The sequence below is a fragment of the Zonotrichia leucophrys genome, chromosome 22 (assembly GCF_028769735.1).
Source record: "Zonotrichia leucophrys gambelii isolate GWCS_2022_RI chromosome 22, RI_Zleu_2.0, whole genome shotgun sequence".
In the NCBI taxonomy this organism is placed as follows: Eukaryota; Metazoa; Chordata; class Aves; order Passeriformes; family Passerellidae; genus Zonotrichia; species Zonotrichia leucophrys.
Window position 1 is genome coordinate 3,434,737 of NC_088191.1, and position 70,386 is coordinate 3,505,122.

The 70,386-nt window shown below is 55.8% G+C and overlaps 1 protein-coding gene across 1 annotated transcript; it reads right to left on the minus strand.

Moving 5' to 3' along the window:
• Nucleotides 1-5,843: 5,843 nt before the first annotated feature.
• GFRA2 (GDNF family receptor alpha 2) lies at nucleotides 5,844-39,861 on the minus strand. Its single transcript, XM_064731275.1, has 9 exons — nucleotides 39,541-39,861; nucleotides 31,768-32,070; nucleotides 26,065-26,148; nucleotides 20,763-21,111; nucleotides 8,469-8,578; nucleotides 8,254-8,394; nucleotides 8,017-8,177; nucleotides 6,657-6,710; nucleotides 5,844-6,545 (listed from the first exon to the last, which is right to left on the minus strand). Exons 1-9 carry the CDS (start codon nucleotides 39,578-39,580, stop codon nucleotides 6,417-6,419), a joined length of 1,371 nt encoding a protein of 456 aa, XP_064587345.1. The 5' UTR covers nucleotides 39,581-39,861; the 3' UTR covers nucleotides 5,844-6,416.
• Nucleotides 39,862-70,386: the final 30,525 nt, after the last annotated feature.

Consider the following 70,386-nt stretch of genomic DNA (forward strand, 5'->3'; position numbering starts at 1 on the left):
TCATGGATTTCTTCCCGAGGCCAGAGGATAAACAGGAGAGCTTCCATGGCTGTCAGTTATCCTGGTTCGGATCTTTTTTTTTTACTGGAATTTACTGGGATTGAAACCTCTTCCACTGGAAGGCTTGGTCTCTCCTGCAAAATTTTTGGGAGAATCAATCATGGAATCCTGGAATGCTTTGGGTTGGAAGGAACCTTAGGGATCAGCCAGTTCCAGCTCTGACACTTCCCATTATCCCAGGTTATCCCAACCTGGTCTCGGGCACTTCCACTGGAAGGTTTGGTCTCTTCTGCAAAGTTTTTGGGAGAATCAATCATGGAATGCTGGAATGCTTCAGGTTGGAAGGGTCTTTAGGGATCAGCCAATTCCAGCTCCAACACCTCCCACTATCCCAGATTATCCCAACCTGGCCCTGGGCACTTCCACTGGAAGGTTTGGTCTCTTCTGCAAAGTTTTTGGGAGAATCAATCATGGAATGCTGGAATGCTTTGGGTTGGAAGGGAATTTAGGGATTCCCAGCTGGCAGGGAATTACTGCTGGCACATCCCAGGATTTGCTGTCTTTAACCCCGTGTAAATCCCGGGAGCTTTTCCTCGTTTTCATGGATTTCTTCCCGAGCCCAGAGGTTAAACAGGAGATCTTCCATGGCTGTCATTTATCCTGGTTTGGATCTTTTATTTTTTTCCCCCAAGGAGCCTCCAGACTGGCATTTTACTGGAATTTACTGGGATTGAAACCTCCTCCACTGGAAGGTTTGGTCTCTTCTGCAAAGTTTTTGGGAGAATCAATCATGGAATCCGGGAATGCTTCAGGTTGGAAGGAACCTTAGGGATCAGCCGGTTCCAGCTCTTACACTTCCCATTATCCCAGATTATCCCAACCTGGCCCTGGGCACTTCCACTGGAAGGTTTGGTCTCTTCTGCAAAGTTTTTGGAAGAACCAATCATGGAATGCTGGAATGCTTTGGGTTGGAAGGGAATTTAGGGATTCCCAGCTGGCAGGGAATTACTGCTGGCACATCCCAGGATTTGCTGTCTTTAACCCCGTGTAAATCCCGGGAGCTTTTCCTCGTTTTCATGGATTTCTTCCCGAGGCCAGAGGTTAAACAGGAGAGCTTCCATGGCTGTCATTTATCCTGGTTTGGATCTTTTATTTTTTTCCCCCAAGGAGCCTCCAGACAGGCATTTTACTGGAATTTACTGGGATTGAAACCTCCTCCACTGGAAGGTTTGGTCTCTCCTGCAAAACTTTTGGAAGAATCAATCATGGAATCCTGGAATGCTTCGGGTTGGAAGAGACTTTAGGGATCAGCCAATTCCAGCTCCAACACCTCCCACTATCCCAGATTATCCCAACCTGGCCCTGGGCACTTCCACTGGAAGGTTTGGTCTCTCCAGCAAAGTTTTTGGGAGAATCCTGGAATGCTTTGGGTTGGAAGGGACTTTAGGGATCAGCCAGTTCCAGCTCCGACTCCTCTCCCTACCCCAGATTATCCCAGCCTGGCCTTGGGCATTCCCAGGGATCCAGGGGCAGCCACAGCTCCTCTGGGAATTCCATCCCAGCCCTTCCCCAAACTCCCCAACCTGGAATTCCTTCCCAAAATCCCATCCATCCCTGCCCTGTGGGACTGGGAATCCATTCCCTGTGTCCTGTCCCTCCATCCCTTTTCCAGCTCTCCTGGATCCCCTGGATGAAAACCCAGCAACGTTCCCCCTCCAATCCCAAATATTTGCAAATCCTCCCGTCCCTATCCCACATTTCCACCCCTTTTCCTTGGATTTTCAGGAGGGAACCCCAAAACACCAAGACAGCCCCAATCCAGCAATGAACAAATCCCAATTTTCCAGGAAATTCTTTCCCCCTCAGGTTTGAGGCTCCCTCCTGACGCCTTCCCAGATTTCTCCTCCAAAGATCCGCTATTTTTAAAACCCTCCCTAAAACCCTTTTCCGTCTATTTTTTCCTCCCTGCTCCCACTGCTTGGCATTTCCTCCGAGGAGCATGGGGACTTTTTAACTGCTCCAAAAACCTGGATGCAAAAAAAAAAACTCCCTCTTGGAATGTTTCCTTTGGAAGGGCCCAGCTGGGATTTACAGCCCCGGGCACAGAGAGAAGGAATAAAAACACCTGGAGAGACAAAAATTCCTTAAGGATCCAAAAATTCCCATCACGAAATCTGGACACGGCCAGGAGGAAAAAGCTTGGGGATTCATGTGGAATATTCCAGGAAATGCTTTGCTTTCCAAAGAGGTTAAATGGCTTTTTATTCCCCTTGGAATGGCTGGGAATGGGAGATTCCAGCTGGGAAACTGGGGGAATTCCTCATGGAATTATCCATTGGGATTTGAGGATTTGTAGAGTTTTTGTGAGGGCACCACAAGGTGACCCCAGGGACACAAAATATTCCTTAAAACTCCTCCAAAATTCCAAAATATCCCACAAAAAAACCTCATTTCCCAGTAATTCCTCCTTGGTGCAAACCCCGTGACATTCCCACCGCAGCTGATTCATCCTAAAAACCCCCAAAATGTTCTTTTTTTCCCCAAATCAAACTCCAAATTCCCCCAAATCAAACTTCAAATTCCCCCAATTCCAAGGACAGGAGGGGGATGCCAAGCTGGAATTCTGGAGCATTAACTGGGATTTATCCTCTGCTTTATCCCAGGAAGGAAAAGCTCTCCTGGGAAAAGCTTGAGTGGATTTTTCCCATTATTATTTTATGCCACATCCTCCCAAAAAAAAAATAAAATTGTGTTTTCAGCGCTTTCTCCTATCGGGAAAGTAATTGAGTCCAAATGAAGAGGGAATTATCTCCAGAGTTAATTATCCATCCTGGCAGCCGGGGTTTTACATCCCAGCATTTTCCACTTCCACACAAAGCACGGGAATTCTCCTCTGCTGTAATTAAAGTGCTGGGAATGTGGTGGAGGAAGCTCCAGGGTTTTGGGTGGATTTGGGGAGATTTTGGGAATCTGAGCGGAGAGGGGATGGGAATGACTCCAAACCCGGGCACAGAACGGTGCTGGAATTGCCATTCCTGGAGGGAATATTTGAGCAAAAGCCATTCCCAGTGCTGGAATCACCATTCATGGAAGGGATCCTGGATCAAGACCCCATTCCCAGTGCTGGAACTGCCATTCCCAGAGGGAATCCTGGAATCACAAATCCTGGAGGGAATCCTGGATCAATTCCCCATTCCCAGTGCTGGAATCACCATTCCCAGAGGGAATCCTGGATGAATTCCCCATTCCCAGTGCTGAAATTGCCGTTCCTAAATGGAATACTGGATCAAGACCCCATTCCCAGTGTTGGAACCGCCATTCCCAGAGGGAATTCTGGAATCACCATTCCTGGAGGGCATCCTGGAGCAAATTCCCATACCACTGCTGGAATTCCTGGAGGAATTATTGGGAAAGATCTGCTCCCAGTGCTGGAATTGCCATTCCTGGAGGGAATCCTGGATCAAGACCCCATTCCCAGTGTTGGAACCGCCATTCCCAGAGGGAATCTTGGAATCACCATTCCCAGAGGGAATCCTGGATCAATTCCCCATTCCCAGTGCTGGAACTGCCATTCCCAGAGGGAATCCTGGAATCACAAATCCCGGAGGGAATCCTGGATCAATTCCCCATTCCCAGTACTGGAACTGCCATTCCCAGAGGGAATCCTGGAATCACCATTCCTGGAGCAAATCCCCATACCAGTGCTGGAATTCCTGGAGGAATTACTGGGAAAGATCTGCTCCCAGTGCTGGAATTGCCATTCCTGGTGGGAATCCTGGATCAAGACCCCAATCCCAGTGCTGGAAGTGCCATTCCCAGAGGGAAATCTGGAATCACAAATCCTGGAGGGAATCCTGGATCAATTCCCCATTCCCAGTGCTGGAATTGCCATTCCTAAATGGAATACTGGATCAAGACCCCATTCCCAGTGTTGGAACCGCCATTCCCAGAGGGAATTCTGGAATCACCATTCCCAGAGGGAATCCTGCATCAATTCCCTATTCCCAGTGCTGGAACCGCCATTCCCAGAGGGAATTCTGGAATCACCATTCCCAGAGGGAATCCTGCATCAATTCCCCATTCCCAGTGCTGGAATTGCCATTCCCAGAGGGAATCCTGGAATCACCATTCCTGGAGGGCATCCTGGAGCAAATTCCCATACCACTGCTGGAATTCCTGGAGGAATTATTGGGAAAGATCTGCTCCCAGTGCTGGAATTGCCATTCCTGGTGGGAATCCTGGATCAAGACCCCAATCCCAGTGCTGGAATTGCCATTCCTAGATGGAACACTGGGATCACCATTCCTGGAGAGAATCCTGGAGCAAATCCCCATTCCCAGTAGCTCCCAGTAACCCCAGGATCTCCATGGATCACAATTCCTGGGCAGGGAACACTGGGAATGCCCAGTGGTGCTGGATGGAGACGCTCCCCGACCTTTCCAAGCAGCTCCTACTCCTTCAGGAAAACCTCAGAGCACTCCCAGCTTTCCCAGGGAAAAATCCCTGCTGGATTTTCCAGCCTCTTTCCCAAGGAAACCCAGGAGCACTCAGGGCTCCCAAACTGAGAACGCCCAGATTTGGGAATCACCCCCAGGAGGGATCCCAAATTTTGCTGTGGAGCTCCCAAATCCCCTTTTTTGGCTGCTCCACACCCGGCTCCGGCTCAGAGCTGCCCCATCCTGGAAAAAAGCAGCCTGGGATTGTGGCAGGAATTCCAGGAGGGACAGGATCTGTTTATGTTTCCTGTGCCAGCTCCCACATCCCCCAGTTGGATTTTCCATGCTGGAAAAGGGAATGTTCATCCCTCCCTCCCCTCTCTGCCAGCTCCAGCTCCTGGCAAACAGCTCTGGGATGCTTCCATCCCATTTTCCACATCCCTGGAACATCCAAGACCTCCTTGGAACAACCTGGGATAATGGGAATTGTCCCAGTCCACGGCAGAGGCTGGAATGAGATGATTTTAAACTCCATCCCAGTCAGGAATTCTGTGATTCCACAATTTTACCATCCCCAGGCTCCCAAGATTCCCCAAATCCCTTTTTCCGTGGGCACAGCTGGATGGGAATTGAGATTTCCACTCCCCAAATAAAAATCCCAAATAAATAAAAATTTCCAGCCCCTCACTCTCCCTGTGCCTCAAATCCCAACATTTTCAGCACTGCCAGGTTGCCTTGGGAGAAAAAATTTCCAAATCCAATCAAGAGAGGGATTGGAATTTGAAACCCGAAATTCTTGCACATAAAAATTCCCAAAATACCACCAGAAAATGGGAATGTGGCAGCTCCTTGGGAATTTTTTCCTGTTTGTTGTCTCCTGCAGGAAAAAAAAGGCGGGGAATTGTTGAATTCCAACCCAAATCTTGGCATTCCTGCAGCTGAAGGGTTCCTGTTTTTCCCCTGCCCCCAGATATGGGGATTTTTATGGAATCTTGGATTTTAAGGCTGTTTCATTCCTTGGTTTGTTCTCCTTGGTTTATTTTGGTTTTTCTTTTTTTTCCATTATAGACATCGTTAAAAAAAATAAATTTTCCAAGAATACATTTGGAAGTTGTTGTGGGAATCGGAGGAATTAAAAAAAAAAATTAAAAAAAAAAAGAGGGAAAATAAAGGGAAAAATGGGAATTAAAAAGCCACAGCATGGGTAGGGTTATGTATATGGGAATATCTGTATGTTATATATATGTAGGAAATAAAGTGGAGAGGGAAAATAGGGAATTCCGACCCTGGATGGGTCAAATTCCACTCCCAACCCAAATTCCAAATAAAAAAAAGAAATTAAAAAAAAAAAATTAAGAAAATGGAACCTCTTCCCCTGGAATGATTGAAAACATCAGCACAACCTCACACGTTTCACACCAGTTTCTTTTCTCTTCCATTCGGAAACTCTCCGAGGAAAAATCCCAACCGAAATCCCCCAAAATCCAACGGGAAGAGCTGTGGGAGTCCCTTCCAGGTGGCTCCCGATGGCGCCTTCGTCCTCCAGGATGTTCCCATGCGGAATCCTCGTTGTCCCTGTGGCCACCCCGGTGCGAAGAATCCTGAAATTCGCCTTTCCCAAATCCTTTCTCCGACTTTTTCCCCCTCCCCGGCACCGCTGGCAGCTCTAGACCCCCAATTCCAGGCCCATTCCAGGGAGTTTTCCTGGAAAACCAACCCAGAAAAGACCAAAGAAAAAAAAAAAAATCCCCCAAAAAACCGGGAAAAACGAAAAGTAGGAAGAAAACCACCAAAGTTTCCCAGCGTGGTGGAGGCTCCTCCTGCCTCTCCAGAACTCGGCATTCCCGGGATTTGGGAGCATTCCAGTCTCCGGCACGAGCACGGCAGCGGTGGGCACTGGTGGGCACTGGTGGGCACTGGTGGCACTGGTGGGCACTGGTCCGAGCGTCCCCGTCCCACCGGCCGCTCCTTCCCGCCCCTCTATAGCCCCAGAACTGGGATCAGGATGGGAATGAGGAGCAGGATCCGGCTCTCCCGCTGCCGGCTGCTTCCCGCCTTGGGATCCATGAAAGTCTTCTGGTCCGGCATCACATCCGTGGTCAGCTGGGCCTGGGGAGGAAGGAAAAGAGAGGGGGTTTAGGGAAAAGCATCCCAAAGTTGGGAGACACCACCAGGGTGGCATTCCCAAGATGTTTGGTCTGGGAGAGGATTCCCAAGTACCTGGGAGTAGCACAAGCTCTGCTCCTTGGATTGGTTGGGCTTCAGGCCTTGTTCCTGGCAGGAGAAATTGGGAATGGTTAGGGGAGGAATGTGGGCCTGGAGCTGGTTTGGGATCCTGAATTTCCCTCTGGGAATTAGTTTGGGGCAGGTGATGGAGCACAGGGAGATTTGGGAATGGCTCATCCCATCTCCACAGGGAGCCCAGGGGCTTCTGTGGATCCTGCCCCACTGCCACTGTGATCCTGACAGGAATCCCACCTGGAATCCTGGGATACGCCACCAGTCCCCATCCTACTCCTCTGCATTCCTGGGACATCTCCAGCCGTTCCCCAATCCCATTTCCCTGAATTTCTGGGACATTCCCCAACCCCATTTCCCTCCCGTTCCTGGGACATTCCCCAGTCCCATTCCCCAATCTCATTTCCTGAATTCCTGGACATTTCCCAATCCATTTCCCTCCCATTCCTGGAACATCCCCAGCCATTCCCCCATCTCATTCCTGAATTCCTGGCATTTCCCCAACCCATTTCCCTCATTCCTGGAAAATTCCCAACCCCATTTCCCTCCCATTCCTGGAACATTCCCCAATCCCATTTCCCTCCCATTCCTGGAACATCCCCAGCCATTCCCCAATCCCATTTCCCTCCCATTCCTGGGACATTCCCCAATCCCATTTCCCTGAATTCCTGGGACATTCCCCAACCCCATTTCCCTCCCATTCCTGGGACATTCCCCAGTCCCATTCCCCAATCTCATTTCCCTGAATTCCTGGGACATTCCCCAATCCCATTTCCCTCCCATTCCTGAAAATGGAACATCATTCCTGGAACATCTGGAACATCCGCATTCCCCAACCCCATTTCCCTCCCATTCCTGGAACATCCCCAGCCATTCCCCAATCTCATTTCCCTGAATTCCTGGGACATTCCCCAACCCCATTTCCCTGAATTCCTGGGACATTCCCCAACCCCATTTCCCTCCCATTCCTGGAACATCCCCAGCCATTCCCCAATCCCATTTCCCTCCTACTCCTTTTCCACCCATGGAACAAAACATGGACGCCCAAGCCCAGCACTCGGCAAGACAACATGGATTTTCCAGATTTCCCAAAAAAAATCTGCAATTTCCAGATTTCCCAAAAAAAAGTTGGAATTCCAACTCCCAAACGAGGAGAAGTCAGGCTCAGAGGGCAGGTGAGGGGTAAGACGGGCAGGGAATCCCTTTTCCCTCCCCAAACAGTGCCCGGATCCCTCCAGCCCCTGGATGAGCCCCAGCAGGACATTTCCCCAATCCCACAGGATGCGGCCGCTGTCCCACACCCCACCAGTGCTCCCAGTTTGCGGCAGGGACTGGGCCCCACCTGGAGGGAGGTGCAGGTGCTGATGACGCTCGTGTCGTAGGCGGTGTTGCTGTCGTTGACGTCGTCCGGCAGCACCGGGCTCTTCTCCGTCACGGCAGGATTGGGAATTTTGGGAGCCAGGTTCACGTCAGTGCCGTTCCCAAAAGCCTGGATGGCGTTTCCTGGCAGCGGGAGAGATTTAGGAAGGGTGGGAATGATAAAAAATGGTAAAAGGGGCAGGGCGGGGAAGCGCCTTACGGAGACAGGGGTTTTCCGTGAAATCCCGCAGGAATTTCTCGCACTCCTCCTCCATATTCCCGCTGCCTTTGCAGGAGCACCAGGGCGAGATGGTGATGCTGGTGGTGCTGGCGTCCACGTAGTTGGGGGTGATGTCAAAGCCTGGCGAGGAGGAGGGAACGGGGGTGAAATCCCAGTGGGAAAATCCATTCCCAATCCCGACTCGCGGCACTCACCGATGAGCCCTGCGTAGGAGCCCAGGCACGCCTGGAAGTTGTCACCAGGACAGTTGGTCATGGACTGGAAGGTGGCCTGGCAGTTGGTGTGGAAATCGGCCAGCCGGGATCTGCAGAGGAGGAAAAGTGGGAAAACAGCGGGATTTCAGCGCCAATTCCATCCCAGAGTGACTCTGGAGCCAGCAGGAATTTTTGAACGGAATAAAAGCGCCCCATTCCCAACATCCCCACACGGGCTGTGAAATTCCAGGGCAATTCAGGCTCTCCAGCTGGGTTATCCAAGTGGTCCCAAGAGGAGACAGGATCTTGGGAATGGCCATGCTCATCCAAGCCTCAGATCCCAAAGAACAGCAAAACCACAAGAAGAATGTCCTCGGGAAGGGACGGAATTGGGGTGGTCTGAGGGGCTGCTCCGTGATGGGGATGGGAGAATGGCAAAGGAGGAAGAGCTCAGGATGAAGCAGGGATTTCAGGGAAAACCAGGATTCTGCAGCTCTGCTGTGGTGAGTGAGGCAAGGAGGAAACTTTCTGCTTCTCCTTCTTCCTGGAAATAAAACTCCCCCACCATCCTCGGGAAGGGACGGAATTGGGGTGGTCTGAGGGGCTGCTCCGTGATAGGGATGGGTGGATGGGGAAAAAGGAAGAGCTGGGGATGAAGCAGGAATTCCAGGGAAAACCAGGATTCTGCAGCTCTGCCGTGGTGAGTGAGGCGAGGAGGAAACGTTCTCCTTCTCCTTCTTCCTGGAAATAAAACTCCCCCACCATCCTCGGGAAGGGACGGAATTGGGGTGGTCTGAGGGGCTGCTCCGTGATAGGGATGGGAGAATGGGAAAGGAGGAAGAGCCCGGGATGAAGCAGGAATTCCAGGGACACCAGGATTCTGCAGCTCTGCCGTGGTGAGTGAGGCGAGGAGGAAACGTTCTCCTTCTCCTTCTTCCTGGAAATAAAACTCCCCCACCAGGAGCGTCCTTTCCATGTTTGTTTTCCCTCCTTGTGACTCAGTCCATGGAAAACTCCCCACAGAGCGGAGCGGCTCCATCCCACTCCCATTCCCAGGGCAGACCCTCAACTCCTGGAAGGGAATTTTCCTCGCATAAAACCCCAAAAAGCTTTTCCAGCGTTTTTATTTTTGGGGGGACGCTCCACCCTCCCTGCAGCCAAACCTCAGCTCCAGGGTGGGAATGGCAGAAATCCAAAAACCTGCTCCTTCCCTCAGCTTCTCCGCGGGAGAGGAATAAAACTTTCCGACAGCATTTCCCTCTCTTCCCAAATCCGAGGCGAAGGGACGTCAATCCCCTGCAGGAAGCGCGGCGAGTTCAGCGCCGAGCGCCAGGAAAATTTGTCACCGCTGCTCCCCGGGGCTCCACTCCCAGCCTGGAGCATCCTCCCAGGCAAATGTTATTCCTTTCATAATCCATGAAGATGCAGCTGGGAAATCCTTCAGGAATATCCAAGCCAGATGTCACTCTTCCCCGTTGGACACGGCGGCTTTGGAAGCCGCTGGATGGGATTCGCTGCCAGGAATAAAAGCTCGGCCCCAGCCTGGCGGGTTTTGGCTTTCAGGAGCTCCAAGAGAATGAAAACAAGGGAAAGGAGAAGGAGCCAAGTCCATCTTAGCGGGAACAAGGAGGGATCGGTGCCAAATCGCTGCTGGCAGCTGGAGGAGGCAGGTGGGGATGGCTTGGAAAAGTTGGGAAGAGCTGGGCTGGCTCTGGGTGAGGGAGGGAGGAGGATTTTCCTAAGAGTTGCCTCCTCCTCCCAAAAAAAAACCCCAAAGGAGTGGAAGAAAAGGGATTTTAAACATTAATTCTGGATACGCACTCAGATCTGCCATCCGAGGGCTTCCAAACTGCTCCTCTTGGATTCCTGCAGGAAGAGTGACAGGAAAGGATCCCAGGGGTGAACAGGCCCTGCTCCCAAATCCAGGCACTTCCCAAGGACGTGGATCCCTGGATCCCCTTAAATATCCCGGATTTAAGGGACTTTTTAATCCCATACCTTTAATTCCCAGTGCATAAATCCCAAATTTCTGGAGTTCTGTGCACCTGTACATTTATCCCAAGTGCTTAAATCCCAAAGTTAAGGGATTCTGTGCAATCCTACACAAACACCTGTGTTGATATCCCAAATTTAGGGGATTTTTATTTCTGTCCTCCCACCCCCAGTGCACATATCCCAAATTTAGGGGACGTTTTGTGCCTGTACTTTTATCCCAGGTGCATAAACCACAAATTTAGGGGATTTTTGGTACCTGTGCATTTATCCCAGGTGCATAAATCCCAAATTTAAGGGATTTTTATTCCTGTCCTCCCACCCCCAGCACACATATCCCAAATTTATGGGACATTTTGTGCCTGTTCCTTTGTCCCAGGTACATAAACCACAAATTTAGGGAATTTTTGTTCCTGTCCATTTAGAGGACTTCAATCATCCCTACAGAGCCCACCTGCCTCCAGCTCCTCTCCCATTCCCTGTTTTTCTGCAGGAATTCAGCACCACCAAAACCCCACCGGCTCTGACATAAAAATTTACCAAACACGGAGGTTTTGGGGGTTTTTTTTGTGATTTTTTTAAAGCGCTTAATTGAGTGTTAAATACTCCCATCCCCCTCCAGCCGCGGTGATAGCTCAGCACACATCAAACCCAACAGCATCCTGCTCCTGAATATTTCATGGAAAAGACACCGGGATTCCTCCTGAAGTGGATTTTTTTTTTTTTTCACGGGCAATTTATGGGGACTGAGGGAATTAAAAATAAAAAAAAAGCTGGGAAAAACCTGCTCCCTCCCCTCTCCTGCCCAGCTGGGGATGTTCAGGAAGCTGCGACAACACGGAAAAAACTCGGCGAGACACGAAAATCCCGCTGGGCATCGCCCTCCCAACATTCCCATCCTGCTGGAGAGGGATTCTTTTGAAGCTGGGAAGATGCTGCGATTACAAAAAAAAAAAAAAAATTCCCCTCCAAACGCTCCCAGGTAAATTCAAAGAGTCCCAGGGAGGGGGAGCAGCTGAAGGAAAGAGGGAAGCTGGAATATAAAAGTCGGCTTTTGTGGATGACCCGCTGCCAAATCGAGCGAGGAGTTCACAGGGGAGGGAGGAAAGATCAATGGATGGATTTGTTTTATCCAGGAGAAGTTGTCTGGGGAGAGGAGTCACCTGTTCCGGGCTGAGCCGCGGGAGGCTGGAGGGAAAAAGGGAATTTTTTGTTGCCGTTTCTGAGGCTCTCGGCCTCGATTCCAGAGGAATTTCTGCATGGAAAGGCTTGGGAAGGGGCTGCCTGGGGGGGGTTTGGAGTCTCCATGGGTGGAAGTGTCCAGGGAACCCCTCAAGGTGCCCAAGGAACCCCGGAGGTGCCCAGGGAATCACTGGAGATGGCCAAGGAACGCGTGGAGGTGTCCAGAGATGACCTGGAGGTGTCCAGGGAATGCCTGGAGATACCCAAGGAACCACTGGAGGTGCCCAAGGAACCACTGGAGGTATCCAGGGATGGCCTAGAGGTGCCCAAGGAACCCCTCAAGGTGCCCAAGGACTCCGTGGAGGTATCCAAGGAACCCCTGAAGACATCCAGGGAATGCCAGGAGGTGGCCAAGGCTCCCCTTGACATGTTCAGGGATGACCTGGAGGTGTCCAGGGAATGCCTGGAGACAGCCAAGGAACCCCTGGAGATGGCCAAGGATGACCTGGAGGTGCACAGGGAACCCCTGGAGGTGCCCAAGGAACCCCTGGAGATATCCAAGGAACCCCTGGAGAGATCCAAGGAACCCCTGGAGGTGTCCAGGGAATGCCTGGAGACAGCCAAGGAACCCCTGGAGATGGCCAAGGATGTCCTAGAGGTGTCCAAGGAAGCCCTTGAAGGTGCCCAAGGAACACCTGGAGATATCCAAGGAACCCCTGGAGGTGCCCAAGGAACCCCTGGAGGCATCCAGGGAATGCCTGGAGATACCAAAGGAACCACTGGAGATGCCCAAGGATGACCTGGAGGTGCACAGGGAGCCCTTGAAGGTGCCCAAGGAACCCCTGGAGATATCCAAGGAACCCCTGGAGGTGCTTAAGGAGCCCCTGGAGATACCCAAAGGAACCACTGGAGATGCCCAAGGAACCCCTTGAGGTATCCAGGGATGGCCTAGAGCTGCCGAAGGAACCCCTCAAGGTGCCCAAGGTATCCGTGGAGGTATCCAAGGAACCCCTGAAGACATCCAGGGAATGCCAGGAGGTGGCCAAGGCTCCCCTTGACGTGTTCAGGGATGACCTGGAGGTGTCCAGGGAATGCCTGGAGACAGCCAAGGAACCCCTGGAGACGGCCAAGGATGACCTGGAGGTGCACAGGGAGCCCTTGAAGGTGCCCAAGGAACCCCTGGAGATATCCAATGAACCCCTGGAGGTGCTTAAGGAGCCCCTGGAGGCATCCAGGGATGACCTGGAGATACCAAAGGAACCACTAGAGATGCCCAAGGATGACCTGGAGATACCAAAGGAACCACTGGAGATGCCCAAGGATGACCTGGAGGTGCACAGGGAACCCTTGGAAATGCCCAAGGATCCCCTGGAGGTGCCCAGGGAACCCTTGGAGGTGCCCAAGGAACCACTGGAGGTGCCCAAGGATGTCCTGGAGGTGCCCAAGGGTGACATGGAGGTGACACTCAGAGCTCTGGGATGGGGACAAAGTGTGGACCAAAGGCCGGACTCTGCTCCTGGAGGACTTTTCCTGATCCTGGAGGACTTTTCCTGATCCTGGAGGACTTTTCCAGCCTCTGCAATTCCTTGCTCAGGGCCATGGACACAGCAAGAAAACCCCAAACGCACAAACAAACCGAGGGAGAAACTCCCGAAGCGGAGAAAACCCAGCAAGAGGCAAAACAATCAGGGCAGAACCTCAAAGCTCCTAATTAACTAATTAATTAATTAAATTCTCCACACTCGTTTCAGGCCACCAAATTTTGCTCCAGCGCTGCGATCGGTGACTCCAAGGCCTTTTTTTGGGTGGATTTGTTTCATTCTCGAGCCGCGAAGGGGAGGACGGAGCGCAGGCACCGCTTGATTTTAATTGCGGGCCCGTTCTGTCCCATTGAGCCGCTAAGTGAGCCCAACAGGAGATTGTGTTTACACAAGCAAAGCCCGGCTCAAGACAGACTCGCTGTCACATTAAGTCAATACTTGGGAAGCCTCTCGAGTTAATTATTCAGCGAGAATTGACTGATTCTCGTGGTGAGAGCCCGCAGGGAGCCGAGCCCTCCCCCAGCCTCCTCCTCCTCATGCGGGGGAACACCCCCAGTGCTGCCCCTCCGCTTGGAAATCCACCAGATTTGGGGATTTTCACTGATTTTCACTGATTTTCACAGATTTCTCCAAGCTCTCCCAGGTCCAGTTAAATCCATGAGAAAATTTTCCCTGCTCCTTCTTCCCCTGCTCCTTCTCCTCTTCTTCCCCAGCCACCTCCATACATGGGGGACTCTCCAGTGCTGCCCCTCCACTTCGAAATCCACCAGATTTGGGGATTTTCACTGATTTTCACTGATTTTCACTGATTTTCACAGATTTCTCCAAGCTCTCCCAGGTCCCATTAAATACATGAGAAATTTTTCCCTGCTCCTTCTTCCTCTCCTGCTCCTTCTTCTTTTCTGCTTCCCCAGCCACCTCCATACATGGGCGACCCTCCAGTGCTGCCCCTCCACTTCGAAATCCACCAGATTTGGGGATTTTCACTGATTTTCACAGATTTCTCCAAGCTCACCCAGCTCCTGCTAAATCCTGGAGCAATTTTTCCCTGCTCCTTCTTCCTCCCCTGCTCCTTCTCCTCTTCTTCTCCAGGCACCTCCTCATGTGAGAGAGCTCCCAGTGCTGCCCCTCCTCTTCAAAATCCACCAGATTTGGGGATTTTCACTGATTTCCCAAGCCCAAACCAGATTTGGAGGTTCCTCCACTCCCCTCCAAGCCCGAGCTCTCCCAGATCCTATTAAATCCTGGAGAAATTTTTCCCTGCTCCTTCTTCTTTCCCTGCTCCTTCTCCTCTTCTTCTCCAGCCACCTCCTCATGTGAGGGACCCCCTGGTCCTGTCCCTCCACTTTTAAATCCACCAGATTTGGGGATTTTCACTGATTCTCCCAGATTTCTGCGAGCTCTCCCAGCTCCTGTTAAATCCAGGAGAAATTTTTCCCTTCTCCTCTTCTTCCCCAGCCTTGTCCTCATGTGGAGGACCCCCGGGTGCTGCCTCTCCACTCTTAAATCCACCAGATTTGGGGATTTTCACTGATTTCCCAAACCAGGTTTGGAGGCTCCTCCACTCCCCTCCAAACCCGAGCTCTCCCAGTTCCCACTAAATCCTGGAGCAATTTTTCCCTGCTCCTTCCTCCCCTGCTCCTTCTCCTCTTCTTCCCCAGCCACCTCCATACATGGGGGACCCTTCAGTGCTGCCCCTCCACTTCAAAATCCACCAGATTTGGGGATTTTCACTGATTTTCCCAGATTTCTGCGAGCTCTCCCAGCTCCTGTTAAATCCAGGAGAAATTTTTCCCTGCTCCTTCTCCAGCCTCCTCCACATGTGAGCGACCCCCTGGTCCTGCGCCTCCACTCTTAAATCCACCAGATTTGGGGATTTTCACTGATTTCCCAAACCAGGTTTGGAGGCTCCTCCACTCCCCTCCAAACCCGAGCTCTCCCAGCTCCCACTAAATCCTGGAGCAATTTTTCCCTGATCCTTCTTCCTCTGCTCCTTCTCCTCTTCTTCTCCAGGCACCTCCTCATGTGAGCGACCCCCTGGTCCTGCCCCTCCACTTTTAAATCCACCAGATTTGGGGATTTTCACTGATTTCCCAAACCGGGTTTGGAGACTCCTCCACTCCCCTCCAAACCCAAGCTCTCCCAGCTCCCATTAAATCCTGGAGCAATTTTTCCCTGATCCTTCTTCTCCCCAGACAGGCTCTCATTACGGGGAGTAATGAGGAGTTGAGCTGCTGTTTATCAAGGGAACATCCATTACAAACAACGGCCGCGCCCGCATCCGCCGCGTTCCCTTCCCGCGTTTGGAGCTCCATCAATCCCCAGCCAGCCTGGATCCCCTCCCTCCCTCCTTCCCCAGCCCAAACCTGGCCAAAACGCTCGGTGCACAACTATCCCGAGAGGGGGAGCATCCCTGATTCCCCTGGATTTAAACACACCAAAATTGATATTAAAAAAATCTGAGAAATGACCCAGCACCTCCGCTTTGGATGTTCCGACCCCAGCCAAAATCCGTGACAAAAATCCTGACCCCCCCTCCTTGAATTTAAACACGTGAAAACAAGAGATAAAAATCTGGGAAATGACCCAACATCCCCACTTTGGATGCTCCAAACCCAGCCAAAATCCTCTTCACAAAAATATGCTGTAAGAGGGAGCATCCCTCACCCTCTTGGATTTAAACACAACAAAAACTGGCATAAAAATCTGGGAAATGACCCAACATCCCCACATTGGATGCTGAGGAGCTCCAGTGCAACCTTGGCCAAAATCTGTACACACAAATATCCCGAGAGGGGGAGCATCCCTGAATCCCCTGGATTGAAACACACCAAAAAGTGGGATAAAAAATACAGGAAATGACCCAACATCCCCACCTTGGCCAAAATCCTCTTCACAAAAATATCCTGTAAGAGGGAGCATCCCTCACCCCCTTGGCTTTAAAGACAGCAAAAAAATGTAATAAAAAATACAGGAAATTACCCAACATCCCCACTTTGGCCAAAATCCTTTGCACACAAATATCCTGGGAGGGGGAGCATCCCTGACCTCCTCTGGCTTTAAACACACCAAAAACTGGGATAAAAATCCTGGAAATGACCCAACTTTGGATGCCGAGGAGCTCCAGCCAGTGGAGGCTGGGAATTTCTCCGGCACCGGCACCACTGGAGCGTGTAAGAGCAGATTATTTGTGCTCCCAACTTGCTGATGCAAGATGAAAAATCCAGCGAGCTGCAGCTGCTGAAATCAGCTCTTTTCTCCCCTTCCCTTCCCTTTCCCCTTCGCTGAGGTTTGTGCTTCGCCAAAGGTTTTTGTATTCCGGGAGCTAAAACCTGTCCCTTGCAATCAGCCGCAAAAACTCCGGGACTTTGTCAGCTCCTGAGAGCTGGGAAAGATGGGGGGAAATAGGGAAAAGATGGGAGAAAAAGATGGGGGGAAAGATGGGGTAAAAATAGGGAAAAGATGGGGAAAAATAGGGAAAAGATGGGGGAAAAATAGGGAAAAGATGGGGGAAAAAAGATGGGGGGAAAAGATGGGGGGGAAAAAAGATGGGAGGAAAAGATGGGGGGAAAGATGGGGTAAAAATAGGGAAAAGATGGGAGGAAAAGATGGGGGGGAAAAAAGATGGGGGAAAAAGGTGAGGGGAGAAAATAGGGAAAAAGTGAGGGAAAGATGGGGAAAAATAGGGAAAAGATGGGGGGGAAAAGATGAGGGGGAAAAGATGGGGGGAAAAGATGGGGGGGAAAAGATGGGGGAAAAAAGATGGGGGAAAAAGGTGAGGGGAGAAAATAGGGAAAAAGTGGGGAAAAGATGGGGAAAAGATGGGGAAAAGATGGGGAAAAGATGGGGAAAAAAGATGGGGGGAAAAAGATGGGGGGGAAAAGATGGGGGAAAAAAGATGGGGGGAAAAAAGGTGAGGGGGGAAAAAGGTGAGGGGGGAAAATAGGGAAAAAGTGGGGGAAAGATGGGGAAAAAATGGGGGGAAAATGGGGAAATATGGGGGAAAAATGATGGGGAAAAGGTTCCCAAGCTGGGGAAAAAAATGGGGGGGAAAGGTGGGGGAAAAGATGGGGGGAAAATAGGGAAAAGATGGGGAGAAATGGAGAAAGATGGGCGAAAAATGATGGGGAAAAGATGGGGGGGGGAAAATGTGGGGGGATAAAATGTGGGGGGAAAGATGATGGGGAAAAGATCGTGGGGAAACGCTTCCCAAGCTGGGAAAAGCTGGGGAAAAAGGTAGGGGGGAAAAGATGGGGAAAGCTTCCCGAGCTGGGAAGAGCTGGTAAAAGCATCCCAAGCTGCACAAATCACAGCTCAGTTGTTCCCGGAGTCCTGGGGCAGCTCCCTTGGGATTTGAGGCTGGGTCAAGGCCGCTGGAATGGATTTATGTGGAGCAAAAAGCCTGGGATTTCAGCCCAGGATAAACCAGATGCTGCACTCCAAGGATCCTGTCCCTTTGTCCAGATCTGAGTCCTTGAGGGGACACAAGGAGGGACATCCCGGACCCTCGGTGCCTTCAGAAGGACGGCAGGGAAGGGTTAAACCCCTCCTGCATCCAGAACATTCCGCATGCAGAGCCATTCCCGGCAGGATGGAGCAGCTGGTGGCTTCTTTGTGACCGAGGGGACAGGGCTGGTGTCCAACCCCAGCAGCCCCACACAGCTGGAAAGCAGCACAGAGAGGCAGGAAAAGCTCTGGAAGGGCTGTTTTCCATGCTGGAATATTCATTTTTTCCTCTCCTCCAATTATTCTGCCTTTTTTTGTGGTGTGGAATTCTTGCCCTACAGGAGCAGCAGCCCCTGGATCGATCTCCGTGCAGGAAAAATCCCTCAGGAAAATCCTATCCCGCCAGAGAGGGTTTTCCCTTGTTAGGCTTTGAGCCAGGAGGGTTAATTAATTACCTTGGCAGGTTAATTACTCTGGCAGGAGAATTATCTCATCTCCTGTCACCTCTGGCTCTGGGAGCACTTGGGATCTGCTCTGGCTCCAGAGACTCGCCAGGCCGCTGTCGGATCGGGATGAGCATCGGGCTGGGATGTCGGATCGAGAAATTAATGGAAAATGGGAAATCCCATGGACCCGCCTTGTCCTTCAGGATCAGGGGACATGGAGGAGTTTTGGCTGGATGAATTCCTGGATAATGGGAAACACCACGGCACAGCCCAGCCCTGCTTTGTCCTCCAGGATCAGGAGGAGTTTTGGATGGATAAACTCATGGAAAATGGGAAATGCCATGGCCCAGCCTTGTCCTCTGGGATCAGGGAACATGGAGGTGTTTGGGATGGATAAACTCCTGGGAAAACCCATGGCACAGCCTTGTCCTCCAGGATTAGGGACACGGAGGAGTTTGGGATGGATAAATTCCTGGATAATGGGAAATCCCATGGCTCTGCCTTGTCCTTCAGGATGAAGGACATGGAGAAATTTTGGACGGATAAATTCCTGGATAATGGGAAATCCCATGGCCCTGTCCTTGTCCTCCAGGATCGGGAGTTTTGGCTGGATAAACTCCTGGATAATGGGAAATCCCTGCCTCGTTCCTCAGGGTGAGGGGACACAGGGATTTCATGTCCCATCATTCCCAGCTGGAGATGCCAGAGGGGACCCGACGGGTTGAGATTTTCTCCTGAAAACCCAGATCCAAGGAACGCATCCCTGCCCCATCCCAAGGAAAAAAATCCTGAGTTTCCAGCCAAACCCCACAGCAAAACCAACACAAAAAAATCCCAGATCTGGACATTTTCCAGAGCAAGAGCCCCCATCCCGTCTCCCAAAAAACCACATTTCCACTTTGGAGCAAACAAATCCTCTCAGCAGCTGCTGCCCCTTTCCCCTTTCCCTTTCCCTCCTGGTGTGGGGATTTCATTCCATGCAGGAATTAAAGCTCGCAGAGCCCCCCCAGCTCTCCCAGCCCCGTTATCCCTCTCGGAGCGCGGATCCGTCGGCAGCATCCGCCTCGGAGCGCGCTGATGGAGAGGAGCTGCCATTCCCGGGTATCTTTTATTCATGGCCGCCGGCTCCTCGGATTACTTTTTGATAAAAAGCCACATTCCCACATTTCAAACATCTCCGCTCGCAGCCCGAGGAAGACCCGGAGCTCGCATTTATTTCCCTGCTGAGCGCCGGGGAGCTCCATCACCTTGACGGGAGAAGATCCTGCTCCGGGTGGGAGCCATCGGGAAGCGGATCCGGCTCCCGAGGGGGACAGGAGGGGTCGTGCCCGGTGACAAACAGGTGACAAAGGGGTGACAGAAGGAGCAGGAGCCTTGGTGCTCAGCTCTGTGCTGCCAAGGAGGCAACAGCGGGAATTCAGCAGCCAGGGAAGGTTTGGGGGATGCAGTTCCATCCCTGGGGTTTGTCCCCTGGATGTCCCCAGGGCAGCGTCCCAGTTGTCCCCTGGATGTCCCCAGGGCAGTGTCCCAGTGGCACTTCCAGAGCCAGATGTGAGGAAAACAGAGCCCTAGGGGTGGCACTGATACTGGGGGTGACACTGATGCTGAGAGGGTGACACTGATGCCAGGGCAGTGACACTGATAGTGGGGAGTGGCACCAATGCCAGGAAGGTGACATTGATGCTGAGAGGGTGACACTGATGACCAGGTGGTGACACCAATGCCAGGAAGGTGACACCAATGCCAGGGAGGTGACACTGATGGCCGGGGGCTGACACTGGTGACCAGGAAGGTGCCACCAGTGCTAGGGACATGACACTGATGGCCACGGGGTGACACCAATGCCTGGAGGGTGACACTGATGCCAAGGGGTGACACCAATGCCAGGAAGGTGCCACCAGTGCTAGGGACATGACACTGATGGCCACAGGGTGACACCAATGCCAGGGAGGCGACACTGATGGCCAGGGGCTGACACTGATAACCAGGAAGGTGACACCAGTCCTAGGAAGGTGACACTGATGGCCAGAGGGTGACACCAATGCCTGGAGGGTGACACTGATGCCAAGGGGTGACATCAATGCCAGGAAGGTGACACTGATGACCAGGGCAATGACACCAATGCCAGGACTGTGACACCAATGCCAGGAAGGTGACACTGATGCCAAGGGATGACACCGATGCCAGGAAGGTGGCACTGATGACCAGGGCAATGACACCAATGCCAGGAGGGTGACACTGATGGCTGGGGGCTGACACTGATGACCTGGAAAGTGCCACCAGTGCTAGGGAGGTGACACTGATGGCCAGGAGGGTGACACCAATGCCAGGAAGGTGACACTGATGCCAAGGGATGATACCAATGCCAGGAAGGTGGCACTGATGACTAGGGCAATGACACCGATGCCAGGACTGTGACACCAGTGCCAGGGAGGTGACGCTGATGACCAGGGCAGTGACACCAACCCCGAGGAGATGACACTGATGGCTGGGAACTGACACCAGTGCCAGGGAGGTGACACTGATGACCAGGAGGGTGACACCAACCCCAGGAAGGTGACACTGATGCCAAGGGGTGATACCAACCCCAGGGAGGTGACACTGATGACCAGGTCGTGACGCCAACCCCAGGGAGGTGTCACACCACCTGCCCCACACCCCAGAACCCCCCATGGCACCCCCTTTACCTGCACAGGTGATCCGCCCGGCAGGCGCCGCGCAGGTCCAGGCAGTTGGGCTTCTCCTTGTCCTCGTAGGAGCAGGAGGGGACGATGGTCTGGCGGCGGCGCTCGGCGCACGCCGGGTCCCTGCAGGAGCAGAAGAGCAGGCGGAAGGTGAACTCGCCGGGCACGCGGTCGAAGAACTGGCGCAGGGCCTTGTGGCACTTGCGGCGGCTGCAGGGCTCGGTGGCCGACAGCTCCCGGCTGCAGGTGGAGATGTAGCCCGAGCGCAGGCGCTTGCAGTTGTCGTTGAGGTTGCAGGCCTTGGCCGCGTCCAGGCAGTGGTTGCTCTTGGAGGTGGTGGCCGGGTCCATTCCTGCCCAGGGAAGAGGATATTTGGGGTCAGGAAGGTGGGGAGGTGACACGTAAAACTGGGGAGGTGGAGTGTGGGAAGATGGGGTTGAGGTGGGGGAATTGGTAATTGGTCGTGACCCCAGGAGATGCCCTCAAAGCTGGGGACATGACTTCAAAAACAGCCTTAAGATGGGATTGGGAGATGCCCTCAAAGCTGGGGAGATGCCCTCAAAACCACCATTAAACTGGGATTGGGAAGTGCCCTCAAAAACACCCTTAAAACAGGATTGGGAGATGACCTCAAGGTTGGGGAGATGTCTTCAAAAACACCTTTAAACCAGTACTGGGAGATGCCCTCAAAAACAGCCTCAAACTGGGACTGGGAGAAGCCCTCAAAAGCATCCTTAAACTGGGATTGGGAGATGCTATCAAAGCTTGGGAGATGCCTTCAAAAGCATCCTTAAATTTGGATTGGGAGATGCCCTCAAGGCTGGGGAGATGCCTTCAAAAATGTCCTTAAACTGGGACTGGGAGATGCCCTCAAACATGGGATGGGAAGAAGCCCTGAAACCTGTGAATAAGCCCTCAAACCTGGAATGTGAAATATCCTTGACCCTGGCATGAGGAGAATTTCTCAAAATTGAGGAGATGTCCTCAAACCTGGGATGAAGAAGTGCTGTTGACCTGGGATGGGGAGGAACCTTCAGAGCTAGAGAGATGTCCTCAAAACTGGGAAAAGCCCTCAAACCCAGGCAGATCCCTCAAAACCGGGGAGATGGCCTCAAAATCAGGATGGGAAAGTGCCCTCAACCTGGGGAAGGTGTGACAGATGTTGTGTCACCCCCGTGGCATCGGTGTCACCTCCCAGCATCTCCAGCACAGCCCATTCCTGGGCTGACCCCATCCCATTCCAGGCACAATCCGTAGGATCAACACTCCCCAACCCCGGGGCCCTCTGGGCAGAAGCCAGGCTGTGAATTTTGAATTTGCAACATTCCTTTCCTTTTGTCAATTCTTCAAAGAATAGTTATTAATTATTAATTAATTAATGATTATTCAGCTCCAAAAGTGGAATAATCAGCCCAACTCCACTGTGGCCCCCACAGCCCCTCGTGGGGCTGCCCAAAAGTGGGGCAGCTCCAGATGGGATGAGAGGGACAAGAGGATCAATCCTGGATCCATCTGGGAATCCCATCCCGTGTCCATCATGAGAATCTCATCCAGAATCCATCCTGAGAATCCCATCCTGGGAATTCCAACCTGCGTCCATCCCAAGAATCCCATCCAGAATCCATCCTGGGAATGCCACTCTGAATCCATCCTGGGAATCCCATCCCAGGAATCCCATCCCAGGAATCCCATCCAGAATCCATCCTGGGAATGCCACTCTGAATCCATCCTGGGAATCCCATCTTGGGAATCCCATCCTGCATCCATCCTGGGAATACCATCCAGAATCCCATCCTGTGTTCATCCTAGGAATCCCATCCTGGGAATTCCAACCTGTGTCCATCCCAAGAATCCCATCCTGTATCCATCCTGGGAATGCCACTCTGAATCCATCCTGGGAATCCCATCTTGGGAATCCCATCCAGAATCCATCCTGGAAATCCCATCCTGCATCCATCCTGGGAATACCATCCAGAATCCATCCTGGGAATGCCACTCTGAATTCATCCTGGGGATCCCATCCCAGGAATCCCATCCAGAATCTATCCTGGGAATGACACTCTGAATCCATCCTGGGAATCCCACCCTGAATCCATCCCAGGAATCCCATCCTGGGAATCCCATCCAGAATCCATCCTGGGAATGCCACCCTGAATCCCATCCTGGGAATCCCATCCTGGGAATTCCAACCTGCATCCATCCCAAGAATCCCATCCTGTGTCCATCCTGGGAATGCCACCCTGAATCCATTCTGTGAATTCCATCTATGCAATCCCATCCAGAATCCATCCTGGGAATCCCATCCTGCATCCATCCTGGGAATACCATCCAGAATCCCATCCTGGGAATCCCATCCTGGGAATCCCATCCTGGGAATTCCAACCTGCGTCCATCCCAAGAATCCCATCCAGAATCCATCCTGGGAATGCCACCCTGAATCCATCCTGGAAATCCCATCTTGGGAATCCCATCCTGGGAATGGCACCCTGAATCCATCCTGTGAATTCCATCTATGCAATCCCATCCTGGGAATCCCATCCAGAATCCATCCTGGGAATGCCACCCTGAATCCCATCCTAGGAATCCCATCCCAAATCCATTCTGAGAGTCCCATCCTGGGAATCCCATCCATATCCATCCCAGGAATCCCGTCCTTCAGGAGAGGACAGACGAGGCCAAGCCCCAGCCTGGGAACAAACGCTGAATTTTCTTTTCTTTTTTTTTTTCTTTTTTTTTTTTGCTGGGAATGATGGATCACCCTCCGCAGCCCAGGTGCTGCTTCTGAATTCTCCTCATCCCTCATTCCCTCCCCTCCGCATCCCGGCCAAATCCATGGATTCTCCTCCACTGCCTCCCAGCTTCTGCTGACACCAAGGAAGGCTCCTAATTGGCCTAATTGGAGGGTGCTGCTAATTAACAGGACAGGGGATGGACACATCAAGGGGGGAAATGGGATTGGAGAGGTGGGGGAAAGGTGGATTAAGGTGGGGAAAAGGTGGATTTAGGTGGGGCAAATGGGATTGAAGAGGTGGGGAAAAGGGATTTAGGTGGGAAAAGGGGATTAGAGAGGTGGGAAAAAGGGGATTGGAGATGTGGGGAAAAGGGGATTTAGGTGGGAAAAAGGAGATTGGAGAGGTGGAGAAAAGGAAGATTTAGGTGGGGAAAAGGAGGGTTGAAAAGGTGGGGAAAAGGGGAATTTAGGTGGGAAAAAGTGGATTGGAGAGGTGGGGAAAATAAGGATTTAGGTGGGGAAAAGGTGATTGAAGAGGTGGGAAAAAGGGGATTTAGGTGGGAAAAGGGGGTTCAGGTGGGAAAAGGGGGATTGGAGAGGTGGGGAAAAGGAGGACTGAAGAGGTGGGAAAAATAAGGATTTAGGTGGGAAAAAGAGGATTTAGGTGGGAAAAGGGGGATTGGAGAGGTAGGAAAAAGGTGGATTTAGATGGGAAAAAGGGAATTCAAGAGAAGGGGAAAAGGAGGATTTAAGTGGGGAAAGGGAGGATTGGAGAGACGGGAAAAAGGAGGATTTAAGAGACGGGGGACACCCGGGTCTCTTTACTCCCCTGGTTTTGGGGATGCATCGAGCCCTCCCTGCACCCCAGATCACCCCGAGCCCTGGAGGGGCTGACCAGCAGATTCCCGGCACCAAGCCGGGATTTTGGGATCCGCGGGAAGCGGCAGCCGATCGTCCCCTGCTCGGGAGCTTCGCTGCTGCCCTGCCCGAGACCTGCGGGGCCGCGGCTGCATCTTAATGGAGCCGCGGCTTTGGAAGCGCCGCGCTCCTGTGGGGAGCTCATTAATAAAGCACGAGCATGAAAATTGCATGAGCAGAGACGGAAACGCGGGCCGAGGAGCTGGGCACGGGGGCTGGGGCCACCAGCTGTCCCCTCTGCGTGTCCCCACCGGGGACAGGGGAGGAGAAGGAGGATGAGGATGAGGAGGATGGGGTTTGGGGGATTTGGAGAATTCCCAGCTGGAGCCTCTCCCATTTTCCACGGGCTGTGATTTCCTCGGGATCCAGCAGGGATGAGCATCCCGCGGGGAGGGGGCAGCGCTGGCTCCGCGGGCGCTCCGCGCTCTTTACGCGCCGGTTACGCGCAGGTTACGCGCGGCTTGCACAGCCCTTGCCATTCCTCCGCTCCCAATTATCCCTCTGGGTAATTAACAGCTCCTGATCCAGGAACAGCTCCAAGAACGCGCTCGCTTCAGCGCTCGCCATCAGGTCGGGGCCGATGGCTCCGATGTCCCTGATGAGGGGACAGGGAAGGGGTGGCAGCAGCAGCGAGGCCACCCTGGTGCTCACAGCCCCTTCCCCACCTTTCCCCATCCCCAAAATCTCCCGCCCGGATTTTCCTGTGCCTCCCGGATAATTCAGTGTCTAATCCCCGCTCCAGACTATTTCCAGATGGAAAGGCTCCAGATTTTGCAGCTCCAAAGGTTTTTCTGACGCCAATATAATCCAAAAAAACGTGGGCCGGGGGTGGCAGTGTCACCCCAAAAACCCGCGGAAAATCCACCTGGAAAAGGCTGGAAAATTCCTCCTGGGGAGAATCCACCTGGAAAAGGCTGGAAAATTCCCCCAGGGGTGCGGGGGACAGCGGTGACAGCATTGGTGTCACAGCCCCGCTCAGAGATGTCCCCGAGGAGGGGACAGGGAAGGGGTGGCAGCAGCAGCGAGGTCACCTCGGTGCTGGCACCACCCCGGTGGCCAATCCCAAAGGATTCCAGGAGCTGAGGGAATTTGGGTTGGGATATTCCAGGGGGTGGGCACTGAGTTCAAGGCTGGAAGCTTTGGGGTCCCCAGCTTGCGATGATCAGAAACAGAAAGAACCACCCCAAAAATGCATCAAAATTATGCTTAGGACGCCAAATTTGGAGGGAAAAGAAGGGGAGGAGAGGCTGGAGGAGCAAAGGCTGAGGACAACACAAATTCAGGGAATCCCAGGAATTCCACATTTTCCAGCCATTTTATAAAAACCCAAACTGGAACGAACTCCTGGGATGACCCTCCAATAAATCAACACCAGGATCTGGTTTGGAGGGACCCCAGAATGAATAAACACCAGGATCTGTTTTGGGAAGACCCTACAATAAATAAATACTGGAGGCAAAGATCTAAAACCCTAAAACCCAACCTGGGATGATCAGAAACAGAAAGAACCACCCCAAAAATGATGCTCAGGAGCCCAAATTTGTGGGGAAGAGAAGGGGAGGAGCAAAGGATGAGGGAGGCCAGGGATGGAGGATTCCCCTGGCTGGGAGCAGCTCTGTGCTCGAGGCAGGAGATAAAACACGGAGCTTTTATTACCTGAGAAAATTGAAGCGAGTCTGAATATATCAGAGAGACGAGAGGTGACCGGCTCGTACGGGGAGGCTTCATAAAACTCCTCTCCTTTGGCAAGGAAAAAAAAAAAAAAGGAGAAAAAAAGCAAATTAAAGCTTGTGGTGAATAATTTCAGGCAGTTCCAGGCACAGGCACCACCCTGGTTCAGAGAGGGAAAAGCAAAAAGGGTTCCAGGCACTGGGATTTAAGGGAGAAGGGATTTGGGAGAGATTCTGGGAGTTTTGGTTGTGGTGGTGGGCAAACCCAAAGGATTCCAGGAGTGGAGGGAATTGGGGTTGGGATATGCCAGGGGGTGGGTACTGAGTTCAAGGCTGGAAGTTTTGGGGTCCCCACTCGGCTCTGGGTTCTTTGGTTGTGACAAATTCCCCTAAAAACACCTAAAAAAAAACTCAAAAAAAAACCCAAAAAAAAAACCAAAAAAAAAACCAAAAACCTGTTCTCAGCTCTGGGTTCTTTTATTGCTACAAATTCCCCTAAAAACACCTAAAAACCCCTAAAAGCCTGTTCTCAACTCTAGGTTCTTTTATTGCTACAAAATCCCCTAAAACCACCTACAACACCCTAAAAACCTTTAAAAAACCCCTAAAAGCCTATTCTCAACTCTGGGTTCTTTTATTGTGACAAATTCCCTTAAAAACCTAAAAAACCCTAAAAGCCTGTTCTCAACTCTGCGTTCTTTTATTGTACAAATTCCCCTAAGAATGAAATTCAGGAATCCCCTGTGTGGAAATCCAGGTGGGGAGCAAAGCAGGAGGGTTTGCTCTGAGCCTGGTGACATTCCCAGGAAAGTTGTGAGGGAAATTGCAAAATCTGGGAGGGAAATCCCAAAATTTGGGAGGGAAAGACCCCGTTGGGATGCTGGGCTGGGTTGTCCCTGTCCCCAGGGCAATGGGATTTGGGGACAACACCCCAAGGGCGGCTCCTGATCATCACTGGGAATGGAAACAGGATCGAAATCCTGCTCCTCAGCCACATTCCCAGGAAATTTGGGAGGGAACTGGGATGTCCCTGTTCCCTGAAGGTTCCCAGTGCTGCTCTTGGGGCAACGGGATTTGGGGACAATGCCCCAAGGGCCGCTCCTGAGCATCACCAGGAATGGGAACAGGATCCAAATCCTGCTCCAGGCCATTCCCAGGAAATCTGGGAGGGAAAGACCCCACTTGGGATGTCCCTGTTCTCTTTGGGTTCCCAGCACTGCTCTCAGGGTGATAGGATTTGAGAACAACACCCCAAGGGCAGCTCTTGATCCTCACTGGGAATGGGAACAGGATCCAAACCCACTCCAGACCATTCCCAGGAAATTTGGGAGGGAAATGGGAGAATTTGGGAGGAACTGGGACGTCCCTGCTCCCTGTGGGTTACCACCGCTGGTCTCAGGGTGATGGAATTTGGGGACAACACCCCAAGGGTGGCTCTGGCTCCTCCAGGTCCTCACTGGGAATGGGAACAGGATCCAAACCCGCTCCAGACCATTCCTGGAAATCTGGAAGGGAAATTTGGGAGGGAACTGGGATGTCCCTGCTCCCTGCAGGTTCCCAGCGATGTCACCGCTGCTTGGGGGGATGAAATTTGGGGACAACACTCTAGACCAAGGGCCGCCTCCTGATCTCACCAGAATGGGAACAGGATCCAAATCCTGCTCCTTGGCCCCATTCCTGGGAAATTTGGGAAGGAAATGAAATTTGGGAAGGAACTGGGATGTCCCTGTTCCCCACGGGCTCCCTCGGGGTGATGGAATTTGGGGACAGCACCCAAGGGGCAGGTTCTGATCCTCCCCAGGAATGGGAACAGGGTCCAAACCCGCTCCAGACCATTCCTGGAAATCTGGGAGGGAAATTTGGGAGGGAACTGGGATGTCCCTGCTCCCTGCAGGTTCCCAGCGATGTCACCGCTGCTCTGGGGGTGATGAAATTTGGGGACAACACTCTGAGAGCAGCTCCGGCCCTTCCTGATCCTCACCCAGAATGGGAACAGGATCCAAATCCTGCTCCTTGGCCCCATTCCTGGGAAATTTGGGAAGGAAATTTGGGAAGGAACTGTCCGAAGGAACTGGGTTCCCAGTTCCCACGGCTCTCGGAGTGATGAAATTTGGGGACAGACACCTAAAGGCAGGCTCCTGATCCTCCCCAGAATGGGAACAGGGTCCAAACCCTCTCCAGGCCATTCCTGGAAATACTGGGAAGGAAATTTGGGAAGGAACTGGGATGTCCCTGTTCCTGCAGTTCAGCGATGTCACCTGCGGGGTGATGAAATTTGGGGACAACACCCAAGGGCAGGTCCTGTCCTCCAGACCTCATGGAATGGGAACAGGGTCCAAACCCGCTCCAGACCATTCCTGGAAATCTGGAAGGGAAATTTGGGAGGGAACTGGGATGTCCCTGCTCCCTGCAGGTTCCCAGCGATGTCACCGCTGCTCTGGGGATGATGAAATTTGGGGACAACGCCCCGAGGGCTCCCCCTGATCCTCCCCAGGAACGGGATCGGGATCCAAACCCGCTCCCGGCCATTCCCTCTCCCCTCCCCGCCTCTCCCGCTCGAACCCAGCGCGTTCCGGCGGCCCCGCCAACTCCAGCGCTGCCATAAATAATTAAACACCCGCTTGACTCCTGCTGCTCGCCGGGGAAATTACCGAGCATTACCGGGGCCCCGGACCTGCCTGGAGCCGCAATTAACCCCCGGGAAGGAGGCTGGAGCCTCCCTAATAGCAGGGAGAGCTCGGAGGGGAGGAGGGGAACCCCAAAATCTCCGCTAAAAACCACAAATTTGCCTTTGAGCGCCGTAAAGGATCGCCACAAAGCTTCTGTCTCTTCAAACCTCGGTTTAATCGCTGCTCTTCCCTCCTCCTCCTCCTCCTCCAGGTGCAATTCCCATCCCAATTCCCTCATTCATTCCCAAAAAAAACCCCAGGAAGCTGCTCAATGAGGGCAGCTAATGAGAGGGAGAAAACAATTAAGGCTTAATTCCTGCTCTGGGCCGGGTTTGGGGCCCTGATTCCTGCGCTGACCCAGATTTGAAGGGAATTTCACCCAAGGGGGCCCTGGGCTCGGGTACGGCTCCCTCACATTCTCTGGAAGAGTTTTCCCATCCTCTGGAATAGATTTTCCGCCCTCTGGAAGAGTTTTCCCAGTTTTCCCACCCTCTGGATGAGTTTTCCCACCCTCTGGAACAGATTTTCCACCCTCTGGAAGAATTTTTCTGGTTTTCCCATCCTCTGGAAGAGCTTTTCCAGTTTTCCCACCCTCTGGAAGAGATTTTCCACCCTTTGGAAGAGTTTTCCCATCCTCTGGAAGATTTTTCTCGCATCCTTGGGTACAACTCCTCCATCCTCAGCTCCAGCTTTCCCACAACTTTCCCACAGAATTCCAGAATTCCCAGCCTGATCTGGGCTGGAAAAAGCCTTAAAAATCTCATCCCAATCCCTCTCCCACGGGCAGGGAGCTCTGCCACCAGCCCAGGGGATTTGGGCACAAACACGGGTGGGTTTGGGGGCTGAGGCTGAGGTGTCTGTCTGGATTCCCTGGGGTTTTAATCTGAATTTCCCAGGAGTTTCACCTGAATTTCCTGGGGTGCCCATTCCTCTTTTCTGGGCTGTTCATCTGCCCTACCTGAGCTGCTCCCCTGGGGTTTTAATTTTAATTTCTTGGGATTTTCACCTGAATTTCCTGGGGTGCCCATTTTTCCTCCCTGGGCTCCACATCTGTTCTATCTAGAGATAGCGACCCCCTCCCCATCACCCCAGAGCACTCCACTGGGGTCTCCCCCACCCCAAAACTCTCCTTTGGGGTCTCCCCATCCCCCCAGGGTGCTTCTTTAGGGTCTCTGGGTTCTTTTATTGCCACCACGCTGATCCATTGGAGTCTCCCCATTGCCGTCACCCCAAGATGGGCTCTCTCCCACCCCAAAACGCTCCTTTAGGGTCTCCCCATCACCCTATGCTGATCCATTGGGATCTTCCCATTCCTCCCACCCCAAGACACTCCTTTGGGAACCCCTCATCCCAAAACTCTCCTTGAGGGTCTCCCCATCACTCCAGGGCACTTCTTTGGCATCTCCCCATCATCCCACGCTGATCCATTGGGGTCTCCCCCTTCCTATCACCCCCAGGGCACTCCTTTGGGGTCTTCCTATCCCCATCACCCCAGGGTGATCCATTGGGGTTTCTCCATCACCCCAAAATGCTCCTTTGGGGTCTCCCCATCCCCATCACCCCAGGGTGATCCTTTAGGGATCCTTCTCCCCCTCTCCATCATCCCACGCCAATCCATTGGAGTCTCCCCATTCCCATCACCCCAGGGTGATCCATTGGGGTGTCCCCCACCCCAAGATGCTCCTTTGGGATCTCCCCCACCCCAAAACGCTCCTCTGGGGCTTCCCCATCACACCCAGGGCACTCCTTTGGGGTCTCCTCATCCCCATCACCCCGCACTGATCCATTTGAGGTCTCCCTCACCCCAAAACACTTCTTTGGGATCTCCCCACCCCAAACCGCTCCTTTGGGTTCTCCTCCACCCCAAAACTCTCCTTTGGGGTCTCCTCATCACTCCAGGGTCTCCTTTACTCTCCAGAACTCTCCTTTAGGCTCTCCCCATCACCCCATGCCGATCCATTGGAGTTTCCCCATTCCCACCATCCCAAGATGCTCCTTTGGGATCTCCCCATAATCCCACGCTGATCCATTGGAGTCTCCCCATCCCTATCACCCCAAAATGCTCCTTTGGGGTCCCCCCATCCCCATCACCCCCAGGGCACTCCTGGGGGATCTCCCCATCATCCCACGCTGATCCATTGGAGTCTCCCCATTCCCATCACCCCAAAACGCTCCTTTAGGGTCTCCCCATCACCTCACGCTGGTCCATTGGAGTCTCCCCATTCCCATCACCCCAGGTGATCCCTTAGGGTGTCCTCATGCCCATCCCCAACCCCACCACCCCAGGGTGATCCATTGGGGTGTCCCCCACCCCAAAACGCTCGTTTGGGGTCTCTCCCACCCCAAAACGCTCCTCTGGGGCTTCCCCATCACACCAGGGTGCTCCTTTAGGGTCTCCCCACCCCAGGGCACTCCTTTGGGGTCTCCTCATCCCCATCACCCCGCACTGATCCATTTGAGGTCTCCCTCACCCCAAAACACTTCATTGGGATCTCCCCACCCCAAACCGCTCTTTTGGGTTCTCCTCCACCCCAAAACTCTCCTTTGGGGTCTCCTCATCACTCCAGGGTCTCCTTTACTCTCCAGAACTCTCCTTTAGGGTCTCCCCATCACCCCATGCCGATCCATTGGAGTTTCCCCATTCCCACCACCCCAAGATGCTCCTTTGGGATCTCCCCCACCCCAAGGTGCTCCTTTAGGATCTCCCCATAATCCCACGCTGATCCATTGGAGTCTCCCCATCCCTATCACCCCAAAATGCTCCTTTGGGGTCCCCCCATCCCCACCAACCCCAGGGCACTCCTTTAGGGTCTCCCCATCATCCCATGCCGATCCATTGGAGTTTCCCCATTCCCACCACCCCAAGATGCTCCTGTGGGATCTCCCCATCCCCACCACCCTGGGGCGTTCCTTTGAGGTCTCCCCACCCCAAAACTCTCCTTTGGGATCTCGCCATCACCCCATGCTGATCCATTGGGCTCTCCCCCCCACCCCAAACCCCTCCTTTACCCCCTCCATACCTTCGGCCAGCCCCAGGTGGATGCTCCAGTAGATCTGCAGGCACTGCAGCTCCTTCTTCATGCCCCTCTTGCAGCGGCAGCGCTCCAGGGGGCTCTCCTGCAGCACGCCCAGGGCCAGCTGGCACTCGCGGTTGGCCAGCAGCGTGTTCCGGTCGCGCCCGGCCAGGCACTGCCGCAGGGTCCGGTACCGCGAGCTGCAGCCCGGGTCGGCCGCGCACAGCTCGGTGGCTCGAACGCAGTCCATGGGCACGGGGGGCACGGGGGGCGCGGGGGGCGGCCCGGCCAGAGAGCGCAGCATCTCATCTGGGACAGGGAGGGAGAGGAGGGCACGGTTAGGGAGGAAGGCGAGCATTGAAATGAAGGAGAGCCCCAGATAGGCTAAATGGGGACACCAGGAGGGAAAATGGGTGAGAAATTCAGATTGAAAGCCCAGGGAATTCAGATTTAAACCCCAGGAAATTCAGATAAAAACCCCAGAAAATTCAGGTGAAAATTCCAGGAAATTAAGATTAAAAACCCCAGGAAATTCAAGTTAAAACCCCAGATGAAAATTCCAGGAAGTTCAGGTTAAAACCCCCAGGAAATTCAGATTGAAATCCCCAGGAAGTTCAGGTTAAAACCCCCAGGAAGTTCATATGGAACTCCCAGGTGAGCACCCCAGATAGGGCAGATCGGGACCCCGGGAGGGAAAATGGGCAGGAAATTCAGATTAAAACCCCAGATGAAAGTTCCAGGAAGTTCAGGTTAAAACCACCAGGAAATTCAGATTAACACTTTAGGGACTTCAGATTAAAACCCCCAGGGAAATTCAGATTAAAACCCCCTGGGAATTCACATTAAAACCCCCCAGGAAATTCAGGTTAAAACCCCCAGGTGAGCAGCCCAGCTCCGTGAGGGAGGGAATTGATAGGGAGGAAGGTTCCGAAGGAGTCCCCCGGATAGGGCAGATGGGGACGCCCGAGAAGGAAAATGAGCAGGGAATTCAGATTAAAAACCCAGGAAATTCAGATTAAAAGCCCAGATGAAAACCCCAAGGAATTTCAGATTAAAACATCGGGAAAGGAAAGGGGGGAAAGGAAAGGGAGGAAAGGGATTCCTCTCTGGGAGGGTCTGGGATGGAGTTCCCAGAGGAGCTCTGGCTGCCTCATCCCTGGAAGTGCCCGAGGCCACCTTGGCCTGGAGCAATTCCAGGGACGTCCCTGCTGCCCCCCGGCCGAGATTCCCAAAAAATGGGAAACTGGGAAAAACTGGTGGCGGTGGGAAGGCGCGGGGTTAACCCCACACCTCAGCTGGGGGATCTGATGTTCCCTGTTCCATCCAGAGGGATCGATGACCCCGATCCATTCCCGGATCGCATTCCCGGAGCTCACTGGAGCCCAGGAAGCAGCGGCTCCATCCCGAGCCCCTGCGCACGCCCTGCCTTTGGCTGCTTATCGCTCTCAGCCACATCACGGGATTTTTAGGGCATCTGACTCATGGATTTTGGAGCCTTGGCAGGGCCGCGGGGCCCCTCCAGCCCGTCCTGCAGCACTTCCAGGGAAGCGGAACGGGAATCTCCTGCTCCCCCCGCAGCCGAGATTGCCCGGCGGGGATGGGAAGGTGCAGGGTTAACCCCACACCTGGGCTGCGGGATCTGATGTTCCTTGCTCGATCCGAAGGGATCGATGACCCCGATCCGTTCCTGGATCGGGTTCCCGGAGCTCTCCGGAGCCAGGGGAGCAGCGGCTCCATCCCGACTCCCGAGCCTGCCTTTGGCTGCTCATCCTTCCCAACCCCGTCACGGGATTTTTAGGGCATCTGACTCATGGATTTCGGAGCCTTGGCAGGGCCGCGGGGCCCCTCCAGCCCGTCCTGCAGCACTTCCAGGGAAGTGGAACGGGAATCTCCTGCTCCCCCCGCAGCCGAGATTGCCTGGAAGGTGCGGGGTTAACCTCACACTTTATCTGGGGGATCTGATGTTCCTTGTTCCATCCTAAGGGATCGATGACCCCGATCCATTCCCGGATCGTGTTCCCAGGGAGCAGCGGCTCCATCCCGACTCCCGAGCCTGCCTTTGGCTGCTCATCCTTCCCATCCCCGTCACGGGATTTTTAGGGCATCTGACTCATGGATTTCGGAGCCTTGGCAGGGCCGCGGGGCAGCTGCGGCTCCCAACAGGCGCTTCCCCTCCCGGGGTGGCACCGGGCCAGCCCGGCCTGCTCCTGTCCCTGTCGCTGTCCCTGTCCCCGCTCGGACCCTGCCCCCGCATTCTCACAGCTCCCCCGCCATCCCCAGCATTTCCGCATCTGCTTTTTGGAAATATCGCTGCTAAATCCGGCCCAGGCTCAGCCTGGCTCGTCCCCTCTCGGGGGAGCTGGGGACAGGCAGCGCTGGTGTCCCCCCGTCCCCAGGGTGATGGGGACAGGACCCGCTGTCACACCCGGCCCTTCCTCCACCCTCCAGCTCCGAGGAAAGCCTTGGAGCAGGGAAAAATGGGAATGGCAGGACCTGGAGGGGACCCTGGGCTGCTCCGGGCGGAGATGGGGAGGGGACCCCTCCTCTGTGCCAGCCTGACCGGCTCCTGTCGCTGTCACTGTCACTGTCCCCCTCGGACCCTGACCCACATTCCCACAGCCATCCCCAGCATTTCCGCACCTGCTTTTCCCCCTAGAAATAAAATATCGCTGCTAAATCCGGCCCAGGCAAAGCCTGGCTCGTCCCCTCTCGGGTGAGTTGGGGACAGGCAGCGCTGGTCACCCCCTGTCCCCAGGGTGATGGGGACAGGACCCGCTGTCACACCCGGCCCTTCCTCCACCCTCCAGCTCCAAGGAAAGCCCTGGAGCAGGGAAAAATGGGAATGGCAGGACCTGGAGGGGACTCTGGAGGAGGGGACCCCTCTCTGTGCCCGCCCCGGTGCCCCCCGAGGGTGGCGGGCACGGGTGACCCCCCGTCCCTGTCCCCTCCCGCCTGGCACCGCGGGCAGCCCCTTCCCAGCGCGGGTCTGGCAGGGGGACAGTGACACCTACAGGAACGCGACAGGGGCCACCCGCGTGTCCCCCCCGGCGGGCGGGGCCTGTCCCCTGACACCCCCGGGGCTGGGCACGGGGCCCTCCCTCGGGAGTGGCGGGCACTGCAGCGGGTCCCCAAAACCAGAGCGGGTCCCCAAAACTGGAGCGGGTCCCTGGGCACCGGAGAGGGTCCCCGGGCACTGGAGCGGGTCCTGAGCGGGTCCCTGGCACTGGAGTGGGTTCCCAAAACCGGAGCTGGTTCCTGGCTCTGGAGAGGGTCCCCGGGCACTGGAGCGGGTCCCCAAAACCGGAGCGGGTCCCTGGCACTGCGGCAGATCCCTGGGCACCGGAGTGGGCACTGCAGCAGGTCCCCGGCACTGGAGCGGTTCCTGGCACTGGATCTGGTCCCTGGGCACTGGAGCAGGTCCCCAAAACCAGAGCGGGTCCCTGGGCACTGGGGAGGGTCCCTGGCACCGGAGCAGGTCCCTGGCTCTCGAGAGGGTCCCTGGGCACCAGAGCAGGTTCCTGGCACCAGAGCGGGCACTGGAGCGGGTTCCCGGCACTGACGTGGGCACCACAGCGGGTCCCTGGTACTAGAGCGGGTCTCCAGGCAGCTCTGCCCACCTCGGGGGCCTCTGAGGAGGGGCAGGAGCAGGGTGGGCAGTGCCCAGGTGGGCACAGCTCCGCTGGCTGTGGTCACTCCCAGGAACAGATCCCACAAATCCCACAGGTCTGGTCGATGTCCCCAGATGGACCCTGCTGGGTTCTGACAGGTCTGGAGCCCCAAAAGCCACCTTAGATCCAGGCTGGAGCAGCAGATTCCCCTCGGGAAGGCCAGGCCAGGCCAGGCCAGGCAGGATTGTATTCCACACAGGATCCATGGAGGGACTGGAGGATAAACAGGACCCCAAGCGCTGATCCGGGGGCTGGGAATGTCGGAGCCTCCCCACACACCATGGATGGTGCCTTTGGGATGATGCCTTGGGACTCTGCGCCTTCCCACACCAGGAAATCCCATCCTGAGGCATCCAAAAAATGGGAAACTGGGAAAAAACTGATCCTGCTGCAGCCATGGCCACAGGGAAACAGCTCCAGGGCATTGGAGACATTCCAGAGATCCACCAGGCACAGAGAGCTGTCCCAGAATTCCATGGAGAGCCATTCCAGAGCTCCACTGGGTGTGGAGAGATGTTCCAGAGCTCCATCAGGCACTGAGGCTATTCCAGAATTCCATGGAGAGCAATTCCAGAGCTCCATGGGGTGTGGAAAGCCATCCCACAGCTCCACCAGGTCTGGAGATTCATCCCTCAGCTCCACCGGGCGTGTGGAGCCATTCCAGAAGTCCATGGCCATGGAGAACCATCCCGGAGCTCCACCAGGCGTGGAGAGCTATTCCACAGATCCACTGGGCATGAAGAGCCATTCCTGAGATCTGCTGGGCTTGGAGAACCATTCCAGAGCTCCAGTGGGTGTGAAAAGCCATTCCAGAATTCCAGTGGGTGTAGACAATCATTCCAGAGCTCCAGGGTGTGTGGAGAACCGTTCCAGAGCTCCACTGGACGTGGAGAACCATTCCAGATCTCCACTGGGTGTGAAAAGCCATTCCAGAGCTCCGGTGGGTGTGGAGAAACCTTTCAGAGCTCCAGAGGGTGTGGAGAAACCTTCCAGAGCTCCAGAGGGTGTGGAAAGCCATTCCAGGGCTCCAGTGGGTGTGGAGAACTGTTCCTGAGCTCCACTGGACATGGAGAACCGTTCCAGAGCTCCACTGGGTGTGAAAAGCCATTCCAGAGCTCTGGTGGGTGTGGAGAACCGTTCCAGAGCTCCAGAGGGTGTGGAGAACCGTTCCAGAGATCTGTTGGGCTTGGAGAACCATTCCAGAACTCCAATGGGTGTGCAAAGCCATTCCAGGGCTCCGGTGGGTGTGGAGAACTGTTCCAGAGCTCCACCAGACATGGAGAACCGTTCCAGAGCTCCAGTGGATGTGGAAAAGCCATTCCTGAGCTCCACCAGACATGGAGAACCGTTCCAGAGCTCCACCACGTTCCAACCTCTCCCAGCTCAGCTCCAGCTCCAACTCCCACTTCTCCAGAAGCCTCTCCCCCACAAATCCCCTCCTCCAGCCGCGTTCCTGTCCCCGTGGGCAGGGCAGGGCCACATCCTCGCCCTGGCACCAGCTGGAACATCCTCGGGTGCCCTCCCGGTGCCAGCTGGGATGGGTTGGGAACCCCACAAGAAATCCACGCTTGGGGAACAGCAGGGATGAGGGGTGGGGGCGAGCTGGCCCAAATCCTCCTGGTTTTTGCCATTTTCCCCACTTTTTTGCAGGGATCGGGGTCCTGCCACCCCCTCAGCGGCACTGGTGGAGCCGGGAGCGGGAAGGGCGGGCACAGCCCTTTGTGCTGCCCCCAAATCCCGCAGGATTGGGGCTTTTCCCAGCCTGGCCACTTTCCCTGGAACCCCCCGCTCCTCATTCCCACCGAGGAGTTTGGGTGGAGGGGGAAACTGAGGAGGGGGATGATGATTTTCTATTCCCCAACAACCAAAACCCCTCCCGGCAGAGCCGAACTCCCGGCGCTGAAACATCTGCAGAGAATTCCCGGCTAATCCTCGGCAGGCTCGGGAGCACAGCGAGGCTTTGCACAAGGCTCTGGCCTCTTTTCCTGCCGCTCCTCCCGGCTCCAGCCGCCTCTTCCCCAGCTCTAATCCATGTTCTCCTGCTCTGCTGCTGCCCGAGAGCTCCGGACACTCGGCAGCTTTACAGGGAAATGTTTCTCCTGGCCAGGATCACGCTGGAACGAGCAGATTCCCAGCCAGGACCAGGCAGGGATTTTGTGGCTTCCCGGGAATGATCCTGGCTGGGAAGAGCTGGATCTCCAGGATCCTCAGAGCAAGGCCACCCCATCCCTTAATCTGGGGGTGCAGGGTCCCTGCTGGGTGTCCCCAGAGCCTTGAGGACACCCAGAAATGGGGGACAGGGTTCTGCTTCGATGCCAGCCCCACAGAATGATCCCGGCTGGGAAGAGCTGGATGTTCCCTGCTCCAGGATCTTCAGGATCACCATGGTCACCCCATCCCCGGATCTGGGGGTGCTCAGGATCCTCAGAACCTTGGGGACACCCAGGGATGTGGGAAGGACACCCAGAAATGGGGAGCAGGGTCCTGCTTTGATGCCAACCCCGCAGAATCTGGGAAGAGCTGGGTGTTCCCTGCTCCAGGACCCTCAGGATCACCGTGGTCACCCCATTCCTGGATCTGGGGGTGCAGGAACCTGGGGTCCCCAGAACCTTGGGGACACCCAGGGATGTGGGAAGGACACCCAGAAATGGGGAGCAGGGTCCTGCTTAGATGCCAACCCCGCAGAATGATTCTGGCTGGGCAGAGCTGGATGTTCCCTGCTCCAGGATCATCAGCATGAAGCCACACCGTGGTCACGGATCTGGGGGTGCAGGGTCCTTGCTCGGGGTCCCCAGAGCCTTGGGGGAACCCGGGGATGTGGGGGGGACACCCAGAAATGGGGGGCAGATCCTGCTTCACTGCCAGCCCCGCTGTGAGGGCGGGTGGGTCCTGCTTTGGATGCCTGAGGTGGGGCACCTCTGTCCCTCTGGGGGTCCCTGTGCCCCAGATTTTCCCCTGAGCCATCCAGCTGTGCCCAGACACATGTCCAGCTGTGCAGCTGTGCCCCCAGCCAGGCTGGAGCACTGTCCCCTCCTCTGCACTGGGGTGTCCCCACTCGTGTCCCCCCAGTGTCCCTTTCTCTGTGTCTGAGGGCTCCCCCCGAGCCCCCCGACCCCGGCACCCCCCGGGCAGGGGCTCCCCCAAGCCAGGGCTGGGTTCCCGCTCCCCAAAGGTTTGGGGGGCGCCCCTCCATGGCTGGGAGCCGGGCACAGCCCGAGCCCCCCGTTCCACCGGGACCCCGAGCCCCACGGAACGAGGCTGTGCCAACCTTCACGTGTCCCCCAGCGGCCTCCTGTCCCTGTCCCTTGTCCCCTGTGCCTGTCCCCGAGCCCAGGCTGGCTCCGCGAAGTTCTCCGGGCGCTGCAGCGAGCCGGGATCGCATCCCCGGCAGCCGCGGGGCTGCGGGAACCGGGAACGGCCCCGGGAGCGGCTCCGGGATCGCGGCACGCCCGAACCCCCAACATCGCCCCTTTCCTTTCATTTTCACCCCAAAAACAGGGCGGTCTGCGGGTTCTCCCCTTCCCAGCGGCGGCTGCCGGGGATCGGGAGCGATCTCCAGGCACAAAGCTCCGAGCAGAGCCCAGCCCGCGGCTCCGGCGCGATCCGGGCACAGGGACGGCGATTCCCCCACGCAGGAACCGGAGCCACGAGCCCAACTTTGCCCGCTGAGTGTCCACCCCGCGTTCCCAAGCTCTGGAATGATCATGGGGAGGATGGAGGGCAGCGAGAGGGGGAGAAGCGGAGATCGCCGCCGAAACGCAGATCCTGGTTCGCCAAGGGGAGCGGGGATGGGAGACGGGCAGGGCTGGGCTGCGGGGCGATCCTGCCCGCTCCGGCCCCGAGGGGGCGGCTGGGCTGGTGTCCCCCGTGTCCCCAGCGTCCCCTGAGCCCCCCGAGTGTCCCCTGCATCCCCCTCCCCGTTCCAAGTTGCCGGGGAATGGGGGATGAAGTTGAACCCCTCTCTCTGGTGCCGCAGCGCCGGTGCCAGCTCGGAGGGGCTCGCCCCCCGCCCCAGCCCCTCGCCCATGGGTTGGGGACGCGCCACCTCGGGCAGGCGACAGCCGCCGCCACCACCCCGCCCCCGGCACCCCCGCCGGGGCCACTCACTCACCTACGAGGAGGACGATGCAGAAGGCGTTTGCCAGGATCATGGTAGGAAATCCACGCGCTCCTCCACGTGTGCGAAAAAATTATGTTAAAAAAAATCAGGCAAAAAAAAAAAAATAAAAGGGGGGGGGGGGGGGAGGTAAGAAAAAATATGAATAATTCCCAAGGCGGTCAGGTAGATCCCAAATCCGAAGCGGAGGGAAGGAAGGGGGGATGCTCCGCCCGGCCGGAGCCGGGTCCTCAGCCGCTCGCCGCCTCCCGCATCCCCGGCGGGCTCCGCTGCGCGCTCCGGGCTCCGCCGGGCTCCCGCCGGCTTCTGCCGAGCTCCGGCTGCCGGGGAGGGGGCGCGGCGAGGGGCGGCTGCGCTCCGCCGAGCCCCGGCGAAGGGGCAGAGCCGGCGGGGCCGCCGTCCCCTCCCCGCCCCTCCGCCGGGGCCGCCCTTCCGCCCGGGGCGGGGGTCGGGGGGGGCTCGGTGCGGGGCTGTGCTCGTTATCCTCCGTCCCCGGGTCCCCATCCATCCGTCCCCGGGTCCCCATCCATCCATCCATCCATCCGTCCGTCCCTCCATCCCGGGATGCACCTGCCCGGCCCCTCCGGGGACCCCCGCGGCTCCCGCGATGCCGCAGAGCCCAAGGCGAGACCCCCCCAGCCCTCCCCAAATTCCACCCCCTGGACCCCCGAGCTGCTTCTGCCGAGGGGGGGAGAGGAGGGGACACCCGGGGGGCGACAGGGACAAGGTGCCACATCCCTGGGTGGGTGATAATCACAGGGGTGGCAGAGGGACACTGGGACAAGGTGGCACATCCCTGGGTGGGTGACAACAGTGGGAATGGGAGAGGGACACCAGGGGGCTGCAGGGACAAGGTGCCATATCCCTGGATGGGTGACAGCCATGAGAATGGCAGAGGGACACTGGGACAAGGTGCCACATCCCTGGGTGGGTGACAGCCATGGGGGTGGCAGGGACAAGGTGCCACATCCATGGATGGGTGGCAGCCATGGGAATGGGGAAGGGGGGACGCTGAGGGGTGGGGAAGGGTCCCTGGGTGGGGGATGACCTTGGGAACGGGAAATGGGGACACCCTGGCGGTGGCAGAAGGACACTGGGGGGCTGCAGGGACAAGGTGCCACATTCCTGAGTGGGTGGGTGACAAGGGGACAAGGTGCCACCCGGTGTCAAGGGTACCCCACCCAAAAGGGGCACCCAGCAGGTGCTGTGCCCTCCCCACTGCAGGGGTTTTGGGGGGTCACACCTCCAACCCAGGGAACCCCAAATTCCTGTGGGACACTCCCAGCACTGTCCATCCTTCCCAGTGCCCGACCCCTCTGCCCCACACTGGGAGTGGGATTGGGGTCACCAACCCCTGCAGGGCCACAGTGCAGCCTTCCTCCTCCTCATCCTCATCCTCCCCCAGCCCCAGCACACACCCAGAGAGCCCCAAATTCCCGTGGGACACTCCTGGCATTGCTCTTCCCAGTGTCCAACCCCTCTGCCCCACACCGGGAGTGGGAATGGGGTCACCACCTCCTGCAGGGCCATGGTGCAGCCTTCCTCATCCTCCTCATCCTCATCCCCCAGCCCCAGCAGGGTGCTGGAACCTCTCACCCCACCCCTGATTTGAGGTCAGGCCCCTCCAAGCCCCAAGGATGAAGATCCCACCCTGGGAAGCAGGAATGAGGAGGAGGAGGAGGAGGATGCTCCACTGGGCTCACCCCGATGAAGGCCCTGGGCAGCAGGAGTGGAGGGGGTCCCAGTGCTGGAGGTGTCCCCGTTCCCCAGCAGTGACCAGGACATTTCTCACTTGGGTTACTCTGGGTGTTCCCCCCGCAGCTGGATTTTCCCAAATCCATTCCCGGCACACAGATCCCGCTGCTCTTCCTCCCCTTCCTGCTCCGATGGGATCCCAGCAGCGGGAGCTGCTTCAGGCCATGGCCGGGTCCCTCTGCCTCTCCCTCAGGAGGGCAAACTCCTGCTCATTCCCTGCCTGGAACCTTGGATAAATCCTGCCTGGATCCCTGGATAAATCCCACCTGGTTAATTCCTGCCTGGATCCCTGGAAAAATCCCACATGGATAATTCCTGCCTGGATCCCTGGAAAAAAATCCCCCATGGATCCCTGAAAAAATCCTGCCTGGGTAAATCCTGCACGGATCCCTGGATAAATCCCACCTGGTTAATTCCTGCCTGGATCCCTGGATAAATCTCACCTGGATCCCTGGGTAAATCCCACCTGGTTAATTCATGTCTGGATAATTCCTGCCTGTATCCCTGGATAAATCCCACCTGGATCCCTGGGTAACACCTTCCTGAATAATTCCTGCCTGGATCCCCAGCTAAATCCTGCCTGGATCCCTGGAAAAATCCCACATGGATAATTCATGTCTGGATAATTCCTGCCTGGATCCCTGGGAAAATCTCACATGGATAAATCATGCCTGGATAATTCCTGGATAAATCCTGCCTGGTTAATTCATGCCTGGATAACACCCTCCTGAATAATTCCTGCCTGGATCCCTGTGTAAATCCCACCTGGATCCCTGGTTAATTCATGTCTGGATAATTCCTGTCTGGATCCATGGATAACACCTGTCTGGATAATTCCCACCTGGATCCCTGGCTAAATCCCACCTGGGTAATTCCTGCCTGGATCCCTGGAAAAATCCCACATTAATAAATCGTGCTTGGATAACTCCTGGACAATTCCTGGATAAATCCCACCTGGTTAATTCATGTCTGGATAATTCCTGTCTGGATCCATGGATAACACCTGTCTGGATAATTCCCACCTGGATCCCTGGCTAAATCCCACCTGGATAATTCCCACCTGGATCCCTGGCTAAATCCCACCTGGATAATTCCTGCCTGGATCCCTGGTTCCAGGGCTGGGATCCAGTGGGGAAACACCCCCTCTAATTAGCTGAGTGCGTTAATTAGCTCAGGGTGGCATCGGGGTTACGGATCGTGTGGGGTCAATCCCAGAGTGTTCAACTGGCAGCTCCCCAGCCTCTCATTTGGGGAGAGGCCAAATTTATTCCATTTATTAAAAATTAAATTTATTTATTCCAGCCCAATTTACAGCCTGGGAGCTCCCCATATTGGAGGCAGCACCTTGCAGCTCATTGTCCCTGTGCCCCACAGTTCATTGTCCCTGTGCCCCACATTTCATTGTCCCTCTGCCCCACAGTTCATTGTCCCTCTGCCCCACAGCTCATTGTCCCTGTGCCCCACATTTCATTGTCCCTGTGCCCCACAGCTCATTGTCCCTCTGCCCCACATTTCACTGTCCCTGTGCCCCACAGTTCATTGTCCCTGTGCCCCACAGTTCATTGTCCCTCTGCCCCACAGTTCATTGTCCCTGTGCCCCACAGTTCATTGTCCCTGTGCCCCACAGCTCATTGTCCCTGTGCCCCACAGTTCATTGTCCCTGTGCCCCACAGTTCATTGTCCCTGTGCCCCACAGCTCATTGTCCCTCTGCCCCACAGTTCATTGTCCCTCTGCCCCACAGCTCATTGTCCCTGTGCCCCACATTTCATTGTCCCTCTGCCCCACAGCTCATTGTCCCTGTGCCCCACAGCTCATTGTCCTTGTGCCCCACATTTCACTGTCCCTGTGCCCCACATTTCATTGTCCCTCTGCCCCACAGTTCGTTTTCCCTCTGCCCCACATTTCATTGTCCCTCCTCATGCCGGGTTTTGGGGAAGGGGAGCTCGGATTCTCCCATATCAGTGGCAGGAGGGGACACGCCGGGGACACGCAGGGGACACGCAGGGGACAGTCCCTGCTCGGCCATCCCTGCACAAAGGGGGCTCTGTCTGGAGCTGCCCAGAGGGAAAAGGAGGCTCGGAGGGGTGAGGGTGGGATGCAGATCCGGCTTTTGGGATCGGAGCAGACCGGCAAGGCCTCACCGTGGTGGAGGCCAGGAACGAGCACCGATAGAAATACTCAGGTCTGGAAGGGGAGAAAAAATAAAACCCACCAAAAAAAAAAAACTGCAAAAAACCTCTAAAAACACAAGAAACTCCACAACTTTATTCCCATCATTTGTGGGGTGACGAGGTTAATCAGCAAAGCCGATTATAGGGAGGCAGCTCCAGTGCTCCCAGTGCTCCCAGTTCCTCCAGCAGCATCATGATGGCTTGCTGCTCTCTCCCAGTTCCAGAGGATCCCGATGGCTCCAGAGGATCCCGGCGGTTCCAGCGTCCCCTGGGGATGCAGAGCCCTCCTTGGCTTTGTTCCCGCTCCGGAGTTGATCGATGGGACCGGCGGATCCCTCCCTCCCTTTAAGCCCCATTAATATGGGTGGGATTTGCTCACCCTCCCGGCTCCGGGCTTTAATTCCGCCGAGCGTTATCACATTAATGGGAGTCAAGGTTGTTACCGTGATGGATTAGGCATTAGCGGTGTAATCCCTGGGGACGGAGCCGCTCTCCCCGCCCGCTCCTCATCCTAAAAACGCCGGGAGGAGCCTCAGCAGCTCGGGTGTGTCCTCCGAGGGGACACCTGGGTGACGAGAGGGGACATCCGCACCTGGACGCTGCTTCCCTTTCTGCCGAGTCCTGGCTCTGCTCTGAAATGCCCCATTTCGGGTGCCTGCAGCAACCTGAGCCCCAAAATTCGGTTTTTAGGGTGTCAGGGATGGCTGGAAGGCGGGACCTCACCTCTGCTCCCAGCCCCAGCGCTCCTGAATGCCAGCGATGGAGCAGCAGTGAGGCATCACCTCCCTGAGCCCGGTTTGAGGCCGGGAATTCCCAAATCGGGGCTTTCCCCTTCCCTGGATGCGCACCAAACTGATTAAATCTTCCAGCTCCCAAACTCTGGAATCCTGCCCGTCACAGATCCCCAGATTGCTTTGCTTGGAAGGGACCCTGAAGCCACCCAGAGCCACCTCCCACCATCCGTGCCATGGGCATCACCTCCCTGAGCCCAGTTTGAGGCTGGGAATGCCCAAATCGGGGCTTTTCCCCTCCCGGTTTGAGCACCGAACTGAGCCCCTCTGATTAATTCCTCTGATTAATTCCTCCAATAAATCCTCAGATTAATTTCCCTCCCCAAACTCTGGAATCCCACCCATTACAGACCCCCAGCCCGCTTTGCTTGCAAGGGACCCTAAAGCCACCAGTGCCACCTCCCACCATCCCAGCTCGCTCCGAGCCCGGCCTGGAATTCATTTCCTGCCCTTGCCGATGTGACTCTGATTTTTTATCTATTTTTTATTATTTTTCACTCGGGGCAAGGTTTGCCCCCAGCCCGGGCAGCGCGGCGGGTTCAGTGCGGGCACAAGGACACCCTCGGGGACATTCCGCGTCCTTCCCTCTTCCCAGAGCCGGGAAAGCCCTTCATCCTCATCCTCATCCGCATCCTCATCCGCATCCTCGCTCTGCCCCGGGGCCGGCCGGGGCTCGCTGCTCCCGAACCCGCGGGGCTCAGCCCAGCCTGGCCCGGCCTCTCGCCCTTCCCGCAGGGAATTCCTCGGGAATGGCGTTCCCAGGGCTGCTGCTGACAGTGCCCACGGGCCACGGGAGTCCTTGGAGCACCCCGACGCTGATGGGCCCCGACAGCTCCACGCAAAGCTCAGGCTATTTTTGCCCTCGCTGCTGTTGCCGAGCTGATTTTGCCTCTTTAACCTCCGCCGGGAAATCCGAGCCCTTCCCTGCTGCTTCCTGACGGATTGGGAGGCACGGGGAGAAATGGCAGCTCCTCCTGGCACCGGGTTTTTGGGAGTTTCAGGTGACCTGAAAATGGCAGGAGGGCCTGTTTGGGGACAGACCCAGTGCCACCATGAATGCCATGGCTACTCCCTCCTGTCACAGAATTTTTGGGAATTTGAGGTAACTTGGACATGGTAGGTGGCCCTGTGAGGGGACAGACCCAGTGCCACCATAGATGCCACAGCCACCAGTGGAAGCTCTCAGTGAATTTTTGGGAGCTCACAGTGACCTGCACCCAGCAGAGCCACCACTGGTGGCCCTGTGAGGGGACAGACCCAGTGCCACCATGAATGCCATGGCTACTCCCTCCTGTCACAGATTTTTGGGAATTTGAGGTGACCTGGACATGGCAGGTGGCCCAGTTGGGGACAGACCCAGTGCCACCATGGATGTCACAGCCAGGCCCTGCTGTCACCAAATTTTTGGGAGATCTCCATGACCTGCATGTGGCAGAGCCACAATGCTGGTGGCATCCCAGTGCCACCATGGATGCTGCAGCCACCCCCACCTGTCACCGAATTTTTGGGAGTTTGAGGCAGGGATCCCATCCCAACTCCATCCTGAGCCTTTTCTGAGGCAGGGATCCCATCCCAGCTCCCGCCCATCCCCATTTTCAGCAGGAGATGGAGGCCAAGAAGAAGAAGAAGAAAGGCTGGACACGCCCAGATCCCTCCATCTTGTCCCCTGAACCCCCATACCAAAACCCCCCAAAAAAATCTATTTTCCACCCTGGGATAACTTCACTAATATTCTACTTAAACTGTTGTGGCTTGCAGATCCTCATATAAGGTTGGTAATTTTTTCCATAGGTCATAATCAAAGTCACAGGGGTCTTGAGCTCTGTGCCCCCATTCTAAAATCCCCCAAAAATCTATTTTTCACCCTGTGATAACTTCACTAATATTCTACTTAAACTGTCATGCTTGCAGATCCTCATACCAGGTTGGTAATTTTTTCCATGGGTCATAATCAAAGTCTCAGGGGTCTTGGGCTCGGTGCCGGGGTCTCTGAGCCCCCTGGCAGGGGTCAGCGCTGCTCAGGACAGACAGAGGGTTGTCCTGGGTCCTGACAGGTCCAGCCTGGCCTTGGACACTTCCAGGGATGGGGCAGCCCTGGCTGTTCTGGGAATTCCATCCCAGCACCCTCACAGGGAAGGATTTCTAACACCGAATTCCCATTTTTCATGGCGTGGGGATCCTCTCCTGTTCCCCCAAGGAATGAGGAGTCATCCACTCCAGCCTCCTCTGCTGATGCACAGGATTTCAGTGTTTTTCCAGACGTTTCCCAGTCCTGCTGTTCCCCTGGAGCCGTGGAGGCTCGGGGAGCACCAGCCAAGGAGCCACGTCCAGGCCAGCACTGCTGCAATTACTCATTTACCATCCCGGGAGTGCCTGGAAATCTCATTCCCGGGAATGGGGGGCGGGAGCGGCCGCCCGGCCCGGCCCCAGCTCTCGGCCAAACTCGATTTGCTGCATTCCCTGCCCGGGAGTGCGTGAGGAGGGAGCCGGCCCCGCTCCGGCTGCTCCCGCGGCATTCCCGAGCCTCGGCGAGGGCGGCTTCTCCCTGCGCTGGGTGTCCTGCCCTGTGCCCTCATCCAATGGGTACAATTCCCTTTGTCACCATCCCATGGAAACAATTCCTTGTTCCCTCATCCCATGGGAACAATTCCCTTTGTCACCATCCCATGGAAACAATTCCTTGTTCCCTCATCCAATGGGAACAACTCCCTTTGTCACCATCCCTGTGCCCTCCATCCCATGGGAACAATTCCCTGTATCCTCCATCCCTGTATCCTCCATCCCTGTGTCCTTCATCCAAGGAGAACAATTCCTTGTGCCCTTCATCTGATGGGAACAATTCCCTGTGCCTCCATCCAATGGAAACAATTCCCTTTGTCACCATTCCTGTGCCCTTCATCCCATGGGAACAATTCCCTGTGCCTCCATCCCATGGGAAAAATTCCCTGCACCCTCATCCCATGGGAACAATTCCCTTCATCTCCATCCCTGTGCCCTCATCCAATGGGAACAATTCCCTTTGTCACCCTTCCCTTCATCCAATGGGAATAATTCCCTGTGCCCTTCATCTTATGGGAACAATTCCCTGTGCCCTCATCCAATGGGAATGATTCCCTGTGCCCTTATCTGATGGGAACAATTCCCTTTGTCACCATCCCTGTGCCCTCATCCAAAGGGAACAATTCCTTCTTTGCCTCCACTCTCGTTCATTCCACCCGATGGAACCATTCCCTTTGCCTCCATCCCTGCTCCCTCCATTTCACGGGAACAATTCCCTCTCCTTTTCCCCATCCCTATTTTCTCCATCCCATGGGAACCATTCCCTTTGTCACCAAACCTGTTCCCTCAATCCAACAGGAACAATTCCCTTTGTCACCATTCCTGTTCCCTCAATCCAATGGGAACCATTCCCTCTCTTTTCCCCCATCCCTGTTTTCTCCATCCAACGGGAACAATTCCCTTTGCCATCATCCCTGTTCCCTCCATCCAATGGGAACAATTCCCTCCGTTTTCCCCCCTCCATCCCATGGGAACACTCTGGTCCCCCACGGAAGATCCCAGCCCATCCCAGCAGTGTCCCGATCCCAAATCCCTGCCATTCCCATGCTGTCCCTCCCAGTGATCCCATCCCGGTGATCCCTGCCCCTCCCAGTAATCTCAGCCCTTCCCGGTGATCCCTCCCAGTGATCCCTGCTTCTCCTGGTGATCCCTGCCCATCCCAGTGATCCCGGTCCCTCCCGGTGATCCCTGCCCATCCCAGTGATCCCTCCTGGTGATCTCTGCCCCTCTTGGTGATCCCTGCTGCTCTGAGTGATCCCCATCCCTCCCAGTGATCCATCCCGGTGATTCCAGCCCCTCCTGATGATCACTCCCAGTGATCCCTCCACCTCCCGGTGATCCCTCCCAGTGATCCTGTCCTGGTGACCCCTCCCGGTGTTCCTGGCCCTTCCCAGTGATCCCTGCTGCTCCCGGTGATCCCTGCCTTCCTGGCAATCCCCTCCCGGTGATCCCCGTCCCTTCCAGTGATCCCTGTCCCTCCCGGTGATCCCTCTTGGTGATCCCTCCCGGTGTTCCCCTCCCGGTGATCCTTGCCATTCCCGATGATCCTTTCCTGGTGATCCCGGTGCTCCCGGTGCTCCCGGCCCCGCTCGCACACCGGGGCAGGGCGAGGATGGGCCGGGATCTGTTCCTTGGCACAGAAAATTCCCGAGCGTTTCCCTCCCGGCGCCGGCGTCTGGCTCAGGTGCCGAGGGCTGGCACGGAAATGTCAGCAGCGATTCGGGGCCGCCGAGGCTGACGGCCGAGAGAGCAGCGGAGGTGACAGCGGCTCCTCGGGGAGGGACCGCGACTGTCCCTGCAACCACCAGCGAGGTGGCACTGCCCTGTGCAGGGCACGGAGAGATCCAAAAATTCACTGACAGGAGGGGGTGGCTGCAGCATCCCTGGTGGCACAGGGTCTGTCCCCAACTGGGGCCATCTGCCATGTGCAGGGTGCCGAGAGCTCCCAAAAATTCACTAAGAGCAAGGGGTGGCTGTGGCATCTATGGTGGCACTGGGTCTGACCCCAACTAGGGCCATCTGCCATGTGCAGGGCGCCGAGAGCTCCAAAAATTCACTGAGAGCAGGGGGTGGCTGTGGCATCCATGGTGGCACTGGGTCTGTCCCCAACTGGGGCCATCTGCCCTGTGCAGGGCACGGAGAGATCCAAAAATGCACTGAGAGCGGGGGATGGCTATGGCATCTATGGTGGCACAGGGTCTGTCCCCAACTGGGGCCACCTGCCATGTGCAGGGTGCCGAGAGCTCCCAAAAATTCACTGAGAGCAGGGGGTGGCTGTGGCATCTATGGTGGCACTGGGATGCCACCAGTGTGGTGGCTCTGCCTTGTGCAGGTCATGGAGAGCTCCCAAAAGTTCTGTGACAGGAGAGAGGTGGCCACAGCATCCCTGGTGGCACAGGGTCTGTCCCCAACTGGGGCCACCCTCAGGTCACAGAGAGCTCCCAAAAATTCACTGAGAGCAGGAGGTGGCTACAGCATCCATGGTGGCACTGGGTCTGTCCCCAACTGGGGCCATCTGCCCTGTGCAGGGCATGGAGAGCTCCAAAAATTCACTGTGGGCGGGGGGTGGCTGCAGCATTCATGGTGGCACTGGGATGCCACCAATGTGGTGGCTCTGCCTTGTGCAGGTCATCTCAAACTCCCAAAAATTCGGTGACAGGAGGGAGTGGCTGCACCATTCATGGTGGCACTGGTTGTGTCCCCAACTAGGGCCATCTGCCATGTGCAGGGCGCCGAGAGCTCCCAAAAATTCACTGAGAGCAGGGGGTGGCTGTGGCATCTATGGTGGCACTGGGATGCCACCAGCATTGTGGCTCTGCCATGTGCAGGTCACCATGAGCTCCCAAAAGTTCAGTGACAGGAGAGAGGTGGCCACAGCATCCCTGGTGGCACAGGGTCTGTCCCCAACTGGGGCCACCCTCAGGTCACAGAGAGCTCCCAAAAATTCACTGAGAGCAGGAGGTGGCTGCAGCATCCATGGTGGCACTGGGATGCCACCAGTGTGGTGGCTCTGCTGTGTGCAGCTCATCTCAAACTCCCAAAAATTCGGTGACAGGAGGGAGTGGCTGCAGCATTCATGGTGGCACTGGGTGTGTCCCCAACTGGGGCCATCTGCCATGTGCAGGGTGCCAAGAGCTCCAAAAATTCACTGAGAGCAGGGGGTGGCTGTGGCACTGGGATGCCACCAGGGTGGTGGCTCTGCTGTGTGCAAGTCACTGTGAGCTCCCAAAATTCACAGACAGGAGGGGGTGGCTGCAGCATCCATGGTGGCACTGGGCCTGTCCCCTCCCAGAGCCACCAGTGTGGTGGCTCTGCCGTGTGCAGCTCATCTCAAACTCCCAAAAATTCGGTGACAGGAGGGAGTGGCTGCACCATTCATGGTGGCACTGGGTGTGTCCCCTTACAGGGCCACCTGCCACGTGCAGGTCACTGTGAGCTCCCAAAAATTCTGTGACAGGAGAGAGGTGGCTGCAGCATCCATGGTGGCACTGGGTGTGTCCCCTCCCAGGGCCACCTTGCCTTGGGAAAGGCTCAAACAGGAGCTGGGATGGGATCCCTGCCTTGGGAAAGGCTCAGGAGGGAGATGCCAGCCTGGGATGAGACATCGGGGGCGTGCAGGGGACAGAACGTGGGAAAACATCGTGGGAGAAGCCACCCAGGAGATGCCACTCAGGAAATGCCACTCAGGAGGTGCCACCCAGGAGATGCCACTCAGGAAATGCCACTCAGGAGATGCCACCCAGGCAATGCCACTCGGGAGATGCCATTTAGGAAATGCCACTTGCGAAAGCCACTTGGGAGGTGCCACTCGGGAAATGCCACCCAGGAGATGCCACCCAGGAGGCGCCACAGCCACTCCCGGCTCTGCTGGCACCGCTCAGCCCCGGGGGCCTTGGCAAGGTCCCCAAATCCCTTTGGCTCTCTGCGCTGTCTCAGCCCTGCAGCCCAGCCTGCTGTGTCAGCAGCGATATTTATTTATTTATAGCTGCAGGAGCAGCTCTGCCGCCATCTGATCCTGACCTGGCACTCTGGGCTCCTCCAGCCCGGCTGCTTTTCCTCCCCAGGCAGCTCCGGGTTCCCATTCCTGCGGCTGGAGCGGCTCTGGAGACGGGAATCCCTCGGGAATTCCTCAGGAATCCCTCGGGAATCCCTCGGGAACACGGGCGGGACCCCGGGGTCGGGGCTCTCCATCTGGGATTTGCTGCTTTCCTTTTCCAGCTTAATTAGGTGTTGGGGAAGATGAAAAGGAATGCCTTATAAACATGATTTTGAGAATGTAGAAACTATAGGCGAGATTGAAATGAAAGCAAGCTTTGAGATCCCTCAGTTACTGAACAACTGGAAAACAATGGTGTGGCTGGCTGAAGGTGATCCCCTTGTGATGGAACAACACCCTCTGCTTGCAGACAGGCCCAAGGGTCAGAGCAGACCCTACAGCTTGGCAGAAGGGGCCCAAAGAGGAGTTTTTAGGGTTTAAAATGTAACAGAGTATGGCAATGTAATGATTCTTATAGGCTGTATGGAAATGCTGTAGGATTTGTATGTCAGACTAGATTGGTTAGTGAGAATCAGAATACTCAGCACAGAAGATGATTTATTGTATTGGAACGGGAACTTCACTCTCTTACCCTTTTGCTCTCTTTCCCTCTCATCCTCTCTCCCCCTCTCCTCTCTCAGCCTGCTCTGAGCTGTGGCTGCAGCTCCCAGCAGGGCCCTGCACCCAGGCCCTTTGCAATAAACCCCAAATTCCACACCCTGGCTTCAGAGATCTCTCATCTCCATCCATCCCTGCCGTGCTGCCCCCAACACTCCTACAATTTGGGATTTTTTGGTGCTGGGAGTCAGGAGGGAGCTGAGGGGGTTCAGCAGCTCTGCCAACCCTGCACGACTCCGTCCCCAGTTAAAACAGGGCCAGCACAAGCTGGGTTATGGGGAAAATGGGATTTAATGAAGCTGATTTAATTAAAACCCAGCATAGGTTGGGTTATGGGGAAAATGGGATTTAAAGAGGCTGATCCCATCCCCAGCATGGGCACGGAGTGGGGCTGCTCCATCCTCTTCCTCAGGGAGGAAATTCTCATGGCTGGGGTGGTTTTCCTGCCCCTTAGGCCATTCCCAAGGGAAAAGAATCCATGGGGAAAATCACAAGCATGGGCATGCTCCAAGAGCCCAAGGAATCCATCCACACCTCCATCCTCATCCCAAATCCTTCCCCATTCCCGTCTCCATCTGAGGCACCGGGCAGGGAATCCCTGCTGGAGAAACCTTGGAAAATTCCTTCCTTTCCACGTCCTCATAGGTGGGAAAATTCACATCTTCCTGCCAAAGCCCTGAGGAATATTCCAGGAGGGCAGGATAAGAATATTCCAAATTATCCAAACCCTGTGGAAAAAGCAGATCCTGCAGCTCAAAGCCAGTCTCCCTTGGGAATGAAATTTCAAGCACCACCCAAAAACCAAACCTGTCTTTTCCAGGAAACCTTTTCCAAAGGAAAATTTGGGAGTTGATTTATAATTAAAAAAAAAATAAATACAAATAAGGACAGCAAATTCCCTGCTGCCTGTGGATCCCAGGATAGAAATTCCATTGGAACCGGAATCCAGGCACGGCCCTGCTGCCCTCACGCCCTCACCAGCCCAGGGGGAGCGGGGTGGGATTGATTAGAAAAGCCAGAGCAGCTTAATTGAGCTTCCCGAGGCTGCTGCAGGCACAAATTGGATGTGCCCGGCTCCGAATGCACCGATCCCGGCTCCTCCTGCGCATACGGGAGATTCATTTAGGCAGCTGCCAATTAACTCAGGGCATCTCATTAGCGCCCTGGCGTTGATTGGCCTGCAGGGCTCCCCCTGGAGCCGCGGGAATGAGCCTGGGATGGGTTTGGATCCTGCAGCTCCGAGCATGTCCAGGGGTTGGGATGGACAGGGCCGGAGTCTCCTCTCTCGGTTCTTGTGGGATCGGGGAATTCTGCAGGTTGGGAAAAATCAGATCCAACCACTCATCCCTGATTCCTTCCACCTCTTCCTCCCTTCCTTCCTTCCTTCCTTCCTTCCTTCCTTCCTTCCTTCCTTCCTTCCTTCCTTCCTTCCTTCCTTCCTTCCTTCCTTCCTTCCTTCCTTCCTTCCTTCCTTCCTTCCTTCCTTCCTTGCCACTTCCTTCCTTCCTTCCTTCCTTCCGCCACTTCCTTCCTTCCTTCCTTCCCCTTCCTTCTGCCACTTCCTCCTTCCTTCCGCCACTTCCTTCCTTCCTTCCTTCCTTCCGCCACTTCCTTCCTTCCGCCACTTCCTTCCTTCCGCCACTTCCTTCCGCCACTTCCTTCCTCCTTCCTTCCTTCCTTCCTTCCTTCCTTCCTTCCTCTCCTTTCCTTCTTTCCTTCCTTCTCCTTCCTTCCTTCCCCTTCCTTCCTTCCTTCCTTCCTTCCTTCCTTCCTCCTCTCCCGCACTTCTTCCTTCCGCCACTTCCTTCCATCGCCACTTCCTCCTTCCTTCCGCCACTTCCTTCCTCCTTCCGCCACTTCTTCCCCACTTCCTTCCGCCATTTCTTTCTTCCTTCCTTCCTTCCTTCCTTCCTTCCTTCCTTCCTTCCTTCCTTCCTTCCTTCCTTCCTTCCTTCCTTCCGTCCCTTCCTTCCTTCCTTCCTTCCTTCCTTCCTTCCTTCCTTCCTTCCTTCCTTCCTTCCTTCCTTCCTTCCTTCCTTCCTTCCTTCCTTCCTTCCGCCACTTCCTTCCGCCACTTCCTTCCTTCCTTCCTTCCTTCCTTCCTTCCTTCCTTCCTTCCTTCCTTCCTTCCTTCCTTCCTTCCTTCCTTCCTTCCTTCCTTCCTTCCTTCCTTCCTTCCTTCCTTCCTTCCTTCCTTCCTTCCTTCCTTCCTTCCTTCCTTCCTTCCTTCCTTCCTTCCTTCCTTCCTTCCCTCCTTCCTTCCGCCACTTCCTTCCGCCACTTCCTTCCGCCACTTCCTTCCTTCCTTCCTTCCTTCCTTCCTTCCTTCCTTCCTTCCTTCCTTCCTTCCTTCCTTCCTTCCTTCCTTCCTTCCTTCCTTCCTTCCTTCCTTCCTTCTTCCTTCCTTCCTTCCTTCCCTCCTTCCTTCCGCCACTTCCTTCCGCCACTTCCTTCCGCCACTTCCTTCTGCCACTTCCTCCCTCCCTCCCATCCATCCATCCATCCATCCATCCATCCATCCATCCATCCATCCATCCATCCCTTTCATCCCTCTTTGGGATCAAAACTGGAATTTCAATCCCAATGCCAATCCTGGTTTTCCTGGGATGGATAAATTGGAGCCACCTGGGGGTGGCTGCACCCTATGCTGGGCTGGCACCTCCCTGTCCAGGCCCCAGGGGTGTCCCCAATGTCCCCATTCCAAATGTGGATTAAAATATTCCCATTAAATTTGGGGTTTTCCTTGCCGCATATTCCCAGAGAGTTGTACATTCATTCCACCCCAAATTCCAAGCGTGGATCAAAATATTCCCGTGAAATTTGGGAGTTGTCTTGGTGGCTATTCCAGCAAGTGTCCTCAGTGCCCTTGGTGTCCCCAATGTCCCCATTGTCCCCATTGTCCCCCCTGTCCCCAGTGTCCCCAGTGTCCCTAATATCCCCAATGTGCCCAGTATCCCCAATGTCCCCAATGTCCCCAATGTCGCCGGTGTCCCCATTGTTCCCATTGTCCCCAGTGTCTCCGGTGTCCCTGGTGTCCCCATTGTCCCCATTGTTCCCATTGTCCCCAGTGTCTCCGGTGTCCCCATTGTTCCCATTGTTCCCAGTGTCCCCGGTGTCCCCATTGTCCCCAATGTCCCCAATGTCCCCGGTGTCCCCAATGTCCCCGGTGTCCCCAATGTCCCCATTGTCCCCATTGTTCTCACTGTCCCCAATGTCCCTGGTGTCCCCATTGTCCCATTGTCCCCATTGTCCCTGGTGTCCCATTGTCCCATTGTCCCCAGTGTCCCCGGTGTCCCCATTGTCCCCATTGTTCCCAGTATCCCCAATGTCCCTGGTGTCCCATTGTCCCATTGTCCCCAGTGTCCCCGGTGTCCCCATTGTCCCCATTGTTCCCAGTATCCCCAATGTCCCCAATGTCCCCGGTGTCCCCGGTGTCCCCAATGTCCCCATTGTCCCCGGTGTCCCCATTGTTCCCACTGTCCCCAATGTACCTGGTGTCCCCACTGTCCCCATTGTCCCCATTGTCCTCAATGTCCCCATTGTCCCCAATGTCCCCAGTGTCCCCATTGTCCTATTGTCCCCAGTGTCCCCGGTGTCCCCATTGTCCCCATTGTTCCCAAAGTCCCTGGTGTCCCTATTGTCCCCAGTGCCCCCAATGTCCCCAGTGTCCCCAGTATCCCCAATGTCCCCAATGTCCCCGGTGTCCCTGGTGTCCCCATTGTCCCCATTGTCCCCACTGTCCCCAATGTCCCTGGTGTCCCCATTGTCCCATTGTCCCCAGTGTCCCCAATGTCCCCAATGTCCCCGGTGTCCCCGGTGTCCCCATTGTCCCCAGTGTCCCCACTGTCCCCACTGTCCCCGGTGTCCCCGGTGTCCCCATTGTCCCCATTGTCCCCACTGTCCCCGGTGTCCCCGGTGTCCCCAGCAGGAGCCCAGGGGTGGCTGCAGCCGCCGGCTCCGGTGCCATCCCCGCTGATTTCCCTGCCGCGCGCGGACGCTGCCGTAATCGAATTAGGGAATGTTATGGGCAGGGAAATGGGCGGATAAGTGGCTTAAAGTGATCGAAATGACCTGGAGATGCCCACGCCAATGGTCTGGAAAATATCCCGGAGCAGCCCCGGCCTGGCAGCTCCCGGAGCCGGAATTCCGGAATTCCAGACACAGGGGGGTCACTGAGCCTCTGTCCCCGTGTCCTGGTCCCCTTGGGGCAGGGGACAGCCCTGGCACCCCCTGCCCACCCCCGGGCACAGGGAATTCCATCCAGCTTGGGATGAGGGATTTCACTGCTGGGATGGATTTCCTCCTAATCCATGGATTCCCCTCCCCAGGGATGCAGGATTTCCTGGTTTGGGGTGCAGGAATTTCTGTTTTGGGGTGCTGGAATTGTTGCTTTAGGATGCTGGAATTGCTATTTTGAGATGCTGCAATTCCTGCTTTGGGGTGCTGGAATTGCTGTTTCAGGATGCAAGAATTCCTGCTTTGGGGTGCTAGAATTTTTGCAGTTTTGAGATGCAGGAATTGGTGTTTTGGGATGCTGACAATATCCTGGAGTTTCCAATCCTGGCCCTTTGATTTTTGCTGACAAAATCCTGGAATTCCCAATCCTGGCCCTTTGATCTTTGCTCACGAAGTCCTGGAATTCCCAATCCTGGCACACCCGGGATGGGGCTGGAATCTCTTTAAATCCCCCTCCACGCAGGTAGGGAAGCTGGGAGAGGTGGAAGGAGGCATTAAAAATAAAAATTAAAATCATAAAAAATAGGAATAAAAATTAAAATTAAAATTAGAAATAAAATTTAAAATAAAATTAAAATTAAAATTAAAATAATAAAAATAAACGAAAACTAAAATAAAAATAAAAATAAAGATTAAAAATAAAAATAAAAATAAAAATAAAAATAAAAATTAAAATTAAAAATTAAAATTGAAAATTAAAATTGAAAATTAAAATTAAAAAGAATGATCCTTTCTTTCCCAGTGTGGAGCAGCGAGAGGAGACAGAGCCATCAGCCCCTGCTGTCCCCAGGGAGGTGACACTGCCACCCCAGGGGCAGAGCGGCCTGGAGGGGCCTTTCCCTTCCCTGCTGGGCTGAATTCCAGAGGAATTGCTGGAATTGGGAGCGGAGCGAAGCCAGCGCTGGCTGGAGACAGTGTGTGTGTGTGTGACAGCGGCTGCCGTCACCAGCCAGGGTGACAATTGTCCTGACAGCAGGCCCTGCTCCGCGGGGATTGGCGCTGCAGCATCCAGAGGATGGCAGGTGGCTCAGGTGGGAGCCTGGGGCTCTGCTTGCCAAACAGCGATCCCAAAACAGCAATTCCTGCATCCCGAAACAGCAATTCCTGCATCCCGAAACAGCAATTCAGGCATCCCGAAACAGCAATTCAGGCGACCCGAAACTGCAGTTCCTGCATCCTGAAAAATCCCGAAATTCCTGCATCCTAAAACAGAAATTCCAGCACACCAGAAGATCAATTCCTGCATCCTAAAACTGCAATTCCTGCATCCCCAAAAAAAGGGCAATTCCTGCACCCTAAAACAGGAATTCCAGCATCACAAAACTGCAATTCCTGCATCCCAAAACAGCAAGTCCTGCATCCCAAAAGAGGAATTCCTACACCCCAAAACTGCAATTCCAGCATCTCAAATCAGCAATTCCTGTACCTGAGCAGCAATTCCTACATCCCAAAACAGCAATTCCTGCATCCTGGAAAAACCAGCAATTCCTGCATCCCAAAACAGCAATTCCTGCATCCTGGAAAAGGAATTCCTGCATCCCAGGAGGGACGGGGAGGGAAGAGGGAGCGGGGAGAGGAGGCAGAGAGGAGCCGATAGCATCTCCCTCCCTGCCTGGCGTTATCCTGCAGGATTTCGGATTTCGGGAGGCGGATTTGGGGTTTCGGCAGCCGCCGACAGGAGCAGATTAAAGGGGCTGAGCCGGGGCCAGGCTGGCGGCTCGGTGGGTGCGGGGAAAAGGGGATTTGGGATCTGGGAGGGAGCGGGAAGAGCGGGCACCGCTCCATCCCTGTTCTCCCGCTCATTTACCCCGGGAGAGGAGCGGGAGCGGCCACTCCTACTCCTCCTCCTCCTCCTCCTCCTCCTCCTGATGATCCCGGTTTTGTCCTCACTCTCCATTTCCCCATCCCGATTTCTCTCTGCCGGCTGCGATTATTGCCCGTAATTTCCATTTAATGATAAGGCTGGGGCTCGGAGATGTCACAGCGGTGGCGGAGCAGCGACAGGAGGGACAAAGGGGACACAGGAAAGGGGTGGGGCAGGAATGCAGGTGGCAGCGCCAGCGGGATCCCTGCGGAGCACCCATGGGATTGGCACCCGTGGGATCCCTATGGAGCACCCATGGGATTGTCACCACTGGGATCCCAATCAAGCACCCATGGGATCCCTATGGAGCACCCATGGGATTGGCACCAATGGGATCCCTACGGAGCACTCATGGGATTGTCACCCGTGAGATCCCTATGGAGCACCCATGGGATTGTCACCCATGGGATCCCTATGGAGCACCCATGGGATTGTCACCTGTGGGATCCCAATGGAGCACCCATGGGATTGTCACCCGCCGTGCCACAAACCGGTGCCATGTCACAGACATCTTTTATGGAAAATCCTTTCCTTAGGATTTTTCCTCCTGAGAAGCTGAGAAGCCTCAGGAACAAAATGTGAACAATGGTTATCTGCTGCTGTGGAATGCAACAGGTGCATCTGTGATTGGTCTCATGTGGTTGTTTCTAATTAATGGCCAATCACAGGCAGCTGGCTCAGACAGAGAGTCAGAGCCACAAACCTTTGTTATCATTCCTTCTTTTTCTATTCTTAGCCAGCCTTCTGATGAAATCCCTTCTTCTATTCTTTTAGTATAGTTTTAATGTAATGCTAGAATTTTTGCCTTTTGTGGACGCATGAATTGCTGTTTTGGGATGCAGGAATTCCTGCTCTGAGGTGGTGGAATTGTGGTTTTGGGATGCTGGAATTTTTGCGGTTTCGCGATGCTGGAATTGCAGTTTCAGCACGCAGGGATGCTCAGCCATGCGGGGCCAGCACGGAGGAGCCTCGGCGGCCTCGGAGCGCCCCGGAGCATCCTCGGCGAGCACCCGGCGGGGCAGCAGCAGCTCCTGCGGGTGACAGCTCCATGCAGGATGAGTTATATAAGCCGCGCCGAGCCCGAGTCAGCCGTAATGAGCCGCTTGTGAAATCTTGCACCGATCTGTGTCAGTGCCCTAATCGCGGGCGACAGCCGCGCTCTGCGGCTGCTCGGGGATGATAATATTAATGTCAGGAAGCATCAAGCGCCGGGATGCGCCTTTCAAAGGGGGGATTACGCCAAAAGGAAACAGCGCTAATCTTCCCTGCCGCATCCTGGGGCTGCGGGAGCGGCGCCGGCTGCGGGGCTGGAGGGAGAGCGGGGTGTGAGTGTGCAAGGGGCTGCCCGTCTGTGCTGTGAGCATGTTTGTGCTGCTCCAGACCCCATCCCTGTGGTGGGAACACCCTGATCCTGCTCCAGACCCCATCCTTGTGGTGGGAACACCCTAATACTGCTCCAGACCCCCATCCCTGTGGTGGGAACACCCTAATACTGCTCCAGACCCCATCCCTGTGGTGGGAACACGTTTATTCTGCTCCAGACCCCATCCCTGTGGTGGGAACACCCTAATACTGCTCCAGACCCCCATCCCTGTGGTGGGAACACCCTAATACTGCTCCAGACCCCATCCCTGTGGTGGGAACACCCTAATACTGCTCCAGAACCCATCCCTGTGGTGGGAACACCCTAATACTGCTCCAGACCCCATCCTTGTGGTGGGAACACCCTAATACTGCTCCAGACCCCATCCCTGTGGTGGGAACACCCTAACACTGCTCCAGACCCCATCCCTGTGGTGGGAACACCCCAATACTGCTCCAGACCCCATCCCTGTGGTGGGAACACCCTGATCCTGCTCCAGACCCCCATCCCTGTGGTGGGAACACCCTGATCCTGCTCCAGACCCCATCCCTGTGGTGGGAACACCCTAACACTGCTCCAGACCCCATCCTTGTGGTGTGAACACCCTAATACTGCTCCAGACCCCATCCCTGTGGTGTGAACACCTAATACTGCTCCAGACCCCATCCTGTGGTGGGAACACCCTAATACTGCTCCAGAACCCATCTTTGTGGTGGGAACACTCTAACACTGCTCCAGACCCATCCCTGTGGTGTGAACCCCCCATACTGCTCCAGAACCCATCCTGTGGTGGGAACACCCTAACACTGCTCCAGACCCCATCCCTGTGGTGGGAACACCCTAATACTGCTCCAGACCCCATCCCTGTGGTGTGAACACCCTAATACTGCTCCAGACCCCATCCCTGTGGTGGGAACACCCTAATACTGCTCCAGACCCCATCCCTGTGGTGGGAACAGGTTTATTCTGCTCCAGACCCCATCCCTGCCTCCAGTGCCACCCCATTCCTTGATCCCATACCCCATCCCCACGATGTGAACGGGTTTATTTGCTCCACATCCCATCCTTGTGGTGTGAACGCGTTTATCTGCTCCAGACCCCATCCCCAACTCCAGTGCCACACAATTCCTTGATCCCACATCCCATCCCAGTGGTATGAGCACCCTGATCCTGCTCCAGACCCCATCCTTGTGGTGGGAACGCCCTGATCCTGCTCCAGACCCCATCCTTGTGGTGGGAACGCGTTTATTCTGCTCCAAACCCCATCCCCGAGGTACGAGCACCCTAATCCCACTCCAAACCCCATTCCCAACTCATTTTCCCCCATTCCTCGATCCTGCATCCCCTGTCCGTGGTGTGAACACCCCAATCCTGCTCCAAATCCCATCCTTGGCTGGCTTTTCCCCCGTTCCTTGTTCCCACATCTCCTGTCCGCAGTGTGAGCACCCAAATCCTGTTCCAAACTCCATCCCCACAGTATGAACACACTAATCCTCCTTGAAACCCCATCCCTGTGGTGGGAACACCCGAATCCTTTTCCAAACCCCATTCCCAACCCATTTTCCCCCCATTTCTCAATCCCACATCCCCTGTCTGCAGTGTGAACACCCTAATCCTGCTCCAAACCTCATCCTTGGCTCGTTTTCCCCCCATTCCTCGATCCTGCACCCCATGTCCAGGGTATGAACACCCTAATCCCACTCTAAACCCCATCCCTGGCTCGTTTTCCCCCATTCCTGGATCCCACAGCCCCTCCCCATATCCCACCCTTTGATCTTTGCCCACAAAATCCTGAAATTCCCAATCCTGGCCCTTTGATCTTTGCTCACAAAATCCTGAAATTCCCAATCCTGGCCCTTTGATTTTTTTCACAAAATCCTGGAATTCCCAATCTTGGCCCTTTGATTTTTTTTTTTCACAAAATCCTGGAATTCTCAATCCTGGCCCTTCAATCTTTGCTTACAAAAATCTTGGAATTCCCAATCCCTCCATGCTCCTGTTGGATGCAGGGGGAGGGGGAATGCTGTGAGATTGTTGGGATGACAGCAGTGGGAAAAATGGAGCCATAACAGAGCAGAGCCCCTGGAGGGGGATTTGGGATCGATAATCCCAAATTATCGAGGAGGAAAAGAGCCAGGAGCCCTGGAGAGGGGGGTCAGGGCAGGAGGAGGGGCTGGGCCTGGCCCTGATGGGGCTCTGGGGACAGGAAAGGGCTGAGGGCTGCAATAATGGGATGAAGGTTAAAGTGCAATGAGGGAGCGCTGCACTCTGCAGGAAAAATGGGAATCAGCCCTTGGGAATGGGCCTGGAAGGGGAAAAACAGCAGGGAGGGGAATATTGGAGCAGCTCTGCCGGTTCCTGCAGGACCAGATCCCATTCCAGATCCCATTCCAGGCTCTCCTCATCCCCACAGAGATCCAGGGGCTCCATCCAGGGGGTACCCAAACCTTGGGCACGGCTGGGATGGAGGGAGGGTCCCTGCCCAAGGAGGGGTCCCTGCCCATGGGATCTCATGTCCATGCTGAGATTCTGGGATTCTATTCCCCCTTTTCCCCTGGCGCTGCGTGCCCAGGGCACGGGGTGAGGATGATGAGCGCACAAATCACCTCGGCACGGGGCCAGGAGAGCCGGACTAATTGGAAACAGGCGGGAGTCTGGGGTGTCCATGAGGCTGGGATGATGGAAAAGTGGAGCTGTGAGTCAGGGATGGAGTTTGTAACTCGATTACTGCTGGTGCTGATGCACAGGCTCATCCCCACAGCCCCAGCAGCTCTGCCAGGATAAACCCAGGGCTGCCCTTCCCTCCCGGCCAGGCTGCTCCATCCTGGTCCTAATTCCAATGGGATCGGCATTGCACGAGCTGCTCACTCTGCTCCCTTCCCTGGGCACTCCCACCCTGCCAGGCTGCTCCAGTTCCAGTGGGATCAGCATTCCCTGAGCTGCTCACTCTGCTCCCTTCCCTGGGCAATCCTGCCCTGCCAGGCTGCTCCATTTCCAATGGGATCAGCATTCCCTGAGCTGCTCACTCTGCTCCCTTCCCTGGGCATTCCTGCCCTGCCAGGCTGCTCCAGTTCCAATGGGATCGGCATTCCCTGAGCTGAGCTGCTCACTCTGCTCCCTTCCCTGGGCACTCCCACCCTGCCAGGCTGCTCCATCCTGGTCCCAGTTCCAATGGGATCAGCATTCCATGAACTGAGCTGCTCGCTCTGCTCCCTTCCCTGGGCACTCCTGCCCTGCCAGGCTGCTCCATTTCCAATGGGATCAGCATTCCCTGAGCTGCTCACTCTGCTCTCCTCCCTGGGCACTCCTGCCCTGCCAGGCTGCTCCATTTCCAATGGGATCAGCATTCCCTGAGCTGCTCACCCCACTCCCCTCCCTGACCCTTCCTGTTCCATCCTGGTCCCAGTTCCAGTGGGATCAGCATTCCCTGAGCTGCTCACTCTGCTCTCCTCCCTGGGCACTCCTGCCCTGCCAGGCTGCTCCATTTCCAATGGGATCAGCATTCCCTGAGCTGCCCACCCCATTCCCCTCCTTAACCCTTCCTGTTCCATCCCATTTCCAGCGGGATCAGCATTCCCTGAGCTGAGCTGCTCACTCTGCTCTCCTCCCTCACCCTTCTCGCCCTGCCAGGCTCCTCCATCCCGGTTCCAATGGGATCAGCATTCCATGAGTGGCTCACCCCATTCCTCTCCCTGACCCTTCCTGTTCCATCCCATTTCCAGCGGGATCAGCATTCCCTGAGCTGAGCTGCTCACTCTGCTCTCCTCCCTCGCCCTGCCAGGCTCCTCCATCCCGGTTCCAATGGGATCAGCATTCCATGAGTGGCTCACCCCGGTCCTGGCTCTTGTGGGATCAACATTCCCCGAGCTGCTCACCCCATTCCTCTCCCTGACCCTTCCTGTTCCATCCCATTTCCAGTGGGATCAGCATTCCCCGAGCTGCCCACCCCATTCCTCTCCCTGACCCTTCCTGTTCCATCCCATTTCCAGCGGGATCAGCATTCCCTGAGCTGCTCACCCCATTCCTCTCCCTGACCCTTCCTGTTCCATCCCATTTCCAGTGGGATCAGCATTCCCCGAGCTGCCCACCCCTCCCGGTCACTCCCCATCCCCAGCAAAGGGCACTCCGGATCTCAGCTCCCGTTTTCCCCGGGTTTCGCCTCCCCGGAGCTGGGCCCTGCGGGAGGAGCTGGGGCAGAGCCCGGAAGGTCGGGAGCTGCGGCTGCACTCCATAAATCCCGCGGAGACGATGCCTCTGCTTCATCTCCATTATTGCTTCCTTCTGCAGAAACGCTCGGCAGCGCCGGGGCCGTGAATCATCTCCCGGCTGGGTCAGCACCATCGGGAGCTGCTCTATGGATCCTCCCTTCCCTCCCCCGGGGCTCGGGAAATCTGGGATGGGCGGGTTTGGAGCCCCACACCTCGGGAATTTGGTGCGATGAGTGGGGCAGAACATCGGATCCTTCAGGCTCCTCCCGGGATCCCCCTGGCAGGGTTGGGAGCCGAGGAGATCCAAGGAAAAGGCTCCATCTCGAACCTTCTGCTCCTTCAGTGCCCGATATTTCTGATATTCCTCCGGGGCTGCGCTCAGCTGCCCCTCTCCCCTTTATCCCTCCGGGATTTATTTCATGGGGCTGCAACCCCGGCTGGCCCAGGTTTGCCTGGCATGAATCCAGGGTGAGGGGCAGGAGGGAGCTGGAGATGATCCATCCCACCCCTGGATCTGCCCCATCATGGATCTGCCCCATCCCACCCCATGGATCTGCCCCATCATGGATCTGCCCCATCCCACCCCATGGATCTGCCCCATCATGGATCTGCCCCATCCCACCTCATGGATTTGCCCCTTCCCATCCCTGGATCTGTCCCATCCTGAAAATCTGCCCCATCCCACCCCTGGATCTGCCCCATCTCACCCCTGTGGATCTTCCCCGTCCCACTTCTGGATCTGCCCCATCGTGGATCTGCCCCCTCCTGCCCCAAGATCTGGCCCTGCCCACCCCATGGATCTTCCTCATCCTGGATCTGCCCCACCCCACCCCCTGGAGCTGCCCCGTTGTGGATCTGCCCCATTCTACCCCTGGAACTGCCCCATCCCACCCCATGGATCTGCCCCTTTCCACTCCCTGGACCTGCCCCTTCTCATCCCTGGATCTGCCCCATCCCAGCCCTGGATCTCCCCCATCCCACCCTGTGGATCTGCCCCTTCCCACCCCATGGATCTGCCCCATTCCACCCGTGGATCTTCCCCATCCCAGCCCTGGACCTGCCCCATCCCACCCTGCTGATCTGCCCCATCATGGATCTGCCCCATCCCACCCCACAAATCTGCCCCATTCCACTCCTGGATCTGCTCCTTCCCACCCCATGGATCTGCCCCATCCTGGATCTGCCCCATCCCACCCCATGGATCTGCCCCATCCCACCCCGTGGATCTGCCCCAGCCGGACCCGCAAAAATTCCCATTTTCATTAAAAACGGGGAATTAAACCCAAGCGCTGCCCGGGGGACCCAACGGCTCCAGGGCTGGAATTCACATCCCTGAATTTTCTTTCCCTGGCATGGAGCAGCTCCTTCCTCCTCATCCTCCTCCTCCTCCTGCCCTCCCATCCCGCCCTGGATTTTCCTTCCCAGGACCTTCCCAGGGCCCTGGATGCTCCACGCTGGGAATGTTCCATCCCAAGCGCTCATTAAGCGCCCTGTCTGTCCCCGCTGGAATAATTAATTATTCCTATTTTTAACGAGCGCTCGCCCCTGCCCTTGACGGAGCCCGGCTGCTCCCGCGGCCGCGCACTCCGAGTTATTTTTACCGCTCTTCCCTGGAGAGGTTTCGCTCCCGATTCCAGCCCTGGGATTTAAAGCGACGGTGACGATGCCGCCGTTGCATTCCCGGAGTTCCAGAGGGAGGAAAAGGCTCCGAGATTCCTTAAAATCCAGGAGTTTGGCTGAGGCGGGAGGATGTGGGGTTGTTAATCCCGACATCCCGGGTTAATCCTGTGGGTTTACCTCTGGAGCCCCCCCAAAGGGATTAATTCCAAGCATTGCTGGCACTAAAAGGTGGAGAAAAGTGAGGTGCAGGGAAATCTGGGCAAAATTCCCAAGGAAAAGGGTTTTGCTGGAAGTTGGGGATGGAGAGGAGCAAAGGAAAGTCCAGGCTGGGATCAGAGTGGGAATTTGGATCTAGAATGAGGAGGGATCAGGGATTCTCCAGGCTGGGATCAGGCTGGGAATTGGTCCAAGAACAAGCAAGGATCAGGAACTCTCTGGATTGGGATCAGGCTGGGATCAGGGTGGGATCAGAGTGAGAATTGGTCTCAGCATGAGCAGGGATCAGGGATTCTCCAGGCTGGGATTAATCTGGGAATTTGGTCCCAGCATGAGCAGGAATGATGGATTCTCCAGACTGGGATCAGGCTGGAAATTGGTCCCAGAACAAGCAGGGATCTGGAATTCCCTGGGCTGGGATCAGGCTGGGATCAGACTGGGAATTTAATCCCAGCATGAGCAGCGATCAGGGATTCTCTAGGCTGGGATCAGGCTGGAAATTTGGCCCCAGAACGAGCAGGGATCTGGAATTCCCTGGGCTGGGATCAAGGATTCTCCAGTCTGGGATCAGGCTGGGATTAATCTGGGAATTGCTCCTAGAATGAGCGGGGATCACGGCTGCTCTGGGCTGGGATCAGGCTGGGAATTTTGTCCCAGAATGAGCAGGGATTAGGAATTCTCCAGGCTGGGATCAGCTTGGGATCAGACTGGGAATTCAGTCCCAGCATGAGCATGGATCAGGGATGCTCCAGGCTGGGATCAGAGTAGGATTAATCTGGGAATTTGGTCACAGAATGAGCAGGGGTCAGGAATTCTCTGGGTTGGGATCAGACTGGGATCAGGCTGGGAATTGCTCCCAGAACAAGCCGGGATCAGGGATGCTCTGGGCTGGGATCAGACTGGGAATTGCTCTCAGAATGAGCAGGGATCAGGAATGCTCTGTGCTGGGATTAGGCTGGAATCAGGCTGGGAATTTGGTGCCAGAACGAGCAGGGACCAGGGATTGTCCAGGCTGGGATCAGAGCGGGAATTGCTCCCAGAATGAGCAGGGGTGGTCAGGGATACTCTGGGCTGGGATCAGGCTGGGAATTGCTCCTAGAATGAGCAGCGATCAGGAACTCTCTGGGCTGGGATCAAGGATTCTCCAGCCTGGGATCAGGCTGGGATCAGGCAGGGATCAATCTGGGAATTCTGTGGATGGCAGGAGCCATTCCCAAGGCAGGCTGAGCCATCTGGCCGGGCCGGGCCCTTCTGCCACGGCTCGGGCATTGATAACACGCAGCATATGCTCGCCTGGAAATTAATAACAACCCTCAGCTCTCACCAGCTGCCGGTAATTGGCTCCCCCTCCGCCGGGAGAGGGGGAAATTCTGAAATTCCGCCACTTCCAGGCTCCAAGGAGATCCCGGGAAAGGCGACTCCGGGCACAGGGATGGGCACAGGGATGCCCTTGGGGCACAGAGGGAGAGGATCCATCCTGGAGCACACCTGGATGGGAAGGGCAGCAGCCCTGGAATGCTCTGGGGAGCAGGGGATGTTAAACCCCAGCTCGTTTCATGGGCAGGGACACATTCCATGGTCCCAGATCATCCCAACCTGGCCTTGGGCACTTCGAGGCCTGGAGCAGCCACAGCTCCTCTGGGAATCCTCTAGGAATTCTCCCAGGCAGGAATTCCTGCCCAAAATCCCATTTAACCCTCTGGCAGTGGGAATCCATTCCCTGTGTCCAGCAAATCCTGGCATCCAGGGCTGCTCCTGCAGCGCCCACAGAGAGCTGGGAAAACCAAATCCTGGGATGGTTTGGGATGGGAGGGACTTTGGGGATCAGCCAAACTCTGACACATTTCACTATCCCAGATCATCTCAGCCTGGCTGTGGACATCTGCAGGTACAGAGGGATGGGAAAACAAAATCCTGGGGTGGTTTGGGTTGGGAGGAGCAGCCAGATCCACCTCTGACACCTCCCACCAACCCAGATTGTCCCAACCTGGCCTTGGACACTTCCAGGGACAGAGGGATGGGGAAAACAAAACCCTGGAATGGTTTAGAATGGAAAGAGCTGAAATCCCACCCAGTGCCACCCCTGCCATGGCAGGGTCACCTCCACTGCCCCATGATCCCCACCCTGCCCTGGACACCTCTCAGGGCCTCTCCACGCTGCAGAATTCCCGTTGGTGCCGAGGATGGAATTGCGAATTCCGGCTCTGCAGCCTCAGCCTGGCCAGGTGGGAGTTGGGATATTTTTATTTCCTGACAAAATCCGCCCGCAGAGCAGCTCCGGGAAGCGCATGGAGCATTATTTTGGTGCAAACACGGCGGATTGAGGCGAAGGAACACATGAAACATTCACTTCCATGGAGACCTGGGAGGGAGGAAGGCTTGGAAAAATCCCAGGATTCCAGGGAGGCTTTTAAACAGAGCAGGGGCAGGGCGGAAAATTGGGGATATGGATCCATCCTCTCCTCATCGTTAGGGTCTGGATGATCCCGTTAATGGGGGCTGGATGATCCCGTTAATGGGTTTCCCATTATTAATTAATTATTGGGGCGTTGGATCCAAAGCGCTCCAGTGTTTTTCCAGCTCCAGACAGGGAGTTGTAGCCTCCATAAAATATTCCCCGCTGGAATTTGACACGGAGGGATTTGGGGGGGTCCCATGAACCCCCAGCCCAGCGAGGCTGCAGAAATCCACACAAAACACGGATCTGGCAGCAAAATCCCATAAAAACCAGCGATTCCCTGGACCAGAACCAGCTGGAAATTGCCTTTCCAGAAGCTTTTCCACACCCTTGGAATGAGTTCTTTGTGTCCTCAGCAGTAAATCCGGCTGCTCCTTCGATCCAGGTTTTCCATTCTCCTCTCCCATCCCATGGGATCTCACACTGGGGTCTCATCCGTGCCCCCCTCAATCTCACAGATCCCAAATTTCCCCTTCATCCCTGCATCCCCCAGCAGGGAGTTTGGTGCTGTGGGATTTGGGATTTGCTTCTTGCAGCAGCAGCAGCTCTGGAGGGTTTTATCCCCCAAAAAAGCCATAATTGTAAATATTGCCAGGTATTTATATGGGTGGGAAGGAGAGGGAAGACAGAGACTGGGATGAATCTGGGAATTTGGTTCCAGAATGAGCAGAGGTCAGGGATGTTCCAGGATGGGATCAGGGATTCTCCAGACTGAGATCAGGCTGGGATCAAGCTGGAATTTGCCCCCAGAACAAGTAAGGATAAAGGATTCTCCAGGCTGGGATTAATCTGGGAATTGCTCCAAGAATGAGCAGAGATCAGGAATTCTCCGGGCTGGGATCAGGCTGGGATTAATCTGGAAATTGCTCCCAGAATGAGCAGGGATCAGGAATTCTCCGGGCTGGGATCAGGCTGGGATTAATCTGGAAATTGCTCCCAGAATGAGCAGGGATCAGGAATGTTCTAGGCTGAGATTAATGTGGGAATTGCTCCCAGAATGAGCAGGGATCAGGGATGCTCCAGGCTGGAATCAAACTGGGATCAGAGAGGGAATTTGCTCCCAGAACAAGCAGGGATCAGGGATTCTCCAGGCTGGGATCAGTCTGGGATTAATCTGGAGTTTGCCCCCAGAACAAGCAGGGATCAAGGATGCTCCAGGCTGGGATAACCCTGAGAATTCACTCCAGTAAGGAAGAGGGGCTGAGGATGCTCCGGGCTGGAACCACCCTGGGAATTCCCTCCCAGCACGGGCAGGGTCAGGGGTGCCCCAGCCTGCCCGAGGTGCCCGGGATCGATGCCCAGGGGTGCCCCAGCCTGCCCGAGGTGCCCAGGATGGATGCCCAGGGGTGCCCCAGCCTGTGCCCCCGGCTGGGATCGATGCCCAGGGGTGCCCCAGCCTGCCTGAGGTGCCCGGATGGATGCCCAGTTTGCCCAGGGGTGCCCCAGCCTGCCCGAGGTGCCCAGGATGGATGCCCAGGGGTGCCCCAGCCTGTGCCCCCGGCTGGGATGGATGCCCAGGGGTGCCCCAGCCTGCCCGAGGTGCCCGGGATCGATGCCCAGGGGTGCCCCGGCCTGCCCGAGGTGCCCGGGATGGATGCCCAGGGGTGCCCCAGCCTGCCCGAGGTGCCCGGGATCGATGCCCAGGGGTGCCCCAGCCTGCCCGAGGTGCCCAGGATGGATGCCCAGGTTTGCCCCAGCCTGCCTGAGGTGCCCGGGATCGATGCCCAGGTTGCCCAGGGTGCCCCAGCCTGTGCCCCGGCGGATCGATGCCAGGGTGCCCCAGCCTGCCAAGGTGCCTGGGATCGATGCCCAGGTGTGCCCCAGCCTGCCCGAGGTGCCCGGGATCGATGCCCAGGTTTGCCCCAGCCTGCCTGAGGTGCCCGGGATCGATGCCCAGGGGTGCCCCAGCCTGCCCGAGGTGCCCGGGATCGATGCCCAGGGGTGCCCCAGCCCGTGCCCCCGGCCGGGATCGATGCCCAGGGGTGCCCCAGCCTGCCCGAGGTGCCCGGGATCGATGGCCAGGGGTGCCCCAGCCCGTGCCCCCGCCGGATGGATGCCCAGGTTTGCCCCGGCCTGCTGAGGTGCCCAGGATCGATGCCCAGGTTTGCCCAGGGGTGCCCAGCCGTGCCCCGGCTGGATGGATGCCCAGGGGTGCCCCAGCCTGCCCGAGGTGCCCGGGATCGATGCCCAGGTTTGCCCAGGGGTGCCCCAGCCCGTGCCCCCGGCCGGGATCGATGCCCAGGGGTGCCCCAGCCTGCCCGAGGTGCCCGGGATCGATGCCCAGGGGTGCCCCAGCCCGTGCCCCCGGCCGGGATCGATGCCCAGCCCGTCCCTCGGCCGCTCCGTGGGCAGCAGAGGCCGCGGGATCAATGCAGGGTGAAGGAATTACGGCTGTGGACACGCGGCTTTACAGCTTCCTTCCCAACAAAGCCCGGCTTTGTGCACTCCCAATCGTGATTGCCAATTAATTCTGCAGCAGCCCGGGGCAGGGAAGGGCTCAGCTCCCTCGGGACAGCCTAAACCCGGCTTTTCCCAGCTCTGGAACGCTGGAATTCCCAGGAATGACCAATCTGGGAATCCTCAAGCTGCCAAGAAGGCAAGGACGAGCAGGATGGATGGATTTGGGAGTTTTTCCTCCCTTCTGCCACCTCCAGCTTCTCCTCACTCATCCACATCCCAAGGAGCTCCAGAGCTCCAGGAAGGAGACAGGCAGAGACAATCCAGACCCTCCCAATTAAACAATTTCTGCAGAACGAAGGGCGCTGCTGCTGCTGCCGGCTCCGGGAACGGCCCTTCCATCAATCCCGGCCCGATGAGCTCCTTGTCACTTAGCACCTCTAATGCTGGCCCCTAATGGCATCAGGGGCTCCTTGGCACGGCCCTAATGCAGTTTCCAGCTCCTGCTGGCGCCTGGGATTCGGCCGGAGCGGGAGAGCGAGCGCAT

What these genes read in the sequence shown, in the direction of transcription:
- GFRA2 (XM_064731275.1), bottom strand. Translation starts at nt 39,580, where the DNA reads ATGATCCTGGCAAACGCCTTCTGCATCGTCCTCCTCGTAG. An exon ending in ACTCGCTTCAATTTTCTCAG is followed by an intron (nt 21,112 to 26,064) that starts GTAATAAAAGCT and finishes TTCCCTGGGCAG; the next exon opens with GAATGGACCCGGCCACCACC. An exon ending in GCACCTGCACCTCCCTCCAG is followed by an intron (nt 6,711 to 8,016) that starts GTGGGGCCCAGT and finishes TTCTCCTGCCAG; the next exon opens with GAACAAGGCCTGAAGCCCAA.